Raw genomic sequence first — 60948 nt, 5'->3', positions numbered from 1 at the left:
TCCTTGTCCGTCCCGCTTGCCTCAAATCACTAATCTTTCCTGTTTTTATACATTTTACCGCCATATGTATGAACTGAGATTTAGCCAAATAATTGCAGTAGATCGACATCCAGAAATTTGAAAGCTAAACGCGGCGTTTTGTGTTTAGGGTACCGATTGGCGGTGAAGTTGATCTCGTGATAGGCACAAAAGTGGCTTTGCTTGAAGGAACCCCATAAAGAAAAGTCAAAAAGGGCGACGGGAACATTTTATTGGGCACGTAATAAATAATATTTTTTAAAATTAATAATAAAACTAAAATAAAAGTGAGGGGAGATGCATAGTTACCAAAATATATACCAGTTTGTTAGACTAATTATCATATTATTATTACGGTAATCTTGGTATTATTTATTTATATTGAGCTGTGAAATGTGCGTCGTAAATTTTTTATGACAATTTATACTAAAATCGCTTAAAAGTTTTCTTTTTCTGTTAAATATAGGTTTAACGTATTCTTTATGGGATAAAGTTTTTCCTTCAAATTGAGTTAGAGAAAAAAAAAAATTCAACCCCATTTATTAAATCGATATTTGTCATTAGAGCACGTAATTCTCATATGAGTAATGTTTCTTGCACAACTCTTACACAAGTTTTGCACAGCTTTAACTACTTTATTTATTTATTTATTTATTTTTTTTATGATTAACCATTGAATTTATTTTCCTATATGTGAGCCCTAAATATTCAATGGTTGATCTTAAAAAAATGTTGTTAGAATTGTATAAAAGTTGTGTAAAAAACATTACTCATTCTCACATGCAATGTTAATTCGATTAAAAATGCGTGTGAGAATTATATAATTTAAAGACAGATGTCAGTTTAATAGACTGAATTAAAAGGAATTTCATCCGACCCAATTATGTCTATCCCTTTGCAGCTTTGCCTGCGCTTGCAAAGCCCATTCGTTAGAGTTCAAGTAAACTCTCTTGGGAGGCAGTGTTGTGTTCATGACTCAACCCCATTGCCGACCTTCAAATTACCATTCACTATGGAATTTGTAGGACTTTGGAGATGCATTGAACACCATTGCAAGAAATATATTTATGTTAGATTCAAAAAAGACACAAATACATCAAAAACTATTTGTAGAAAAAGTATTCCTTTAAATTGGGTTGAAAGAAACTCCTCCAATTCAATTGATATTTGTCGTTAGAGCATATTATTCAAATGGTTTTAATTAATAATACGAAATGGATTAACTTTAACAGGCAACAACTATCCGCACCGCCCCATAAGAGTATAAAAACAACCCAAAAAATGGGGAGAAAATAGAAAAAAAAAAAGTTTAAAAAAAAAAAAAAAATCAATTTTAGTTGCAAAAGCAGGAAAATTTTGTAAACTCTACCGGTCCATGACTCTATATGATCAGATTGGTTTCTAGAAATTAGAAGAAAAAAACAAAAACAAAAACAAAAAGAGATTGGTTTATATAAGTTGTTCCTCTCTCCCATAAAGCATTTGGGCAAAAAATTAAAAAAGAAAAGAGAAAAAGAGAAAAAGAGAAAAATTGGCTTTCTTTTTCCCTTTTATTCCCCTTTAGCTGATAAAACACTTTTCTTCTCTTTTTTGCTTTAAGTGTAGGTCTCTTCTTTTCTGCCCTCTACGTATATCCCATTCTCTCTCCAACTTTCACAGATCCAATCAAAATCTCACTTTTTCTCTATTAAGGAAAGATAGGACTAGACAGCTTTAAACCCATGAATCTCTTTGATGAGATTTTGTCCCTCCAATGGCTTCAATTGATGCAATAAAACAAAATTTAGACGGCAAAACGGCTCATCTCAGTTTCAAGTGAAATGGAGATGTCAGTATGGCACTGCTTAAATCACAAAGAATGAAAATTATGAGCTTATTTTATGGCTCCAAAGTGGGGTTCTTAACAATACTTGGGTGACAATTGACAAATAATTTAATGTTTAGCCACAGGGCAAAGTAAAGCTTCAAAATAAGGCTACAAGTTACCTGAGATTTTGTGTACATATGCAAACCAGCAGAGACGGATGATAGAAGTTTATTAAAGAGAACAAGTTCCATAACATCTTCATTTTGTTTTTCATTTCTCTTTTTTTTTTCCCCCCTTTCCAATAAAACACAAACAATGAAGTACATTTCTGTTATCTTAATGAAAAGAGATGCGATGGTACAAAGACAGCTATACCTTCTCTACCTTCTGGCTGAAATCAAATGATGCTGACCATCAGTACAGGTCTTCAATGCGACCATCAGTAAAGGTCTTCAATGCCACTTGAAAAAAGCAGGCACTGTTTGAAAAACATCATGGCGGTTCAGGATTGTACGAGACTGGGAATAACAAAAGGCAGCATCCATGACTACAGGCTCATCTCCTTGGGTAAGCTGATCTCAAGAAAGTATAGGCTGCCAACAAGCAAGGAGATGAGTAGAAGACAAATAAAACCGGGAAAAAGAAGCTGGAGACAAACTAATGGAAACGCTTTAATACATATTTGTTAGCTTAATATGTGATTTCAACGCCACCAGTTGTAGAACTGCAGATGGCAAGAGCCACCATGTACAAAACAGCATACATGCCACTTAGAAAGAGCTGTATTTTTCTTTATTCTTGTGAAGACACCTATTTGCATTCTCTTTCAACATCCCCATAGCAAAAGCTAGCGGAAGTATCCACACCAAAACAATTTAAGGCAGTATTTTCATTTTTTTTTTTTTTTTTTTTTTTTTTTTTTTTTCTCTCTCTTCTTTGTATCCCTTTCTTGAGGTAGGATTGACCAAATGATTTACGCCAGTAACAAAAATCAAGTGCTATCCGGAGAAGACAGCTGTGGCATTTTCCTGTTTAATAATGTTTTTACCCCTTATAGATAAGAAATGACTATTTTCCATCATAAAGTATGCCCTAGCAAACATGCATATAAACTTTTTGTGGTGTTAGTGGTAGTCACTACCAGAGCAACTATCACTTACCTCCAATTACAAAGAGAACAATAAAGTTGTAGAATCAACCAGTTTCACATTCCACATGGCATGTATACAGTATGGGTCTCAGGTCTTATAGGTGGCAGGATTTCGCTGGGGGCAAACAACAATCTCTACTATAAGTCTGCCACTAGCACTCTCTCTTTTCATTTTTCTAGAAAATGCAGATATTGAAAGGCACTATATTTTTGCTATTTCCACTGAGGAATGAAAAACAGAGGTTTCTGTTGGCTCCTCAAATGGAATTTCTTTGCCATTAATTTTATTACCTTGCAGACATGAAAGCCATTCCAAAGAACACGGCCTTGACAGCTTGCTTCTGCCCCGCATAATCAAACGCCAGTGGCAGCATTTCGTGCAGGGTTAGAAAAGCCATCACCCCACCAACTGAAAACAAAGAATTAAAAACTATTATAACAATTCACCACTCTTTGATCAACTCATGATTAAGATATGATTATATGGCTAACCTGATCCAAGTAGGCCCTCAAGAATTTCTGGACTCAAGCTGCTTGGAAATAGATAGGCTGAGAATGAGATATTAAAAAGTTTATTTTTTCAAGGATAATCATTAAAATTTACAAAAAAAAAAAACAATCCCGATTTGCAAATTTGTAATGCACACAGTATCTATCTCACAACCTCACCCTACGTCAATACCAAGGCTTACATCTCATAAACATCACTTCTATTAGTTAAAAATAAGGCTTCAACTTAAATTTAAGTTTTCTATTCGTATAAAGAAAAACAGCTTGCTTTGCCATTTTACAATAGAAAGCAGTTGACATACCTACTATTATAACACCCAGAGGCTCAGCAAAACCAGAAAGCGTAGCCAACTTGAATGCCTGCCATTTGCTGCGATTTGAGAAGAATCAACCATTTAGTGATTTAACTGCATAGTTGATTTCTATTTCTTTATCATAGCTTCGTAGAATATACTACAGAGCACCCATCAAAAGTAACTTAGAACATTAATGTCAATCGTTATAATGTCCATGTCAGCTTATTTTCTCATAATGGGATCAAGGGAAGCTTTTTATCACACATTGCAAATCTGACTTGTGCACCAAATAAGATCCCCATGGTGCCATACTGATTCTGAAGGACACAACTTTTCTCCTACAAACTGTTAGCACCACAACCAACAACAAACAAAGGCTACCATCACCACCATTGTCACCAGGAACAATTCTTCCAATACCATCCTTTGAAACCACAGCCAAAAGGTACACAACCATAAAGATCATCTCCTTCAACACCACCAGACTGCCCTCACCATCTTCAGTACTAGCAGGCACTAAGGTAACAGCCATCAGTGTGATAACCACTTGATAATTGCTCCCCCATGACCACTCTAAACCACTTTTCACACCATCCTGCCAGCATGCAATGACCTCCACCACCTCTAAGACTATCACCACACCCATTACCATCAATACCACTCTTTCAAACACTATTCTGATTTCTGATGAAGTACCAATATTTGCATATGCATTGACCAAACATGATTTAGTTTATGTATTGCAACAACTAAATATTGCCAAAAGAAGTAAATATATTGCACGCTTGACTAATCATAAATGCTTTTAGAAAGCTGAATCAATTGCTGCCGTCAAGCATTCTCACCTCTGTGTAGCAAAATAAACAGGAAGTGCAACAGCAACACCCTGAAAAAGGGAACTAAAATAAGGGCGGGCAAAATGAAACATCTCATCACCACATATATCGTCATTTTTCAGTCATAAGACTGATTGGGTTTCCAAAAACAAGGGAACATGATAATCAATGCCATTGATTTTAGCTCGGTACCATGTAGCTGTCAGTACATGATTATTATTGTTATTTTTATTATTACTACTATTAATTGCCTGAGACATTAATTCAAGCTGGGACTTCGAACTAATCTTGTAATTTTTGTAATTTCAAAAATCTTGATCACACAATTAAGTTTTGGAATTGCCAGAGCTAATAAGAGATACAGCATTGACCAATAATTTAAACCTTTTAAGAAAAACTAGGGTAACTCAAATAAGCTTTTAAAACCACATTATTTTAATTAAACTTTAGGCACCAGAGCAAATAAACTCGGTAATGTGATATTTCTTTCATGGACGAATCTAATTACAATTATAATTTCATAACATAATCAAGAGAACTGGCAGAGCATATACCAATATACGTGCGTTTTGATAGAGATCGTCAGTAAGAAAACAATTTAAGAATGATTCTTTCAAGGACCAATCTAATTACGATTCCAAATTCATACCATAATCAAGAGCGCTAACAGAACATATACCGCAATAAATGTTTTTTGATGGAGATCTTCAGGAAGAAAACAAAAGCAGAACATACAAATATGATCATGCTTTTTGAGAGAGAGATCCAGGAGAAAAGAAAAAGAAAAAGAAAAAGAAAGAATGAATTTAGGGCAGTACACACCTAAAGTCCTGGACACATTTCTACAGACTATAATGAAGAGCCTTTAGATGAAACTGTATAACCAAACACACTAAATCTAATTTCTATAAAGTTCCTTTGCAAATAAATTAGCCATACAATTATATTTGTATGGCTGATATATTAGCCAAAGCAACTTGGATAGACACTTAAATACATCTAAGGAATTACCACGTTCTTAACTTTGTTTTGGCTCTCCCTTTTAAATTTTTCTACAACAGTATTCTCCAGGTCTCTAGTTGCCAAGTATACTGATATAAGTAAAAATCATTTGAGTATCATATACTGATTTGGAAAAATATTCTTCTTAATCAGAATAGTATCACTAATTCTATGAATTACATGACAAGTGCATTTCTAATTTCTCAGCTTGGGCATGACTTGAACAATTTGTTAAAGCCATAAAAGGGACAGAAAGCAGGTTCAGGCACGAACAATAATTCTGAGCTTTATTTCTCCTTTCCAAAAATAATTTCTGCCTTCCAAAGCCATAATTACATGTATATTATATTTCTTGACAACCTCAGACCCCTAATAGATTACAGTTGTGGGAACAAGGCTGAAGGATCTCTATTTCCCTTTGTTCTAATAGGTTGGACCCATTCAAGTAACTCATCACATCTTATCCCAGGAATTCTTCTAGTCACATGCATCCATGCGCATAAAGCTGGTTTGTAGCACATGGAATTAATCATGATTGACAACAACAAGCACACACTCGAACATCTCTGAGATCAATACTGTTGATGGAACCCATGTGTGCTTCTGCTATGGTCTCTAATTCATTGGGTGGGGGGGTGGGGGAGAGGGAGGGGAAGGTGCTCATTACACATAGAGACAAACAAACAACAATAAAACTAAGAAGAAAAAAAGATAAATCGCCACCTTAACGCGCTATGTCAAAGCTTGAGCTGCACCAATCTACAGGCTTACAAGTAAGATATGTGAACAAATTCTGTGAAAAGAGCATGCCAAAATGGCTACCTTTGAAACGAGAATATAGGCTCACGATAAATGTTCATCAAATGGGAAGTAAAGCAGTGGTTAACAAATATACCAGTTCAGAGTTTGTTAGCAATTAAAAAGTTGGAAGTTACTGTTAGTACTGGCAGGGTGCAGCATTCTGGAAGAACCAATAGCATCTGTATGTAAATTAGATATATTACAGAATCAGAGAATGCATACCTCTGGAATATTATGCAGAGCAATAGCCAAAGCCAAGTTGACACCAACGCGAAGACCCTATAAAAGAAGCATGAAAAAATTAGAAATCTTGGTGGCATTGGTGGCATAAGCACCAGTGTTTATTTCTCTGAAGACCAGAAGGTTCAAAATAAGTTTCAGCTTCCTTACAAATCAGATTATATATGGATCCTATCAATTCAAATTATTTCCAAACCAAAAATGGGCATAGCTTTTATAAAAATCACCTCAAATTCAACTCATACTGAAGTATCAAAAGATTGAGCATCCATAACAAAGTGAAAGATTGCCACATAAGCCAGATTTCTATCAACTAGAGAATGCTCATATTTTCATTTTAGTTGGAAGTTTATAGGTTCAGAGAAAGCCCACAATGCCTAAAAATGTTATGCAAGGATATGATAAAAGAAAAAACTTATAGAACACAAACTTGATGGAAGTTCTTTTTTTGATAAGAGTAAAACTTGATGGTAATTCTTAAAACAACAAAGATTATTGTTTGGTACAATAAAACTGACGGTGGCTAAAATATTCTCAAACTCTTCAGGCAGTTGCATGTCTTGCTCTGTTTCCACCTGTCAACCGTGTTCGAGAAAATTTTATTTTGGTTGCATGGAGATAAACTTTCCTCACTTCATGGCTGAAGGGATGGGGCTAACGATCAAGCTATCAAGAGCTATCTGCTTGAAGAATTAATTTTTATCTAGTATTACATATATGCATTGTAGCCAATTACTAGCTCATTTCAGTTTGTTTAAAGTTTATCAATAAGTTGGCTTCTGTTGCTTAAGTTTATCAATAAGTGGCTGGTGCTTATATATCGACGTAATTGAGCATTTCGTATTATTATGAAAAGTATTTGAATTTTCCCATATTTTCTAAGAGATAAGACATCTCTGTTAGCACTGGTGAGACTCCATTGCTTGAGTGTGTGAGTTGAGTAGTTTGTTTACTCTGTTTGTGCCTCTGGTTTATGTAACCTCTGTTAGTGCTGCGTCAAAAATATAACATAATAAATTCCTAAACAGATGCTCTGTTATATGTTAATCGTTTGGTGATACACTTAAATTGTCTCATCTTTTAACACATTAAGATTACGGAATAATAAATAATTCCTCTCTATCTCTCTCTCTCTCTCCCCTTCCAGCATGTCCGTACCTAAAGGGAAAATCAGACTCTTATACTGCATCATGGACAAATAACATAAAGGGAAAATCGAATTCATATACTTCATCATGAATCACAAAAGTATAATGATAATTAAAAGAACATCTATTTCCCAAGAGTATTCACAATTACACTGAATTAAATTAAAGCTGAACATCTAATTCAAAGTCAAAGGAGTACACGCATAACAATGGATATAACTTTTTTCATTAAATTTAACTTGACACTCCTGCAACAGAAAAAAGAAAAAAGAAAAAAAGAAAAAGGAAGAGCTGGGAATACCTTCATTGACCCAAGGAACACTGCCATTCCTTCAGGGAAATTGTGTAAGCTTATGCCTGCAGCTCGGAGGACACAAAGTTTTCATCAAATAGGATCAACAAAAGCACTTTGTTTACATTGCAGATATGCAATAACTCATGAAAAATGAAGTTTGAAATTTCTCAGTGCCCTTGAAATATCAATTTCTTGAAATTCTGCAAAGCATCCAAGTGCTAATAAGTGCAGTTTAATCATCAGGAATAGTTTGGAGGCAGATCACTATGTACTAGTCAGGACCTTTGTTGAAGCAGCTACTCAAGCTAAAATCTTTAAGACGAGGATATCGACATGATCAATTCTACAGTAGTAACAAGTCAGCTCTACATTTTCCTTTCCAACGGATACGTTCTAGAGAAGGGACCTTATGTAATCGTTCCTATTTAGTTAAATTATTATAATAGCTGAAGATTATCGCAAAAGAAAATTAAATTTGCTAGATTTTTGACATCTCACTCAAGCAAAAGTGGAAAAAAGAAACAATTTGTGTTAGCCAACCCCAAATTTAGTTGAGATTAAGGCTTAGTTGAGTATTGAATGAAACTATGGTACCATAAGGTGTAATCAGTTCAAAGATATCTGTAATTCAAAATATAAGCCATGAACCTCATTGCAATTATATTTCTTTTTATCAATAAATTCATTAAAAGGACGCCAAGGAGGGATGCCACTGAAGTCCACCAGAAGTATACATATGTACTTAATGATCACTTGTATTTGTACGCGGAGTCCCTAATTCAGAGAGGGAGCGTCGTGAAGGGATATAAGTTTGTCATCCAGACATATAGAATATCCAGTAAAAGTTTTTGATGTCACCAAAAGAACATTATCAGCAAGCATGTGCCCATTCAATTCCTTCAATAAATACCAAAGTAAACCTTATTGCAATGACATATAGTAATCAATACAATTTACAATTATACAAAATATATAGAGTAGCTATCTATGCAATAGATTAATCATAGCTTAACACTTCCTAAAACATATTAACATATGAAATTCACTAAATCATTTATTCATAAGCACTAAATCTAGAATTTTAGTAACCAATTGCCTTGAATACTTCATCCAGAAAATCATCAACATTGACAACTTCATTGGCTACTCATAACCTCTCAATAAAACAAAATTTTCTACCATTATTATTATTATTTTTTGTTTTGGATAAGGGCGCAACTCAAGTACACATAATGTATGCAAGAGAAACACCTAACCCAAAAAAAAAGAGCAAGAAAATTGTGCAAGCCAGAAATATGAAAGTGATCAAGGCATGCCCAATATTAAGGAAAAAAGCCTTTAAGTCCATTACCGTCCTCTCACAATCTCCAAAATGGTCTTTTATTTCTCTCCAAATACACCACATTATGCAGTACATAATCATCTTCCACAATGCTGCACTATGAGAACTACCACTCTAACCTCTCCAACAGGCAAATAGATCTACCACTTGTCTAGGCATAACCCAAGGTAACCCCAAAGGCTGAAAATAGAATCCCATAACGCGCTAGCAACCTCACAATGGAGTAACAAGTGATCAAAAGATTCCACACTGCTCTTATACAAAACCAAACTACCACTATGATCCGCCGCTTCCTAAAATTATCCACAGTGAGAATCTTCTCTAACGCGACCAACCAAGCAAAGAACACCACTCTAAAAAATACCTTATTCTACCCTATACTCTTCTAAGGGAAAAGAGCGTTAGATAATTCTTCAATTTATAGAATGATCTAACATCGAACAACCCTCTCTTGGAAGGGGCCCAACATAACTTATCTTACCTGCCCGTCTCAATCTGAAGGAATCTTGTCCAATCCAGGACAACTGAGATCTTCCGGTCTGTGTGCGTGGGAGCAGCCCAACCAAAGAAGAGTCTGGTCTGGTCTGAATTCAGGCATAATAAATTGAAGAACGAAGTAAAGAAGTCCACCTCCCAGTAATGCGCCACTTTAATAAAATTAATGTTCCATTGATGAGAGTCACAAGAAAACTCCAAATGAATAAATAACACAGGGCAAGCTGCTTAAGGACCAATTCCCACAACATGCGTCATGCCAAAATCTAGTCTTAGAGCCATCACCTACTTCAAATTTAGTATGACTAAAAAACTCCCCCAACCCCTCTTGATATTTTTCCAAAGACCCACCCCATATAACCCATGAACCTCATTAAAGCGCCACCAACCCCATGAGTTGCCATATTTAGAATCCACTACCACCCTCCACAAAGCCTCTCTCTCATGCACATAGCGCCATAATCATTTCACCAAGAGAGCTCAGTTGAACTAAATAAGCTTTCAGAACCCCAATCAGAAAGCAAACCTTGGTCGAACTAACCAAGTGAAATTTAAACTCTTTACCTATACCACCCCACAAGAAGTCCCGCTGTAACTTCTCTATCTGATTGGTAACACTCGTAGCGAGGGGAAAAGGAGAGAGAAAATAAGTAGGCATATTAGATAAGGTGCTCTTTATCAAAGTAATCATTTCACCCTTAGACAAGTACATTCTCTTCCAACTAGCCAACCAAAGCTCCATTTTTTCAATAATGCCATCCCAAATAGACTTGGCCTTAAAAGAAGCTCCCAACGGAAGACCTAGATACTTCATAGGTAAAGAAGAGACTCTGCAACCCAAAATGCTAGCAAGTTCATCAACATTAGAAACTTTGCCAATAGGGACATAAAGCGCCATCCGCAAACAATAGATGAGAGATGTTAAGGGCACCCACATTCCTAATTCCTACAAGAAAGCCTGAGAGAAAGCCCCCGTTCTCTATAGCACCAATCATTTTGCTCAGAGCCTCCATAATAATGACAAACAGTAAGGATGACAAAGGGTCTCCTTGTCTTAGTCCATGAGAACTACTAAAAGTTCCTGGTGGAGTGCCATTCACCGAAACAGAAAAGTACACTGAAAAAATATAATGCGCTATCAAGTTACACCATTTCTCTCCAAACCCGCAACTCCTCAGCATATTCAGCAAAAACTCCCAATTGACAATCATACCTTTTTTTAGTATCTAGTTTGCAAAGCACACCTAGCTACCCGGATCTGAGCCTAATATCAAGGCAAATATGCCTAACTCTGATGAGAGCATTCTGCCTAGCCAATATGTGCACAATATGGCCAATGAACATTAAAAACAACACACTAAGCGGCACTTGGTGCAAAGGTGCATTATTGAAGCTAGTGGTCTAGTCATGGAATGCCAACCTGCCACAGTACAGTTCACATCTAATTCCAGGCAGCAGGTGCACTTTTAGTCTGGCAAAAAATTATCTTACGGAAATACACTTCCAGCATCATTATATCCCATTTTCAGGTACTAAATAAACTTTTCATAATATAACTTTGAATTAGCATTGGCAGAATTTCATCTAAGTTTATCAAACAACCAGTAAGCAGGCAGAAAATTACAAACATGCAGGCAAGATCCATCAATGGCAGAGACTCACTACATATTATCCAAGTACCTCAATTTCTAGTTCATAGCTTTATAACTATATGAATTACAATAGATCCTTAGGTAATATGCAAAAAATGATCTTGGCATTTATCAAATGATATGATCAAACGCAGAAGCGGCAGCATGAAACATCAACGATGATGGGGCCCATCTTTGTATGACATAAACTATTCAGAATTCCATATGGCAAATTAGAAAGTAAAGGAGCACCTAGCATGAGCTATAACAAAATCCTTTCACAAAGTGGACTATAGTGGGAAATGGCACAATATTCGCTCAACCCAATACTGTAGTTCTCAATAAAATGGTAAGCTTTGTTTGGCCATGTCAGCCTGATAGGTAGTAGAAAATTGTACAATACGAAATTCGGCATATCAGCTCAAAACGTTAACAAGCCTTTTTTTCTCAAGGAAATTAAAAAGAAAAGTCCAGGAAAACAGAAAATTTGCCTTATGAAAACAAAGTAAAGACTCTTCAAACACATAAACAATTCAAAACACATACAGAGAAAAACAACTTTTCTAATACTATAAGATCGAGAACCAAAAATTCAATTGTTCAAAGTGACTTATCAGAAGAAGAAAAAATGTTCAAAGTTATCCATCATATGCCTTTAGGCTATATCATTTGCAGATGGAATACATTAACTAACTACAGTTTTAGTTCCACAAATTATATGCAATCAATTTTGGAATAATTCACATCACAATCTATGAGGAGAGTGAACCATGTCAATGAGGTTGTTCATACCTATCGCTGTAATAATCCCACTGTATAAAACTTGGCGGCGATGCTTTTTCATAATGTCCTTGCCACCTTCATCTCCAGTTTTCTGTACTCAAGCACAGCAGAAAACTTTCAACCATTCTCCAATTTTTTGGAGCCATTATAGAAGCATTCAATCATATACAAGTAGATTAAGAAAACAATCATTAAATATTCATACCTTTTTGCTTTTCACATCTGAAACAGGGACAAGTGTTGGTTCTGGGATAAAATTGGCAACAATAGCAAAGAATATGACTCCTGCAAAAAACTGCCTTGGCAATAACGTAGAATTTAATTACCACGACAAACATGAATAAATCAGGAAATAAAAGTGAAGATTTGTATTATATGAACATTGAAGTATATAACTCACCCAAAGGTTGGCTTTTAAGAAGCCAATAGAATTTATGGCATTGTGAGCCAAATCCAGGAATGATATGCTCAACATCAGACCTGCAGCAAATCCCTGCAGGGAATATAATAATTCCGAACAAAATATCTCCCAACATTAATATTAATTGGAAAAAAAATCAATATGTGATCAAAGTCTAGATTATTCTTCCACATTTCTATTATCAGTTCAACGAATCCTGGGAAATTATAAAATATAAGCATTGGCTAGAAGAGAAAATCACAAATGATAGCAATTAAGGAAATGCGTGGTATCACATGTCCCATGCAAGCCATCCAGAATTTTGGATAAGAAATGAAGCAGTTGAGTACTGAGCATCACCTGTAAAAGCCCAAGCATCTTCAAATTGGGAGCCTGATTGAGAATTACAAAAAGTGCACCTGCTCAACATTCCAGAACTTAAAATTATATTACAAAACACAAGCTAATATGGAATTACTTATGTTCATCACAGAGGCCATGAAGTAAACAGAAAAGAAGTACAAGAACTGCAAATCAAAAGTTTATAATACTGATGCATTTAGCATGCGTAGGATGTTTGAGGTTGCTAGAGTTGAATAAGTCAAGGAAGAGTGCCATGCTAACACAAAAACTTGCATGACTCAGATAGACACACCAAGCATGTATATGTTTCTGTGTGTGTGTGTTAAGATGCAAAGATATCAATAAGAGAGAAAAACTTTTTAGTACGCAATGCGATATCATAACCTGCAATTCCACGCGTAAAAACAATTTCTTAAAAAACATTCAGGAAATCCATGAAACCTTGGTATGGAACACGTAACAAAACACTAAAAGAGTAACTTTTGTATTATGAAACCATATTCTACTACACGAAGATGTCAATGACCAGAGCAGCATTTTGGAAGGTAAGACTAGAAAATGCAACTTACGAAGTTTTCTGAATGCATAGGCAATTCATATAAAAGACATTATTATTTCCAGTCAGATTACATTGGCTTAAATAATCACTCAGCAAAGTCTTGGTCCCATCAAAGCCTCAATCACAGAAAAGTATATGAACCTGAAAGTCAACTTTTCAGCAGAATGTAATTACTTCATATTTGAAATTAGAAGCAACCCATCGACCAATGCCTCCAATATTGGACGTCTATAAATCCAAATCCAAGAAAAGATTCGAATTTAACGATACCCAAAACACAAACGAATTATAAAATGTAATAAGCAATTAAAACCCTCAAATTATATCCACAAAAATGCTCCTTTAATACGATACTCATTCGAATTTGAAACACTATAAGCTTCACTCACCAAGGGAAGTACTCGCTCCACCAACAAGTGAGAGTGCCAGAGCCACCAAGACCTGGGAATCCATAAAACCCATAATTTTTTTCTTGTGCCCCGAAATTCAAACCCAAACACCAAACAAAGCAAATTTGGCACAAAAATCAAGAAGTCGATTCAGTGAGACAGATTTTTATGGAGAGAGGGAGAGTTGGTAACTGTGGACACCACCAAAGAAGCTATTTATAATGAAGATGGAGGAGAGCGGGACGAATTTCTACAGCGAAAGAAAGAGATTGTTTGACGGGGTGGTACAAGTCACTACAAGATTCGTTAAAACTTAAAAGAGAGAGAGAGAAGAAAAATATACATATCTCCTTAATCTACTATTAAATTAAAAAAAAAAAAACACTTTAATTTAATATGTCCTTCAATATTCTCTTTTAACATATCCGCAAGTCACTACTATTCCATTGATGATGCCCTTCAAAAGTTCAAATTATCAATTGCATTAATATTCTCTTTCATGCTATTAAAATATGTCAATATTTTTTTTTCTAAAATAACTTATAAATTCAAAAAAATTAAAATAAATATACAAATTAAAAAAATTAAAATTAAAAAAACTAAAGAAAAAAATGATTTTTTCAAAAAAATAAATTAAAAAAACGAAAAAAAATAAGTGAACATTAAATAAACAAAAAATTAAGGGAAAATTGCACCGTTAGTCCCTGTGGTATGCCATAATTATTTTTCACTCCCTTTGGTTTAAAAAGTTCATGGGAGGTCCTCGTGGTATGTAATAATTACAAATCGATTCCTGGCGTCAAATTCTGTTAAAATTTTTAACAGATTCCGTCAAATGCTACGTAAGCGACACGTGTTGCCAATAAGATGGCGACATGTGTCCATCTTAATAAAAAATATATAAATTTATTAAAAAATAAATAAAAATACTTATTTTAAAAAAAAAAAAATTCAAAAAAATTCAAAAAAAAAAAGAAGCTGAAATGGTGGCTGGGCCACCCCTTTGGGGGTGGCCCCAGTGGCCGCATGGGGTGGCGCGCGGCCACCCCTGGAAGATCCGGGGGTGGCCCAGCCACCCTTTCAGCATTTTTTTTTTGAATTTATTTATTTATTTTTTTTTAAAATAAGTATTTTTATTTATTTTTTAATAAATTTATATTTTTTTATTAAGATGGATACGTGTCGCCATCTTATTGGCAACACGTGTCGCTTACGTGGCATTTGACGGAATCTGTTAAAAATTTTAACAGAATTTGACGCCAGGGATCGATTTGTAATTATTACATACCACGAGGACCTCCATAAACTTTTTAAACCATAGAGAGTGAAAAATAATTATGACATACCACAGGGACCAACGGTGCAATTTTCCAAAAAATTAAAGAAAAAACGATTTTTTCAAAAAAAAAAATTAAAAAAACAAAAAAGAACGATTTTTTTTTTTTTAAAAAAAAACAAACGAAAAAAATAACTGAAAATTAAATAAACAAATGAAAAGGAAATAAAATAAAAATCCATTTTTTTTTTTATAACATTTTGTTATTTAGATTTTTTTTTTAAAAAATATTAATATTTTATGAAGGGTATTTTTGTCATTATGAGAATATTGACATTTTCGGTAGTTTAGGAGAGAGATTGACACAATTGATAGTTTGGAAAGACATTGATAATGATATGATAGTTTGAAGGGATTATATGTTCTTTTTCTTAAAACAACATTATTCTACCATTTCCTTTTGCACGCGTGTTGTTCAATTTAAATGATATACAAAAATTTCTTACAAATTGAGTTGAATGAATTCTTACAACATTTTTTTAAAATGTAACATGTGTTGTTTAAGTATGTAAGAACCACTTACTATATTATAAACTGCCTAAGAGTATTTTATTCCGGTTTTTTTAATATATAATATAGTAAGTGGGATCACTCTAGTTGTAGAAATAAATGATTTTTATATATTAAAGAACACGTCATTTTTTTTAAAAGTTGGAACGTAGGAATTCTTACAACCAATTTGTAATAAATTTAGGATAAAAAAATATAGAGACAAACTTGTACCACATTTAATGTAGAGACTAAGAAGGAGGGATTAAGATTCCGTCAATTTTTTTGTCAAAATTTAAAAGAATTAAGGCAAGTGATTGTGAGAGAGCATTTATAAGACTCACCTACTCAGATAAATAATTAGACAGTCTAATTTTTAGTTAATCAGTTTCATAAGTCCTATCTTAAAATCTCTTAAATTCAGTCTTCGGACACAAAATTTTGAAGGATCCTAATAAGAGAAGAAGAGCTGGTTAAAGCAATTGAACCACTTTCTTTGTCCGATCATTGGGGGGTGCATTAATTTACTTAAAATAATGCCACAATAATAGTATAAAGAAAATTATTATTAATTGTTTTAGGGCACATGACTGTAATCATATTTTATCCAAATGCACGTGGAAGACTCACATGCTAACGCATGCCTGAGTGAGTCTCAAATTTTCTTCTTTTTCTAATTAATTATTTAGTCTTAGTTAAGCTGTTTTCTTTATATTTTATTATATTTTATGTTGGAAATTCCTACTTTTCTGAAACTGGAAGTCCAATAGCCGCCTTGCATTCTATTTCTCACCCCCACCTAATTCCCAAAACCCCCTAAAACCTTTTTAGACCTTCATTTCCTTCCTCTTCACAATTTTCATCACTTTCCCGAGAAAATTCCAACCCCCTAATCCATGGCCGCTCGCCTCTCCCTCCGCTTCAGATCCCAACTCCTCCGCACCACCACCACCACCCTTTTCCTCTCCCCCGTCAAATCTCCACTGTCCATTCCCAACGAGATTCCTCTATCCACCCTCCGATTCCTCTCCACGGCCCGGCGACACCCGTCCCGACCCAAGACCGTAGACATCGGCGCCCGGGCCCGCCAGCTCCAGACCCGGCGCCTCTGGACCTACGCGCTTACCTTCAGCTGCATCGCCGGCTTCGTCGTCATCGTCCTCAATGGTTTCCAGGACCAGCTCGTCTTTTATGTCACCCCCACCGACGCGCTCGAGAAGTACGCTGCGAACCCGTCCAAGACCAAGTTCCGATTGGGTGGTCTCGTCCTCGAGGGAAGCGTGGTTCAGCCTGCCTCGTCGCCCGAGATGGAGTTCGTGGTCTCCGACCTGATCACCGACATTCTGGTGAAGTACCAGGGCTCGTTGCCGGACCTGTTCCGGGAGGGACATTCCGTGGTGGTGGAGGGGTTCATTAAGCCCTTCACGGAGGAAGTTCGGCGGGAGGTCTCGGCCAAGAGCGTCTCCGGGAAGGCGAGGAGCGGCGAGTGCTACTTCTCGGCCACGGAGGTGCTGGCCAAGCACGACGAGAAGTACATGCCCCAGGAGGTTGCCGCGCAGATCGAGAAGAACAAGAAGAAGATCGAGGGGGCGGCGCAGGAGGGAGTGAAAGAGTCGTAGGGAGAATAATGGGTATGATTCGGATTTCGATTTTTTTGCCTTTTTTTCTCGAGGAAATTTTACATTTTTGTGCTGGATATAGAGGATATAGGTGAAAAGGGGTAATGGGTTTTTTATGATTGGAGAGTTGGAGATTAGGGTATACTGGATTATATATGTTGAGGAAGGGATTGTTTTGACTAATTGAGGCTTTTGAGAATTCGATTTTGTATGTTGCAAATTGCAACGCTAAACTCATTGGTGATCATTTATACGTTATGTTTGGACGGAGCAATGAATAAATTCAACTACGAATATGTATTCTGTCCACAATAACTTTGGCTTGTTATGTAATTTTGTTTTTGGAAAATCTCTGAGATGTTTTCTAATGAACTTGGGGAAGTTGCTGGTGATGGCTTGAAAATGCTCCAAGTCACCAACCATTTTGGGTGTCATTTCAGAGATATGTTCTTTGCACAACTCTTACACAACAATGATGATGTGTCTTAACATTTTTTTTTTAAAAAAAAAAATGAAAATGCTGGACACATGAACATTGTTGTATAACTAACATATCTCGTGATTTAATGGTATGTGTTATCAGGTGAAATGGCTTGTAATTTAGCATTTCCTTAAAAATATAAGGAAGGTCTGTCAGCAGTACTAGCCGTGTCTATTATCAAACTTAAATAATTAGTCCCTTAGAGCATCTCTAGCAGCAGTGACCATTTTAGGCTTTTAGCTAATCAAAAATCACATTTTTCTATTTTAGCAACTAACTTTTCAATACAAACTCCAATAGATTATCTATTCCACTATCTAATTTATTCAAATATTCAATAATTTTTTCCACTTCTCTCTTGTTTTCTAAGTTTTTCCACTTCTCCCTCTCACTGTTGAGTCCGAATCAAAATTGCAACCAAAATCTTGATCATCAAACACCCAAATCAACCATCAACAACAATTCAAATCTCTTCAACAACACCCAATCGGGCACCCAAACCAGCCAAGCCAAACACCCAAACTTGTCCAAATCAGAAATAGAGAAACACAAACTGGAGTTGGGCTAAGTGCGGTTCTCTTCCATTCCCACACGATGTTAGACTGTGAATCCCCACAATTTCATAATTAGGTGCCATCTCGTTGGTAACAATGGAGAAAGAAGAAGAGAGGACAAGGAAGACGAAGAATTAGTGGTTGAGAGGCAAAAAGATAGGGAAGACGAAGGTTTAGGTGCAGCCTCTGTTTTTGTTTGGGTGGATACCGTGGAGGAAGAGAGCGACAGAGGGGGAGGGGGAGAGGGAGAGGGAGAGGAGAGAGAAAAAATAATAATAAGGTTATAGTGTGAACAATGAATAGGTTCTTCAGCCTATTCACTGTTCATACTAGAAGGAAAAAAAAAACAATATTTTGGTTATTCTGTTGGAGAGAAAAAAATGCTGATAATAGTCAAATTTAACTATTATGAATGGTTTGCCTACTCTGTTGGAGATGCTCTTATAAGGTCTTTTCTTGGTGTTAGTCTATCAAATAACTAAGAATTTAAGCATGAGCATGTTGTTCTAAGCTTCACTAGGTGGTCGATATGTGTTGCATGTGTAAAAGGGATAAGAGTTTATGGACCATCTTCTTCTCTATTACGAGGTTGTTTGTGCCCATTTGGAATGTATTATTCAGTCAATTTAGGTTGTCTTAGGTTATGCCTAGATAAGTAGTCAACTTGTATGCTTGTTGGTGGATTGACGGCAACACTTGGAGCGCTGCTGTGTGGAAAGTTATTGCATTCGTGCCTTTTATGGTGTCTATGGAGGAAGATGAGCAGTGGAAGTTTTAAGGACCGTGAGAGAATTTTGGAGGAGATTAAGTCTTTATTCTTCAATATTCTGTATCTTTGGACAATTGTTTTTGTTTTTCTTTTAGTGATTAGTTATCATGATTTTCTTGTTTTCTTTATTCCTAACTAGGTGTTTTCTCTTGTATACTTTACGTGTACCTAGAACGCCTTACACTTTTAATGATATTTTGATTACTTATTAAGAAAACAAAAAAGAAAAGAAAATAAAAGCTTCACTAGGTATGAAGGGGCTGATTGCTGGATTGAGGCCGTTTTGGTCCATAATCCAAGAGTATACGAGAATAATGTAATCTTACGAGGACCTAAATCCTGTACTCTTGTCACTAGTCTTTGGGCCTGTGGCCATATGAACCCCAGTAGGTAGTTTGATCGGTTTATGCAATTTGATTAAGGGCATTTTTGTCTGTTTAGAGAAAAGAAACCTTTTCAAGGTGAGGAGAATGGCAGAGAAATCTTGCAACTGTCGCTCTACCTCTAGAAAATTGTAGCTGGTTCTTTTACCACTGCCTGCTAGCCTTATATTCTTTACTCACAGAAAAACTCATTAACGTTCTCAACAGGTACGATCTTTTGTGTATGCCACAAAATTGTTGGCATAATAATGCTTTGCTGAAATTGTTTGTGTTATATAATTGTGACATCTCATCATGTTAAGTCCCATTTTAGGTAGTTGATTGTAATGTTATTATATAGGTGTCAAATCATACATTGATTTTTAAATAAGTGAGATCGAACTTTATAAATAACAGTAGAGAACAGTAATTATAACTTTTATTAGATCTTTTAGAGTAATAATACAAATGTAGCTGCGTTTTTCTGGTAATGATATCAAAGTAACCTAGTAATACCATATGTAGTATCAGAGCAACATAGTAATACCATGTAGCGTTTAGACACTGCAGCATGATGTGAGTCCTTACGAGAATGTTAGAATTTTGAATGGAAGATTGTGACAACTCGAAAAGTTAAGTCTAACATGGGGTGGGTGGATAATAATGGTATTATATGGGTGTCTAATCTCTTATTGATTACTTATTATCTGACCAGCTGCTTTGGCCTCCAAGGAGGTCCCAGTGGTTCGGCCATGGCTTTGCCTATGGTTGGGTCTTTGGTCAGAGCCTCACTCTTTTCTCTCGTCGGCTTCTACTTGCGGTGAAGTGAGACAAGAAAGGATGAGAACATTCAAATTGAGCCACCTTTGGTAGGACTTGTCCTTCTAGTCTATTGTAAGAAACTCGAACTGCTCTTAGAGACTGGCAGGAGTAAAGGCTTATTGGAAAGTTATCAAAAAAGGTATTAAACCCTAGATCAATAGTTGTAAGTTGACGAAGAGTGGAGAAGTTAAAGATGGAGATGTCTCCTTCAATGAAATTGATTCGTAAAATCAAGTCTGTGAATTTGTGCAATTCATCAAAGATGGGGGCAGAGAACTTGTTAAGGAGTTTGTATTAAGGAGTAAGTACTTTAACTTGGAGAGCTTTCCAATATTTGCTTGGAGCTTGCCACTCAATTCATTTCCGTATAACTCAAGGTTGGTGAGTTTTGTAAAGTTCACAATATCACTGTTGATGGATCCTGAAAGGTCATTGGAAGGTAAGGAGATTTCTTCTAGCCCCGTCGCATTGTAGATATCATGAGGAAGCAATCTAGAGAGTGAGTTAAAACCTGCCCGGAAAACCTTTAGCTTGGAACATGACCCCAGTCCACTAGGAACTTGGCCACTATGAAGATTATGAGAGAAATCAAGGAGCCTGGCAAAGAAAGAATTGGTGCAAGGATAGGAAGGAATAGGGCCTGCAAAATTATTGTTGTTGACATTGAGCTCAATCAAACTCCATGCCCTTTGAAGGAATGAAGATTGGATTGTCCTGTTGAAGTGATTGCTAGATATTTCAACTATTTCAATGGAGGTAGGCCACCCAGATATATTTCCAAATAGACGGTTGTAGTTCAAATTAAGGACCTTGAGTTGATTCAAGGAAGAAAACAATCCTACAGGGAGAGGACCCGAAAGTTAATTGTGGGAGAGATCGAGGTGAGAGAGATATGTAAGGTTTCCAAGAGAATGAGATATACTTCCTCTGAGGCCTTTATAGGGTAACCAAATATGGGTGACCTGACCTTTATCATCACAAGAAATACCTTCCCAATGGCAACAATCAATGGAAGACGAATTTAATGGAGGCCGGAGGAGAAGTATTAAAGGGCAAGGACAAGAGAGAGCTGCGGTCTGTTTGGTTGCACGCATGATTTGCAGAGAAAATGCCAAAGAGAAACAACTAGGTGAAGAGGAGAAGACGAGGCATCAAGTCTTGCATGGTTCTTGTTTGATAACTCATACCAGAGGAAGCATGCATATAGTTTTGTATCATCTCTTTTCTGGACCAAAAGAATGGAAGGCAAAGTTCTTGAAGAAGCAAGAAAAAAATTGCAAGCGTATATAACGAGGAAATGTTTTGATCAGAGATGACGACTTTCCAACGTAAGACTTTTTTTTTTTTTTTTTTTGGATTAAAATTGATAAATAATAATTTTATCATTAATGGTATTACGAATTAGTTCAACGTCGTAGTCTGGTGAGAAGAAATTGGAAAGAAGTAGCTTGTCGTTTTGGAATTGATAAAATTCAATATTGAAGGCTGCATTGTCAACTGTCCAATGGATTTTCAACATTTCATTAATTAGTTGGAATATTTGAATGCATTCCCCATCATTCCCAATAAGATAGCTGCCCTCATTTTATTAATTTTCAAAAATATTCTACGCAAATTAATTGGTTAAAAAAAAAAATCAAATAGTTTATGTTAAAGTATTTTCTTAAATGATTGGTGGCCAACTCGAGATGCTCTATACCACCTAAAAATTTGAGAAAATTGTCAAGAAAAAAAAAATTGGTCCAAGTCCAACTCAAGAATTTTGGCCCAGCCCCAAACCAAAAGAATTTGTTCTTTACAAGCCCAAACAAATCTGTCATGGTTTTATTTGAATTAAGACACGTTTGACGACCAATTGAAGTTCAAAAAGAAATTTGTGAGCATGGTTTTTACCGGGAGGGGGTGGCCTCACGCCTCTTCCTCCCGGTGGTATTTTCTCTCTGGCTTCACGTGACTTAGGGTATTTTTTGTTCCTCTTGGGTTGGTCTAGTGGAGTTTGTATTTTTGCTTAGGCAGCTGTTTTACTAAGTCAGATTCTTCTGACTTAGAGAGTTAGAGGGTCCTATTCCTTACTTTCAAGTTGTAAGCCTATGAACTGTTTGTAGTATTAATGATAGCACATGCTATTTTGTTAAAAAAAAAAAAAAAAGTGCTTCTAGATTGTGACGGACGAAAAAGGACAGGCATACGTATCTATAAATTATTTTTTCAAAAAAGTAAGACGAAATGACACGAAACTGACGCTGACATGGACTCAAATACAAAAGGACAAAACATATACTTTTTCATGATTCAAAAAAGACGAAACGACACGCATGTTGGCTTTAGCTAGAAGGAAGATTACATATATTGTTTTTTAATGTTCTCTCAAAATTAATATAATTTTTAAAATTATTATTAAATTAAAATTTAATAATAATTTATTACAAATCTAATGATAATTTTTTTTTAAAAAAAAATTTAAATTAATTTTGAGAAGGAAACAAAAGAGACAAATATTTTTCTTCTCATGTATAATTTATAAACATAATTATTTAAGAAGTGGTGCGTTTATATTCAAGTCATTATCAAAAACGTGACTTGTTTAACATTTTCAATCAAGCGGCCAAGTCGTTATAAAATAAGAAATGACATTTATGAAGTGTAAATATATAGGTCGGCTAATTAACAACTTTTTTCCTTTAGAGTGGGTTTAACCTCGCCATTTTCTCAAGCCAGAAAATAGCCATAAGAAGTGGTGCGTGCTAGCTGTTTTATCTTCGCAAGAAAAGTCAAGGGCTAATTTTCAACAAGAAGAGTCGGCAAAACCTAATCGAATGACTCCAGGCAATCCCACTAGCAAAAACGAAAGAGGTAACATCTCATCTCTAACTATATATATATATATATATACTTGCAATTTGGGCAAACTTATGTGCATCATCTTTCTCTTGCTTCTTCTGCAAAATTGCCTTCGATTCTTTAATTTGGCCCCAAAAATAGGTACCAATTTATCATGCTTCTTCTGGTATGAGTTATCAAACAAGAATCATGCCTGACTTGATGCCTCCTCATCTCCTCTTTATCTTGTTTCTCTTTGGTATTTTCTCCACTAATCATGCCTGCACCCAAATAGACCGCGACTCTCTCTCGTCCTTAGCCTCCAACTGGTTGTCTTCTCCTCCACTAAATTGGTCTTCCATTGATTGTTGCCAGTGGGAAGGTATTTCTTGTGATCATAAACGTCAAGTCACCCATATTTGGTTACCTTCTAAAGGCATCGGTGGAAGTATATCTCTCTCTCTTGGAAACCTCACACAGCTCTCACACCTCAATCTTTCCCACAATTCACTTTCGGGTCCTCTCTTTACAGGATTGTTTTCGTCCTTGAATCAACTCAAGGTCATTGATTTGAGCTACAACCGTCTATTTGGAGATATATCTGGTTGGCCTGCCTCCATTCAAATTGTTGACATATCTAGCAATCACTTCAGCGAGACAATCCAATCTTCTTTCCTTCAAAGAGCATGGAGGTTGACTGAGCTCAATGTCAGCAACAATAGTTTCACGGGTTCCATTCCTTCGTTTCCTTGCAGCAATTCTTCCTTGGTTAGGCTACTCGATTTCTCCCGTAATCATCATATTGGCCATATTCCCAGTGGATTAGGGGCGTGTTCCAAACTAAAGGTTTTTCGGGCAGGTTTTAATTCTCTCTCGGGACTGCTCCCTCCTGATATATACAATGCAACAAGGTTAGAAGAAATCTCCTTACCTTTCAATAATATTTCAGGATTCATTAGTAGTGACATTATGAACCTTGCTAAACTCACCAACCTTGAGTTATCTGGCAATAAATTGAGTGGCCAGCTTCCTATGAATATTGGAAAGCTCTCCAAGTTAAAGTATTTAATCCTTCATACAAACTCCTTAACAGGTTCTTTGCCCCCATCTTTGGTGAATTGTACAAATCTCACTACATTGATTTTACGGTTCAATTTTCTTGAAGGAGATATCTCTATCTTTAATTTCTCGAGTCTTCATCAACTTACTATAATTGACTTGGGGTTTAATAACTTCTCCGGTAACTTGCCAGTATACCTTTACTCATGCAAGTCCTTGATTGCAATTCGACTAGCCGGAAACCAACTAGAGGGACAAATCCTCTCCGAGGTGCTTCAATTGAAATTCTTATCTTTTCTTTCTCTTTCTTACAATAGGCTAACCAATATCATAGGCACAATCAAGATTTTGATGCGTTGCCAGACGCTTAGCATTGTCCTCCTTGGAGGAAATTTTCCACACGAGGTAGTGCCAGGTGAAGACAATGTTTTTGGTTCTAATGGATTTGAAAATCTCCGAATTTTTAGTCTTAGTCAATGCCAACTAACGGGTCAATTTCCTATATGGCTATCTAAGCTTAAGAAGCTAGAATTTTTGGATCTAAGTTTCAATCGTATCACAGGCTCAATTCCTGGTTGGTTGTCGATTCTTCCAAAGCTCTTTCGTTTAGACTTATCCAATAACCTCCTTTCAGGTGAATTTCCAAAGGAACTTTGTGCATTGCCAGCATTGGTGTCACCAAAGGCTATAGTAATCAACAGTTATTTGGATTTACCAATTTTTAAAAAAGACACATCAGGTATATCAAGTACACAACAATACAATTTACTCTCAAACATGCGACCAGCAATAATTGTTGGAGGAAACATCCTTAGTGGAAACATCCCCATTGAGATTGGCCATTTGAAGATGCTTCATGATCTGGATCTTAGTCATAACAATTTCTCAGGTAGCATCCCTGACCAAGTGTCCGAGCTCACAAACTTGGAAGAATTAGACCTCTCTGCTAATTGGTTGTCTGGCCAAATACCTTTATCATTGAGTAGTCTACATTTCTTGTCTAAGTTTAATGTTGCAAACAACAATTTGCATGGACCAATACCATCAGGAACTCAACTTCAGAGCTTTAATGCCTCTGCATATGAGAACAACCCTGGACTTTGTGGCCCTCCACTTCCACATGAGTGTGCCCATATTGTTAGCAACAACAAAGACTTTCATGATGACGACAATGGGCATAGAATCCCATGGTTTCATGTTACTGTGGTTCTTGGCTTCATTACAGGCTTTTGGGGAGTTTGTGGTCCATTACTTTTTAGCTATAAGTGGAGAGTTGCATATTTTGAATTTATGAGCAGCATAAAAGATAGATGTATAATCCTCTTCTTTAAAATTGCATATTGGTCGTTTTAGAGGCTATTATCAATTGGTCGCTTTATAGTCTTGCATCATTTTGGTTTCTCGAGTTTCAATTTGAATAATTTTTAAGGCTTTGTTACTTTTTTGGCCATTTGCTTCAATGTGATCCCCTTGTCCTCCTGACTATTAATCAAGGGCGGTTAAAGCCAAAACCTTTATGAGAAAAAATAATTTTAAATTTCCAACCAAAAGAAATAAGAATAATGATAAGACCATCTTTTGATCTTTTTTTTTTTTTTTTGTCATCTCAAAGTTTATGTGACTTTTAAAATCACCATTAAATTTGAGATTGACCATATTGCACTCATAAACTACCAATTGTAACACTCAAGCCCTTAAACAACCAATCGTGGGTAAAAAAGTCCTTCGGTTAGCCCAATTTGTTAAAATGGACGGAATCTCGATCATGCAACAAGTTGTTGCTTTCAAAAAGATATGACAGGGTTTGGTCAGTTGAAGTCACTGTTGGTCTGTGGTCTGGGTTCTTTCTTAACATGCTCTTGATTAATTGTTTCCTGAATTCCAAATTCCATCCAATCTCAGTTGTATAATTCCTTCTTGTATATTTGCTTTTGTAGACTTCCTTACAGAAAAAATATTACTTTCACTTACAATGCAGAAGAGTACACAATTGGAAGTGGTGATATGTATGATCGGTTTATTTTGTTAACAAGTCCTGCCAAATCCTGTTTCATTAATTTGTCAATAATCTGATTTAATGTAACTACAGGATTTCTTTTTCATGAGAAACAAATAATTGTTCCCACGAATGGCGCCAAACTGTTGGTATAGTTTCTAGTAAGGTGCATGTGAATCAGCACGTCCTTCTCGTGTTCTTCAAGCTTTCCTCAAAGATCCTGCAAGACAAGTAGAGTTAGAAGAGATTTTTCCGGGAATCTTACTCCGATGCTTAAGTTAGTGTTTGGGAGAGATAGTCTACTTTTATCATTTGAAATTTTTCCATCTTATACTTGGAGTATGAGATGTATTTATAGTGCTGAGCTTGCTTAGCAAGCAAGCAATTCCTCGGGTCCTACGCTTGGGAATCACTCCTTGTCCTGTCATCCTTATCACCTGCACTTGCACTGTCATCCTTATCACCTACAGGAGATATTTTCAGCGATCTGCACAAGGCATTGTGGTACATGCACTTCGGCTTCGAGTTCCTGGGACATGCTTGTCCCTGGCCTTAGCTTTGTAACGGCCCAATTCTTCTTGGGCCGATTCTGACCTGATCAGTCCATCACTCTCCGGATGGGCTGGTCTAAGTAAGGATTTATTCCCAACACTAGTCTTTGGTCAATTTTCTATGTCGAAAATGTCGTCCAAGTATTTAACTCTTGGTCATTTTTCTCTCAATTTTCCCTGAAATCATCACAAAAAAGACTCCAAAGGTTGAGGGATTTGGCATCTTAGCTTAGCCAAGCTCGCTAAACGGGGACCTTTTCTTTTTCAGTAATTTTATTCAAAAAAAAAGATCCTAGCTAGAATTACAACAAAAGGGGCCATTGGTTATCATTATCTTAATAATTATAAATAAATGACATATTACTTTTTTATGATTCATAGTTTCAACAGGTATGTAGACTTAGCAACACTCAAATGAAATGGCTCAAAGCAAATCCACTAGTAAATAGAAAATAGTTAACATCTCATCTCTAACTAAAACAATTCCTCGTTATATATACTTGCAATTTGGGCAAACATATATAGAGAGGTATACAAGCTTCAATCTTCTGGACCTTTTCTTTTCATTGCTTTAATTTGGCCCAAAAAACAGGTATAAAAGCATGATGTGAGTCCTTAAGAAAATGTTACAAATTTGAACAGAAGATTGTGACACTTTGAAAAGTTAAGTCTACCATGGGGTGGGTAGATAGTGATGGTATTATATGGGTGTCTAATCTCATATTGATTACTTATTATCTGACCAGCTGCTCTGGCCTCCAAGGAGGTCCCAGTGGTTCGGCCATGGCTTTGCCTATGGTTGGGTCTTTGGTCATAGCCTCACTCTTTTCTCTCGTCGGCTTCTACTTGCGGTGAAGTGAGACAGGAAAGGATGAGAAACATTCAAAGGGCAGAGGGCGTTTGAGTCTTTGACAGCTACTCTTTCCATAACGCCATGAAATCTGTTGAAGTCAAGTCAGCAGCCTGCAACTACCTTGAATATTTGGCCAAATTGCACAGGAGGTTATGAATCTATTATCTTTTTTTTTTTTTTACAAAAAATAAAAAATAAAAAATTACATATTGGTCAATCTAGAGCCTATAATCAATTTGTTTCTCAAGTTTCAACGATTTTTTTTTTCCTAAGCCAATAGGGAAAAGGTTACAAAGGGGTCTCAAGTTTCAACTTGAATAAGTTACTTCTCTTTGTTGGCTGGATATTCCATTAATCATGACACACAAGGGCTACTAAGAAATTAAGCTGAAGCAAATCAGCACTTATGAAACAATATTCGTTGCTGCAAGTTGCCAAGTGGGTATTGTTAGGTAAAAGAGAGGACTAATTTAAAACTTATAATGAAAGATCACTCACTATTTGGTGTACGTAGGAATGATGTTAATGACTCTCTCCACTGAATTTGATTATAAGCTCTTAAAAATTGCTCAGTTTGATTAAATTTGCCCACAAAAAATCTGGGTTGTATAATTGACATGATTAACATTTGAAGTTGCAACTGCTAGAACGAGAGAAAAGAATAGAAAAAAAAAAAAAAAAAAAATCAGATTTTGCAGCTCCCAACTTCCCTGTTTTTCGACTCTGTTTCTGCAGAAAATTGCAACATATTTTCTTTCAATAAGAACTGATTTGCTTTTTTTTTTTTTTTCTTAGCTTCCCTTATTTTTTAAAGACGGAATATCCAGACAACAATGAAAACTAATTCTTTCAAATTGAAAATTGAGAAACCAAATTGATAACAACTCTAGAGCAACGAATATGTAATTTTAAAGAAATGTGCAATCTGGCCAAAGACACTGCTAGGCAGACATTAATTTATAAATCAGAGGACCACAAACTCCCCAAAAACCTACAATGAAACCGAGCACTACACTAACTGGAAACCATGGGATTCTAGGCCCATCTTCCTCATCCTTAATGTCTTCATTGCTACTAACAATATCGGCACACTCATGTGGAAGTGGGGGGCCACAAAGTCCAAGGTTTCCCTCATATGCAGAGGCATCAAAGCTTTGTAACTGAGTGCTTGATGGTATTGGTCCACGCAGATTATTGTTTGCAACACTAAAACGAGACAAGAAATGCAGCCTACTTAGTGATTCCGGTATTTCGCCGGACAACCGATTTGTAGAGAGATCCAGTACTTCCAAGTTTGAGAGCTCAGATATTTGATGTGGAATGTTGCCTGAGAAGTTGTTATGCCTGAGATCCAGTTGACGAAGCAACTTCAAACCACCAATCTCAATAGGGATGTTGCCACAAAGACTGTTGTTTGCAATTTTTATTGTTGGTCGCATGTTCGAAAGAACATTATACTGGCCTAAGGTACCATCTCTAGCAGAAAAAATAGGTAAATTCAAGTAGCTATTGTCTACTAGAGTCCTTGCTAATACTAATGCTGGCAATGTACAAAGTTCCTTCGGGAATTCACCTGAAATGAGGTTATTAGATAAGTCTAAAGCGAAGAGCCTTGGAAGAGTTGACAACCAACTAGGAATTGAACCTGTGATACGATTGGAAATTAGATTTAGAACTTCTAGCTTCTTAAGCTTAGATAGCCATATGGGAAATTGGCCCATCAATTGGCAGTCACCAAGACCCAAAACTCGGATATTCTCGAATCCATAAGAACCAACTATACTATCATCAGTTGGTATTGCCTCGTGCAAAAAATTTCCTCCAAGGAGGACTACGCTGAGAGTCTTGCAATGCATCAGAATCTTGATTGCCCCTGTGATATTGGTTAGCCTATTATAACTAAGTGCAAGGAAAGACAAGAATTCCAATTGAGCCACCTCTGGTAGGACTTGTCCTTCTAGTCTATTGTAAGAAAGTCGAACTGCTCTTAGGGACTTGCATGAGTAAAGGCTTATTGGAAAGTTACCGAAAAAGGTATTAAACCCTAGGTCAATAGTTGTAAGTTGACGAAGAGCAGAGAAGTTAAAGGTGGAGATGTCTCCTTCAAAGAAATTGTGCCGTAAAATCAAATCTGTGAGATTTGTGCAATTCATCAAAGATGGGGGCAAAGAACCTGTTAAGGAGTTTGTATGAAGAAGTAAGTACTTTAACTTGGAGAGCTTTCCAATATTCGCAGGGAGCTTGCCACTCAATTCATTTCCATATAACTCAAGGTTGGTGAGTTTTGTAAGGTTCACAATGTCACTGTTTATGGATCCTGAAAGGTCATTGGAAGGTAAGGAGATTTCTTCTAGCCCCGTTGCATTGTAGATATCACGAGGAAGCAATCCTGAGAGTGAGTTAAAACCTGCCCGAAAAACCTTTAGTTTGGAACATGACCCCAGTCCACTAGGAACTTGGCCACTATGAAGATTATGAGAGAAATCAAGGAGCCTGACAAAGGAAGAATCGGTGCAAGGATAGGAAGGAATAGGGCCTGCAAAACTATTGTTGCTGACATTGAGCTCAACCAACCTCCATGCTCTTTGAATGAATGAAGATTGGATTGTCCCGTTGAAGTGATTGCTAGATATGTCAACTATTTCAGTGGAGGCAGGCCAGCCAGATATATCTCCAAATAGACGGTTGTAGCTCAAATCAAGGACCTTGAGTTGATTCAAGGAAGAAAATAATCCCATAGGGAGAGGATCGGAAAGTGAATTGTGGGAGAGATTGAGATGAGAGAGATATGAAAGGTTTCCAAGAGAAGGAGATATACTCCCTTTGAGGCCTTTATAGGGTAACCAAATATGGGTGACCTGACCTTTATCATCACAAGAAATACCTTCCCAACGGCAACAATCAATGGAAGACCAATTTAATGGAGGAGAAGAAGTATTAAAGGACAATGACAAGAGAGAGCTGCGGTCTGTTTGGTTGCACGCATGATTTGCAGAGAAAATGCCAAAGAGAAACAACAAGGTGAAGAGGAGATGCCGAGGCATCAAGTCTTGCATGGTTCTTGTTTGATTACTCATACCAGAGGAAGCATGCATATAGTCATGTATCATCTCTTTTCTGGACCAAAAGAATGGAAGGCAAAGTTCTTGAAGAAGCAAGAAAAAAATTGCAAGTGTATATATAACAAGGAAATGTTTTGATCAGAGATGATGACTTTCCAGCGTATGACTTTCTTTTTTTTGGATTAAAATTGATAAATAATAATTTTATCATCAATGGTGTTACGAAGTTCAACGTTGTATCTGGTGAGAAGAAATTGGAAAGAAGCGCAGCTTGTCGTTTTGGAATTGATAAAATTCAATATTGAAGGCTGAATTGTCAACTGTCCAATGGATTTTCAACATTTTTCATTAATTAGTTGGAATATTGGGGGATGCATTATTGCATTATTTGAATACAATCCCCATCATTCCCAATAAGATAGCCGCCCTCATTTTATTAATTTTCAAAAATATCCTACCCAAATTAATTGGTTAGTTTTAACTCTTCACACTTGTCCATTTTAATGATAGAAAAAAAATAAAAAATTAAATAGTTTATGTTAAAGTATTTTCTTAGTGGCCGAGACACTCTACCCCACCCCAAAATTTGGGAAAATTGTCAGGAAAATAAATAAATAAATAAAATAAAAATTGGTCCAAGTCCAACTCAAGAATTTTAGCCCAGCCCCAAACCAGAAGAATTTATTCTTTACAAGCCCAAACAAAAAACTCTAGGCCCAAGCCATTAAAAAAAAAAAAAAAAAAATCTGTTTACACCTCATCATTTTCCCAAAGTTAGGCTTGGGTTTTTAAGCAAAGTTACCTTGCTGGCTGACGTGAGATTAATAGATGGCTTAGCGGTCCCCAAGAAATAGCTCAAGCGGTTGGAGACTACGTCTCGTGAAGCGGAAGTCACTAATTTAAATCTCCCCTCCCCCTCTTGTGTGGACATGTCAAAAAAAAAAAATAGATGGCTTAGCGTGCGTTTCGGATTGTGATTTTATAAGTAATTAAGAAGTATGATTTTAAATCAAATCGCAGAAAATAAATCGTTTGAAAATTACGTTTTTAAAAAATTACGATTTGAAAACACAGAAAATTATTTTTTCAAATTGTAGAAAATGCGATGCTTTTTTGAAAACGTAAAATTTTAAAGGCTAACTTGTAATTTTAAAGGTCAAATTATAATTTTGTCAAATATTTAATTGCGTTTTTAAAACTCAATTTTTTAAATCACATATTTTAAAATTATTATTTTAAATTCGCATTATTTAAAATCGTAAATTCAAAGAAATTTTGGAAAAATAATTTGGAAAACTGGTGCAATGAATCTTTGAATCCGTAGCATTTGCAATAAATCCGTGAAGATCAGAACAAAGACCACAATTAGTCACCCTGACCAACTTTGAATGGACCAAAAAAAAAAAAAACCCACAATTTAGAGTAGGTAGCATTTATTAATGTTACTGCTTCATCTGATGATGTATGGTGTTTACTTTTTTTCTTTTTTTCTTAAATAATTAAAAGAATGGGCAACGATAAGTTAGAATCTTTTAGTGGAATATACCCATGCCATGAGGCAGAGAAACTAATTCAAAGTATTGCTAAAAATATAATACATTTGCATTATTTAGTATTCTAAGCAATAATCATTTTCGATAACATTTTGAATCACTCAAAAGCTACGTTATTAAGTTACGCACTAAGTCCTAAAAAGCTCACCAAGCCAACACCTAATGTTCGGGAAACTCCTTGAAACTCTACATCACACAAAATCTAAAGAAAACACTAAGTTAAACTTATTTCTACAAGATTTACTAAAAATGTCCAAAATATGAGTTTAGCGATTTACCTCAAAATGTTCGGTCAAAATGTAGATCGGGCTTTGTGGATCATGTTACTGAAGTCGGTTTTGAGATTGGACGGTTGGATTTTCGTGGATCATGGTTTTTATGGTGAAAAACTGAGAGAGAGGAGAAGGAGATTCGGAGAAAAGGGCATGAAAGGGCTCACTGTCACACCCAATAAAAACTCGACACGTGTCCATTACAATTAAAAAAATATAAAATCTAATGCAAATGTAAATAAATAAATAAAAATATTAGTTTTAAAAAAAAATAAAAAAAAATACAAAGGGGAGACTGTCCCCTTTAGGGCTGGTGCGCGACCACCCCTAAAATCCGTACCCACCCCTGACCACTAGGGTGGCCGTGCGCCACCCCCTGAGGTGGTCTGGGGTGGCCTGGCCACCCTCACTGGCAGCCACCCCTTTGTATATTTTTTATTTTTTAATTTTTTTTTAAAACAAATATTTATATTTATATTTATATTTTATTTTATTTTATTTTTATATATTAATAGACATGTGTTAGCTTCCTATTGGGTGTGACATAACTGACTAACGAAATCTGTTAACCTAGTGGATGAAAAATTGATCCAGGGAGTGATTCGTAATTATTGTTTACCATGATGACTTTCTATGAACTTTTTGAACTACAGAAAAAAAAAAAAAAATTATTGCCAACTCCAAGGACTAATGGTGAAATTATCCCTAAATCAAATTGTAGAAAATGAATTATTTAAAAATTGTGTTTTTAAAAAATTATGATTTGAAAACGCAGAAAACTGCTTTTTTAAATAGCAAAAAATTGAATTTTTTTTAAAAACATAAAATTTTAAAGGCTAATTTGTGATTTTAAAGGTCAAACTACAATTTTACCAAATAATTAACTGTGCCTTTAAGAATTTTTTTTTTTTAAATTACACATTTTAAAATCCTACTTTTAAAAGGTTACGATGTGAAAACCCTTGGGTGTGTTTTTTAAAAGTCATAAATTAAATAGGATACATTTTAGCGATGTTGGAATTTGATAGTTCTCTTGGGAGGCGTGGCAGCATGACGTAGATTGCACTAACCAAACCAATTCCATGCATAGCTGGCGAAACCTTGCTGCAGCCTGCACCAATTAAGACCTCAAATCAGTGAATAAAAGAAGAATTCTTTGACTTGAAAATTTGTCCGTTGGTTTACCAGAATTACAACAAAAGAGTCCATCGGTTTGTCGTTGTCAGAATAAATAAATTGCATACAACTTTTCTATGATTCATACTAATTTTCAACAACATGACTCGGCAAAAACCATCTCAAATGGCTCCAACCATACCACTAGCAAAAACGAAAGAGGTAGCCTGTTTGGTTGCTGTTTCAGAAACAGGTTTTCTGTTTTCAAAACAGTGAAACACGTTTCAAATGTGATTAGGCCGCTTGGGTAAATGTTTTGAAAACAAAAACAAGTGAAAACAAAAACCAGGAAAAACACAAAATATGGAAACATCTTTAAGATGTTTTCAAAAACGGTTTTCTGTTTTCTTAAGAAAACACGGAGAACACAACAACCAACTTAAGTGCACAGTAAATAATACAATCTCAGATCGTGGGTTCGAAACTTCAAAGGTATTTTTCATCCTTCTTCTCCAGTTCTCCTTCACTCCCACGCCCAGTCGCTTATCTCTGAAAGCCCAACCTCGAGCTTAGAGACCAGTACTGTTTCACTTGTTCACACATTCCTAAAATCTGAAAAGCCCCCCAAAATGCAAACGGTTGTCCTAGAATTTTGAAGCTATGATGGTACGGATTCAACAACAACAGCAACTCTCTCTGCGAAACCATTCCACCGTCGTTGCCTCTGATGCTCAGGTACTTTTCGACCTCCACTCCTTTCCTGCTCTATCATCTCCACTTAGACAGATCACTCCATGTGTCTCGTCCCCTCCACTGGAAACGCCAGGACGAATAGCAGCTGACCCGACCCGAACTGGTTGATCGGATTTCTCGCTTCGTCGTCCTCTGACGGTTCGATGCCCTCGACGACCTTTCCTTCGAGCTTTCGGGCGTGCTATTGGAACGAATTGGTCGATCTCTGTAGAAACAATTACTCGGCGTTTGTTGTTTGGGATGAGCTCGTTAGAGTTTATGCGGAATTCACGTTTTCGCTCACTGTTTTTGATATGATTTTGATTCTTTGAAGGTCTATGCTGAGAAGGTTGAAGTTGTCCTGTTCTAAGGGCATGTGGCAGTTGATGAAGTGGTAGCAGTGGGGGTGTGTTCCAGCTGGAGCACTCTCCACTCTCCTCCTCTCTCGTTTATCTCTCTTGTCACTCTCTCATGTTCATTAAATCTTAGTGGAAAGAAGAGAAGGACATCCCCCAATAACTTGATGCTACTAATGTCTTTTTTTTTTTTTTTTAGAAATTGATGCTATGATGTTGAGAATGGTGTTGATCTCTTATACTTGAAAAGGCTGAGAAGGTGAAAAAATAAAACATTGAAAACAAAAAATATGTAAAATTTATAAATATATTTTATTTTTATTTTTTCTTCAAAAGTGAAAACTGTTTTGAAAATAGTTGTCCAAACGCCTTAATCATTGTTTTCTATTTTCAAGAACTGTTTCTGGAAACAATTTGCCAAACACTTTTTTAATGAAAAAACAACAAAAACCGGTTTTCTGATTTTGTTCTCGAAAACAGTTCTCAAAAACAAAAACAAAAACCAATTTGCCAAACAAGCTCGTAACATCTCATCTCTAACCAAAATAGTTCTTCGTTATATATACTTGCAATTTTGGCAAACTTATGTGCATCATTTTTCTCTTGCTTCTTCTGCAAATTTGCCTTCCATTCTTTAAGTTGGCCCAAAAAATAGGTACCAATTTATCATGCTTCTTCTAGTATGAGTTATCAAACAAGAACCATGCCCGACTTGATGCCTCCTCATCTCCTCTTTACCTTGTCTCTCTTTGGTATTTTCTCCACGAATCATGCTTGCACCCAAATAGACCGCAACTCTCTCTCGTCCTTAGCCTCCAACTGATTGTTGCCAGTGGGAAGGCATTTCTTGTGATCATAAACGTCAAGTCACCTATATTTGGTTACCTTCTATAGGCCTCACCGGGAGTATATCTCCCTCTCTTGGAAACCTCACACAACTTTCCCACCTCAATCTCTCTCACAACTCACTTTTAGGGCCTCTCCCTAAGGGATTGTTTTCGTCCTTGAATCAACTCAAGGTCATTGATTTGAGCTACAACGGTCTATTTGGAGATATATCTGGCTGGCCTGCCTCCATTCAAATTGTTGACGTATCTAGCAATCACTTCAGCGAGACAATCCAGTCTTCATCCCTTCAAAGAGCATGGAGGTTAATCAAACTCAATGTCAGCAACAATAGTTTCATGGGCGCTATTCCTTCATTTCCTTGCGTCAATTCTACCATTGTTAAGCTCCTCGATTTCTCCCATAATCTTCATAGTGGCCTTATTCCTAGTGGACTAGGGGCATGTTCCAAACTAAAGATTTTTCGGGCAGGTTTTAATTCTCTCTCCGGTCCGCTTCCTCGCGATATATACAATGCGACGAGGTTAGAAGAAATCTCATTACCTTCTAATGATCTTTCAGGACCCATTAGCAGTGACATTGTGAACCTTGTCAAACTCACTAACCTTGAATTATATGTCAATAAATTGAGTGGCAAGCTCCCTGAGAATATTGGAAAGCTTTCCAAATTGAAGTTCCTAATCCCTCATTCAAACTCCTTAACAGGTTCTCTGCCCCATCTTTGATGAATTGCACAAATCTCATACAACTGATTTTACGGATCAATCTCTTTGAGGGAGATGTGTCTTTCTTTAATTTCTCTGGTCTTCATCAACTTACTGTAATTGACCTTAGGGCCAATAACTTCTTAGGTAACTTGCCAGTAAGCCTCTACTCATGCAAGTCCCTGATTGCGGTCCGATTAGCCCGAAACCAACTAGAGGGACAAGTCCAACCCGAGGTGCTTCAATTGAAATTCTTATCTTTCATTTACCTTGCTTACAACAGGCTAACCAATATCACAAACGCAATCAAGATTCTGACTCGTTGCAAGACACTCACAATAGTCCTCCTTGGAAGAAATTTTCTACATGAGGCAATACCAGTTGATGGCACTATAGTTGGTTCTGATGGATTTGAAAATCTTCAAGTTTTGAGCCTTAGTGAATCCCAACTCACAGGTCAATTGGCTATATGGTTATCTAAGCTCAAGAAGGTAGAAGTCTTGAACCTATATTCAAATCGTTTCACGGGTTCAATTCCCAGTTGGTTGTCAACTCTTCTAAGGCTCTTCCAATTAGACCTATCTGATAACCTTATTTCAGGTGAATTCCTGAAACAACTTTGTTCATTGCCAGCATTAATGTCACCAAAGGCTCTAGATAACAATAATTATTTGGATTTACCAATTTTTGTCACAATAGCAAGTACTATCCAATACAATTTTTTCTCAAACCTGCGACCAGCAATATTATTACTTGGATACAACAGTCTTAGTGGCAACATCCCCGTTGAGATTAGTCGTTCGAAGATGCTTCATTATCTGAATTTGAGTCATAACAACTTCTCAGGCAACATTCCAGACCAACTGTCTCAGGTCACAAACTTGGAAGGATTAGACCTCTCTACGAATCAGTTGTTCGGAAAAATTCCGGCATCACTAAGTAGTCTTAACTTCTTGTCTCATTTTAGTGTTGCAAACAACAATTTGCATGGACCAATACCATAAGGCACTCAACTTCAGAGCTTTGATGTCTCTGCATATGAGGGCAACCCTGGACTCTGTGGCCCCCCACTTCCACATGAGTGTGCCCATATTGTTAGCAACAACAAAGACTTTCATGACGACTACAACGGGCATAGAATCCCATGGTTTCACATTACTGTGGTTCTTGGCTTCATTATAGGTTGTTGGGGAGTTTGTGGTCCATTGGTCATTAGTTATAAGTGGAGAGTTGCATATTTCCGATTCATGGACCACGTAAAAGATAGGTGTATAATCCTATTCTTTAAAATTGCATATTAGTTGCTTTAGAGTCTGTTTTCAATTGGTTGCTTTACGGTTAGTCATCAATTTTGGTTTCTCAAGTTTTAATTTGAGCAATTTAAGGGAAAGCTTGTTGTATTCTTGATACTATGTTGTTTTTTTAGCGGCTGTTTTGGTTTTAGTAGTTGTTGTTTGTATGTAAGTGTTGTTGTTATGCTGTTTTGTTGTAGTTGTTTGGTGCAGCAATAGGTTCTGCTGCATTTTGTGTTCTGTTGTAAGTTATGCCAGTTTGTAGCATTTCTTGTGTTTGGTGTGCTTCTAGTTGGATGTGTTCCAGTTTTCACTTTAGGGGTGTATTCTTTTTTTGGGTTATTTATAAAGCTTTAATTTATCAAAAAAAAAAAAAAAAAAAGTTGCGTTCAATGTGATTCCCTAGTCCTCACCTTCAATTGTCTATGGGGTTTTGAATTTCGGAATTGAAAAGCTTGCTGTTATTTTTGATGTAGGGTAAAGTTTGATAAATTCAAGATTATTCACCGTAAAGAATTGATTAGGTCGAGGAGAGTTACTACACCTATACCTGATGAAACTATATGCATGATCCTTTGCATTTGGACCATAATGAAACGATTCAAACTGAAATGGTGAATCCAAACGCGTTCTCATCTCAAGTTTAGTTGAGCTTTCTAAAGTTATCGAAATAAATAAATGGGTAAAGTATACTTAGCCTTCTTTAACTACTATTTACACATTCTCTAAGCTACCACGTACCAACGGTGACACACAGGCTCCGAGGCTCCTTAAACTACCAATTGTTGGTTAAACAAGCTCTTCAATCCACCCAACTCGTTAAAATGGACGGAATCTCATTGTCATGTCATAAATGTGCATTTTTTAGACCTAATATGACGATCGCATATTTAGGTATTCGCGATTGCAAACATTTTTTTTTTTTTTTTGGATGAATAAACACAACAGTTCCAGAACAGTGGGATTAAAATCTCACTATGAAAATATTCAAATATCTTATAATTTTCTACTATGAGAGTGAAGCAAGGAATAATGATGGTTTCCACTAAAGCAATTGACTTGGAAATACTACACTACTCTATTTCCTAAATGACTATGTTTTGAGCATCACGAACATCTTGTCTTATTTGACAAGCAATACAAAAATTTTCAACTTTATTTTCACAATTTTTTAAAAAATTCAACACTGAAATATTTTATTTTATTTTTCCACCTTTTATATCACATCAATAATTTTTTTATTATTATTCAAATAAAAAAATTCACTACAATGCGTAACCTTTTCACTTTCTATATATATTCCTTTTACTTTATATCACATCTATCACTTATTACTAGCTCAAAAATTATTTGCACACTATTTTGTTCAATTGACTCACTCGCCAAACATGTCAGAGTTCCTCACTAGTCACAGCGATCGAGAGCAATCTAGCTAGGATTCTATCTTTATTTATTATTAAATAAATAATAATCAGAAGGAAGGTTCATGGCAATAAGGTTATGGAAGCTTTATCCGAGTGTAATCACCAATGCACTGAAGATAAGCTTTAAGCATGCATTTACGCAAACTTCACGTGTTTGCTTTGTGAGAAGAAAAAGTAACAAAATTATTTTTGGAGTTACAAGAAGACTCATTAGTGGCCGTCACTTCATGGCGACTTAACTTTATTCACACGAAGAAAGAGCAGAAAAAGATTTCAGTCAAATTAGTCGAAATCTAACCATCTGTGTCAGGATTTCTTGGTTCATTGACAAAATTTTGTCAAATTACCGTTGATGATTTTATCGTAAGAACTAAATGTCGAAAATATTTTTAGAAAAATAATTTTTTTAAAAAAATAATTTTTTTAAAAATATTTTATGTCGAAAAACATTTTACGTTGAAACAAATAAATTACTAATTTTTTATATTTTCATCATTTTTACAATTAATTTCCTAATTATTAAAACTCTCAATTTGTTTATCTAACTTAAAAAATAAAATAAAAATTACAAAAAATCCAAAGCATACCAACGACGAGATATATCATATATGGAAAGTTTTATGGAAAAGAACTTTCTTGTTGGAAAGTTAAACGTGCTTCCAAATAAGGACGGAGTTAGAAGTTTTTATAGACAAGGGCCAATGGCCAAAATTTTTTTTTTGGTATGGGCCAAATAAGCTAAATTTTTATTTGGAAAAAGTACACATAACCCCTTCAAACTACCACATCATTGTCAATGTACCCCCCAAACTACCAATTGTGTCAATCTCCCCCCTTAAACTACTAGAAAATGTCAATGTCCCCCTAATGACAAAAATGCCCTTCATAAAATTATTAAAATAAAATAAAAATTTAAAAAAATTATTCAAAAAATATAAAATAACAAAAAATTATTCCAAAAAAAAAAATTAAAAATTAAAACTTTTTTTTATTTTTATTTTTAAATAATAATTTTCAGTTTTTTTTTCCTTTTTTTTTTTTTTAAAAAAAAATTGTTCTTTTTCGTTTTTTTTTTTAATTAAATAAAAACTGGCTTTCTTTTCATTTGTTTTATTTTTTAAAAAATAAATAAATAAATTTCAGTTATTTTTTGTTTTTTCGTTTTTTTTTTCTTTAAAAAAAATGTTCTTTTTCGTTTTTTAATTTAATAAAAACTGGTTTTTTTTTTTTTTAAAAAAATAAATTTCAGTTATTTTTTGTTTCTTCGTTTTTTTTCTTTAAAAAAATTTGTTATTTTTCGTTTTTTAATTTAATAAAAACTGGTTTTTCTTTTTTATTTTTTTCATTTGTTTTTTTTTTTTAAAAAAAAAAAAATTCAGTTATTTTTTGTTTACTTTTTTAAAAAAAAAAAATTAAAAAATTTGTTCTTTTTTTTAAATATTTTTTTTTTCGTTTTTTATTTAATTATTTAATTATTTTTTTATTTAATTTTTTTAGTTTTAGTTTTAATTTTTTTTTGTATTTATGAGGACATTTTTGCCTTATTCAAAAAAAATTAGGGTCATTTTTGTCTTTTTGTTAGTCTTAGGAGGGACATTGACATTTTCTGATAGTTTAAGGGGGGAGTTTGACACAATTGGTAGTTTAGAGGGTACATTGACAATTGAATGGTAGTTCGAGGGGGTTATGTGTACTTTTCCCTTTTTATTTTTACCTTATATTTTTTAATTGGGAAAAGTACACATAACCCCTTCAAACTACCACATCATTGTCAATGTACCCCCCAAACTACCAATTGTGTCAATCTCCCCCCTTAAACTACTAGAAAATGTCAATGTCTCCCTAATGACAAAAATGCCCTTCATAAAATTATTAAAATAAAATAAAAATTAAAAAAAATTATTCAAAAAATATAAAATAACAAAAAATTATTCCAAAAAAATAAAAATAAAAATTAAAACTGTTTTTTATTTTTATTTTTAAATAATAATTTTCATTTTTTTTTTCCTTTTTTTTTTTTTAAAAAAAAAATTGTTCTTTTTCGTTTTTTTAATTAGGGATAAATACCCCATTGGTACCTGAGTTTTATGTGTTTTTAAATTTAGTACCTCAGTTTTGTTTAGTATCATAGGTGGTACCTGAATTAAGGGTAAAAACCCATTTGGTACCTCTGTTAGATTTTCCGTCCAAATTTTAACGCCTCGCCACGTGTCAACCGCTGAGGTTGACACGTGGCACTACATAAAAAAAAATTAAAAATTAAAAATTAAAATCTTTAGAAAATGATTAAAAATAATAAAATTTTAAAAAAGAAAATTAAAAAAAGAAAAAAGAAGAGGGGTGGCTGGGCCACCTCCTTGGCCAAAATGGGGGTGGCCAAGGGGTCTGACCGGTCTGGGGTGGCCGAACCACCCCATAGGAGGTGGTTCGGCCACCCCACAGTTGAAAAAAAAAAAAATAAAAAATAAAAAAAATTTGAAGGGTTTTGGCCCTAGGGGGTGGTTCGGCCACCCCCTAGGGCCAAAACCCTTCAAAAAAAAAATTGAGGGTTTGCCCTTGGGGGTGGCCGAACCACCCCCTAGGGCCACGGGGGTGGTTCGGCCACCCCCAGACCGGCCGGACTGGGGGTGGCCGAGCCACCCCCGTGGCCCTAGGGGGTGGTTCGGCCACCCCCTAGGGCCAAAACCCTTCAAAAAAAAATTGAGGGTTGGCCCTTGGGGGTGGCCGAACCACCCCCTAGGGCCAAAACCCTTCAAATTTTTTTTTTTTTTTTTTTTTTTTTTTTTTTCAACTGTGCCACCCCAGACCGGCCAGACCGGCCAAGGGGGTGGCTGGGCCACCTCCTTGGCCAAAATGGGGTGGCCGGCCACCCCCATGGTGGCCAAGGGGGTGGCTCAGCCACCCCTCTTTTTTTTTTTTTCTTTTTTTAATTTTTTTTTTAATTTTATTATTTTTAATCATTTTCTAAATATTTTAATTTTTAATTTTTAATTTTTTTTTATGTAGTGCCACGTGTCAACCTCAGCGGTTGACACGTGGCGAGGCGTTTAAATTTGGACAGAAAATCTAACAGAGGTACCAAATGGGTTTTTACCCTTAATTCAGGTACCACCTATGATACCAAACAAAACTGAGGTACTAAATTTAAAAACACGTAAAACTCAGGTACCAATAGGGTATTTATCCCTTTTAATTAAATAAAAACTGGTTTTCTTTTCATTTGTTTTATTTATTAAAAAATAAATAAATAAATTTCAGTTATTTTTTGTTTTTTCGTTTTTTTTTTCTTTAAAAAAAATGTTCTTTTTCGTTTTTTAATTTAATAAAAACTGGTTTTTTTTTTCATTTGTTTTTTTTTTAAAAAAATAAATAAATTTCAGTTATTTTTTGTTTCTTCGTTTTTTTTTCTTTAAAAAAATTTGTTATTTTTCGTTTTTTAATTTAATAAAAACTGGTTTTTCTCTTTTATTTTTTTCATTTGTTTTTTTTTTTAAAAAAAAAAAAATTCAGTTATTTTTTGTTTACTTTTTTTAAAAAAAAAAATTAAAAAATTAGTTCTTTTTTTAATTTTTTTTTTCGTTTTTTATTTAATTTTATTTAATTATTTTTTTATTATTTAATTTAATTTTTTTAGTTTTAGTTTTAATTTTTTTTGTATTTATGAGGACATTTTTGCCTTATTCAAAAAAAAATTAGGGTCATTTTGTCTTTTTGTTAGTCTTAGGAGGGACATTGACATTTTCTGGTAGTTTAAGGGGGGAGTTTGACACAATTGGTAGTTTAGGGGGTACATTGATAATTGAATGGTAGTTTGAGAGGGTTATGTGTACATTTCCCTTTTTAATTTTTTAGAAAAAAAAAAATTTCTACCTAATAATTTTTTTTTTTTTTTAGAAAATTGTGAGGGGGCATGGCCCCTGCCAGCTCCCCCCTCCCCCCTCCCCCCGTCCCTGATCATTGTTATTTAAGAATGGAAATGGCTATGAAAGTGACCAAACAACTTTAAGAGTTTTGAGGTAAAGTAATAAAGTTAGAATTTTTAAGACCCCTATATACCCAAGGCTCATAAGGTAGGTGGCTTTAAGACCCTAGGACTCATAAGAGATGAGTAGGTGGTAAAAAGTTCGAAGCTTGGGCGGAGAAAAAGCTCAAAAATTGTTTTAAATGATAATTAGGATTCATTGACTTAGGAAAGTGACTAATAATAGAATAAAGAGCTAGACTTTTCAAGGAGACCAAACTTGAATTTTGTAGGCAAGGTAAGTAATCGCCCTTAAGAACGCCTAAACATTTAACTCTGGAGCATGTTTATCTTCATCGCTATAAAATGTGCATTTTTAACGTACATGACATATCTTTAACATATGTCGTGAACCCTAACATTTTGAGAAATTTTTTATTTAAATTACAATTATATTCACTATATTTTATTCATGAACGAAATGTTCTCAAAATCGAAATTATTAATAATTTTATGGCATGCCTCCATGGGAAAAATGGGGTGAAGAATCTTCGGCATGTGCATGCTAGTTTATATGAACTTGATCTTATGATCCAATTGTAAGATGACTGAGATTTACCATAAATTAGACGGCTATTGTGACTAGTGCAACCACTCACAGGTGGGTTCACCATTGTGGCATCACTAGTTGTGTGCTACCCAGGATATCGACCTAATCGAGAAACTGGGGAATAGTTGGCTATGTACAATACCGGGGCACAATGATTGTACCATATGTATTATGGGACACGTATACCCTACAATGAAGGAGATAAGGGTACAAATAGGCCATATTGAGGATAATTTTGACAGTGATACATATATTGATTTTATATTGCACACTTCATCAGCATGATGTTCTGTCTTTAACTCCTGCATGATTTCCTAAGTACAATACCTGAAACTAGCTGTTCAACACAATGTTCTTAACTAAAAAAGGTTATCGTGATACTTCTTTTAAACATAACTTGTCTATAAATGCATGCTTTTAACCTTAATCCTATTTTTGCCAACTTATACTGTTTTCTACGCACAATTATCCGTTTGACTTTTATTATCGACTTAAATTGGATTTGTTGCATGGGCTAAGTTTCGTTGAAAATTTACTTACTAAGTCATGGATTTACATAATTTTCAATTCTAAAACAACCATGTTTTACAAATTATTAGGTACGTGGTAGTATTGAGAGAGAAGGCGAAAGGTTTTCCCTGGCCGGATTACAAATTACTAGTAATAGCTTATATGTTTATTTATTTAATTATTGTAAATTAAGAGATAAGAACAAATTACTAGTATAATTTTGCTGCATATATTATGATAATTATATGAAAACATCTCAGGTTAATTACACGTTATTAATTTGATTGGGGGTACCACAACAACAACAACAATAATAATAATGAAGACGCCAATCTAGTAGAGGTGTATTTAAGGAATTTTTTTTTTTATAAAAAAAAAAAAAAAAAAAAATTAGTTCACAAGGTTACATCATTCAATCATACGACAAGCTTGTTACTTTGCCATTAAAAAGTCGACCTATGGGAAAAATATAAAAATTTGAGCAAGCAATAAAAAAGAGTGGAATCGTGCTTAAAGTAAATGAAGCAACGCATTTTTTTAGCAAAGGAATGCTTAAATATAAGCAAACCATCACTCATTTAAATGAGATCATTACTTAAAGATGAACCCCCATTAAGTGAAACAGAAAACTTAAATTTCAAGTATGATTTGTTTTCTTTTTCTTCTCCTTATATATTATTCTCTTCTTTTACCACTTTTGGCCTAGATTGAAGAACATTAAGTATTTGAATAAGATTAAGGGTTAAATACCTTTAAGGTCCATGAGTTTTGACAACTTTATTTTTTAGTCCCTGAGTTTCAATTCGCATCACAGATGATACATTAATTTTGGGAAATGACCAAATTGGTACCCCGGTTAACTTCTCCGTCCAAAAATTAACGGTCCGCCACGTGTCAACCTCAGAAGTTGACACGTGGCACTATATAAAAAAATAAAAAATAAAAAATAAAAAATCTTTAAAAATTAATTAAAAAATTTAAAAAAAAAATTGAAAAAACTAAAAAAAAAAAGGGGGTGGCTTAGGCCACCATGGGGGTGGCCGGCCACCCCCATTTTGGCCAGGGAGGTGGCCGCCCTGTCTGGGGTGGCCGAACCACCCCCATGTGGTGGTTCGGCCACCCCCTGGACAGAAAAAAAAAAAAAAATTGGGTTTAGGGTTTTGCCCTTGGGGGTGGCCGAACCACCCCCAAGGGGCACGGGGGTGGTTCGGCCACCTCCAGATCGGCCGGTCTGGGGGTGGCCGAACCACCCCCGTGGCCCTTGGGGGTGGTTCGGCCACCCCAAGGGCAAAACGGGAAAAATAAACCCTAAAAAAAAATTTTCCGTTTTGCCCTTGGGGTGGCCGAACCACCCCCAAGGGGCACGGGGGTGGGTCGGCCACCCCCAAGGGCAAAACACTAAACCCAATTTTTTTTTTTTTTTTTTTTTTTTTTTTTTTTTTTTTTTTCTGTCCAGGGGATGGCCGAACCACCACCATGTGGTGGTTCGGCCACCCCAGACCGGCCGGCCACCTCCCTGGCCAAAATGGGGGTGGCCGGCCACCCCCATGGTGGCCAAGGAGCCAACCCCTTTTTTTTTTAGTTTTTTCAAATTTTTTTAAAATTTTTTAATTAATTTTTAAAGATTTTTTATTTTTTATTTTTTTATATAGTGCCACGTGTCAACTTCTGAGGTTGACACGTGGCGGACCGTTAATTTTTGGACGGAGAAGTTAACCGGGGTACTAATTTGGTGATTTCCCAAAATTAATGTATCATCTGTGATGCGAATTGAAACTCAGGGATTAAAAAATAAAGTTGTCAAAACTCAGGGACCTTAAAGGTATTTAACCCTAAGATTAAAATAGATTTGGTGGGAGTTGCATTTACGAAATAGCTAGATCCAAGTGGACGAGTAATTTATCAAAAGGTTTGAGAAACCCTATCAATGGTGTTTAAGACAAACAATTGCCGAAAATGATTTTTCCTCAGTTTAAAAATGGTGTGAGGTATTCTCATGTATAAATAATTTTCAGTGCATCTTTGCAATTAATTACAGATTCTGGCCTTGTAGGAAAGTTTACGAAATGTAGCCATGATTATCATCTCAATATTCTAATTGTTAAAAACTTGCCATCGATCAGAGGAGAGATTTTGTGCATGCAATGGTAACTTGCAGCTGGTAGGTGGACTTTCCATTCGACTAAATCCAGTTCAGGGTGTGAATTCGATCGAGAGTTCAGGATGTAATAAATCATTAAATTTATTACAAATTTAATGATAATTTTAAAAGTTAAATTAATTTTTGAAAAGAAAACAAAAAAGTCAAATATTTTTGTTCTCATGTATAAACATGATAAAAAATTGCTAAAAGGAAGTGGTGCGTGCCGGCTGTTTTATCTCCGCAAGAAAAGTGAAGGGAGGCGTGGCAGCGTGACGTAGATTGCACTAATCAAACCTTTTCCGTCGTGGAGGCCAAAAAGTCAATCCCATGCACAGCTGGCGAAACCTTGCTGCAGCCTGCACCAATTAAGACCTCGTTTGGTAAACGCTGCACCAATTAAGACCACAAATCAGTGAATAAAAGAAGAATGCTTTGACTTGAAAACTTGGCCGTTGGTTTGCCAGAATTACAACAAAAGAGTCCGTGGTTTGTGGTTGTCAGAATAAATAAATTGCATACGACCTTTCTATGATTCATACTAATTTTCAACAAGAAGACTCCGGAAAACCCAAATCGAATTGCTCCAACCAATCCCACTAGCAAAAACGAAAGAGGTAACGTCTCATCTCTAACCAAAACAGTTCTTCGTTATATATACTTGCAATTTGGTCAAACTTATGTGCATCATCTTTCTCTTGCTTCTTCTGCAAATTTGCCTTCCATTCTTTAATTTGGCCCAAAAAGAAGGTACCAATTTATCATGCTTCTTCTGGTATGAGTTATCAAACAAGAACCATGCCTGACTTGACGCCTCCTCATCTCCTCTTTACCTTGTTTCTCTTTGGTATTTTCTTCACGAATCATGCCTGCACCCAAATAGACCGTGACTCTCTCTCGTCCTTAGCCTCCAATTGGTCGTCTTCTTCTCTACTAAATTGGTCTTCCATTGATTGTTGCCAGTGGGAAGGCATTTCTTGTGATTATAAACATCAAGTTACCCATATTTGGTTACCTTCTAAAGGCATCGGTGGAAGTATATCTCCCTCTCTTGGAAACCTCACACAACTCTCACACCTCAATCTCTCCCACAATTCACTTTCGGGTCCTCTCTTTAAAGGATTGCTTTCGTCCTTGATTCAACTCAAGGTCATTGATTTGAGCTACAACCGTCTATTTGGAGATATATCTGGTTGGCCTGCCTCCATTCAAATTGTTGACATATCTAGCAATCACTTCAGCGAGACAATCCAATCTTCTTTCCTTCAAAGAGCATGGAGGTTGACCGAACTCAATGTCAGCAACAATAGTTTCATGGGCCCCATTCCTTCATTTCCTTGCAACAATTCTTCCTTGGTTAGCCTCCTTGATTTCTCTCGTAATCATCATAGTGGCTATATTCCCAGTGGATTAGGGGCATGTTCCAAACTAAAGGTTTTTCGGGCAGGTTTTAATTTTCTCTCAGGACCGCTCCCTCATGATATATACAATGCGACAAGGTTAGAAGAAATCTCCTTACCTTTCAATAATATTTCAGGATTCATTAGTAGTGAGATTATGAACCTTGCTAAACTCACCAACCTTGAGTTATCTGGCAATGAATTGAGCGGTAAGCTCCCTATGAATATCGGGAAGCTCTCCAAATTAAAGTACCTACTCCTTGATGGGAACTCCTTAACTGGTTCTTTGCCCCAATCGTTGGTGAATTGCACAAATCTCATAGAATTGATGTTACGAGAAAATTTCCTTGAAGGAGACATCTCTAACTTTAATTTCTCTGGTCTTCATCAACTTACTATAATTGATTTGGGATTTAATAACTTCTCTGGTAGCTTGCCAATAAGCCTTTACTCATGCAAGTCTTTAATCGCAATTCGACTAGCCCAAAATCGATTAGAGGGACAAATCCTACCAGAAGTGCTTCAATTGAAATTCTTATATTTCCTTTCACTTGCTAGCAATAACTTAACCAATATCACTGGTGCAATCCAGATTTTGAGGCGTTGTAATACACTCAACATTCTCCTTCTTGGAGAAAATTTTATAGACGAGGCAATGCCATCTGATGATAAGATAGTTGGTTCCGATGGATTTGAAAATCTTCGATATTTGGATCTTGGTGCCTGCCAACTGACTGGGCAGTTTCCTATATGGTTATCTAAGCTTAAGAAATTAGAATGTCTACATCTATATTCAAATCATATCACAGGTTCAATCCCTGGTTGGTTGTCGACTCTTCCAAGGCTCTTCCGTTTAGACTTATCTAATAACTTCATTTCAGGTAAATTCCCAAATGAACTTTGTGCATTGCCGGCATTAATGTCACCAAAGGCTCTAGTAGACAACAATAAATTGGATTTACCAATTTTCGCCACAACAATTACTACCCAATACAATTTTCTCTCAAACTTGGGACCAGTAATTTTTGTTGCAAACAACAGTCTTAGTGGTAACATCCCCGTTGAGATTGGTGGCTTGAAGCTGCTTAATGGTTTGGATCTTAGTTATAACAACTTCTCAGGCAACATTCCAGACCAACTATCTGAGCTCACAAATTTGGAAAGATTAGACCTCTCTGAAAATCAGTTGTCTGGTGAAATACCAGCATCATTAAGTAGTCTACATTTCTTGTCTGATTTTAGTGTTGCAAACAACAATTTGTATGGACCAATACCGTCAGGCACTCAACTCCAGAGCTTTGATGTTTCTGCATATGAGGGCAACCCAGGACTTTGTGGCCCCCCACTTCCAGACGAGTGTGCCCATATTGTTAGTAACAATGAAGACATTCGGGATCAAGACGATGGGCCTAGAATCACATGGATTCCAATTACCGTGGTTCTCGGTTTCATTACAGGTTTTTCAGGAGTTTGTGGTCCATTACTTTATAGCTATAAGTGGAGAGTTGCATATTTCCAATTCATGGACCATGTAAAAGATAGGTGTATAATCTTCTTCTCTAAAATTGCATTTTGGTCGCATTAGAGTTTGTCATGAATTTGCTTTCTCAACTTTTAATTTGAAATAATTTTAAGGTTTTGTTAGTTTTCATATTTTCAATTTTAGTTCAATGTGATCCCATTGGTTCCCACCATTGATAAAACAAAACAATTACGGGGAAAAAGAATTTAAAATTTTCTAAGCTAAAAAAATAACAACATTTCAGCCTTTCACCCGATAAAAAGAAAAAAGAAAAAAAGTGCAACAAGCCTGTTTCGGCTCCTCTTTTGTTTTGTTATGCTTTATTGCTTTTCCCTTTTGGACAACAGTAGATGATCCAACCATTCCAGGATAATTATGTAGATTCTCACTGGTTATTATCTAACACATAAAAACCTCAGCCTAATACCTCTTTTATTACAAAATTTTAAGCGGATAAAAAATGATGAATTCAAGTAAAAACAAATTAAATAAACAAGGTTTCGCTTGGTTTGTAGAATAGACATTTGAAATGGAATGACTATTTCTATGGATAGTTATTCTTTTATTTGTTAGGAGTCTATTCCTTAGAATAGTTGTTTTTATTGAAATAAATACTTTCTTACGAAGATGAATACATATTTCATTCATAAAGGAATAGACTACATTTTCAAAAAAAAAAATAAAAAAAAAATAAACTTATATTATTTTTATTTTCTCTCAAACTTTAAAAGAAAAAAAATAAAATTAGAAAGCCTACGTGAATACAGTAGGAGCTGGAGGTGGTCACACCACTCCCAGAACACCTCATGGTGGACCCTTTATTATCATTGAGGGTGGCCTGTCCACCACCGATAGGCTCCGAGGGTGGCCGACCACCCACCAGTATTCACGTTTAGTTTCTTTATTTTTATTTTAAAAAAGAGAAATAATGTGGGTTTTTTTAGTAATTTTGATTCGATTCTAATTTAAGTATATTTGTTGTCACCAAACCAAGGAGTATGAATAACTATTTCATTTTACCCTATTTTATACCTAATGATAACTATTCTATTTCCTAATAGAATACTTATTCCGCATACCAAACGAAGCCCAAACATTTATAATATACCTATTCATAGCCTCTTTTATCAAAATAAATAACTAAATTAAAAATAGGATCGGTGAACCATATTAGTTTAATTCACACCCAAAGAGCTTTTATGATTTGACCACCACTAAAAAAAAAAATAGTAGGGTTTTTTGACATGTCTACAGTAATCTACTTTTTGACATGTTACTAATTAATGACGTGTCAAAAAGTAAAACGTCAATAAAATATTTATTGACGTGTGGAATTTACCATGCCACTAATTTGTGACATGTCAAATTTCACACGTCAATAAATAGCAATGTGTGACATGGCAAATTCCACACTTCAATAAATAGCAATGTGTCAAAAATTGCCATGTTGCTAAATTTGAAGTCAAAATTTAATTTTAAAAAAATATATTGAAATTAAATTTATTATTAACGTTAGGGGTTGGCAAAACCGTGCAAAACCGTGCAAAACCGCACCGACTTGCATGAACTGCATCGCCCCGCCCCGCCTCTACCGGTTTTTACGTTGATATTTGCAGGCACGGTTTGGATTTTTTCCAAACCGGGCAGGGCGGGGCGGGGCACGGGTTTAGGATTTTTTCAACACCGAATCCCAGCCCCGCCCCGCACCACACCACATAAACCTAAAACACGTAAAAATAAAAAACCCTAACCCCCCTATTCGGAGACTCCAGCTGTCCCTCACGAGTCACCCTTTCTTCCTCTTCATTAGTAATACTAGCTTTGGATTCTTTGGCTCTGAGGAGGACTGTAGGAGGATGGGCCTGGACAGTGGCTGAGATTTGTGAAAAGATAAAAAGAAGATGAAAGGAAAAGAAGAGACAAAACCTGAAAGTTTGAAACAGTGAAACACACTAAAACCTGAAACTTTGAAAGGAAAAGAAAGAGACGAAGCCACATGGGTAATCTAAAGGTTGAGATACATTTTCTCAAAAAAATAAAAGAAAAAGAAAAAGAAGGCTGAGATACATTATTGAAGGCTTGAAGGGTAAAATAGTGAATGGGGTAGGCTGGAATAATCTAGAAGTAGAAGCCACGTGGCGGACGGAGATTGATTATTTTTCAAAGTGTTTTACAGGCAGGCTACAGATGTTAACAACTCACCCACTCCAAAAGGTGCGTCAAGCTATTTGATAAATCATTAAATCAGGCTGCATACTGATATGGTGCGTTTAGGAAAGGGTGGAAATAAGTAAAGAACAAGTTGAGAACAGCTCCCACAGGCCACACATACGGTGCGTTTAGGCTGGCTCTCGGTCTTTCTCTCTAGAATCTTCTTTCATTTTCCTCATCTTCTTCGTCCATCTCTCTACAAGTATTGGCTCTTGGTCCTTATCACTCACTCTTCCACTTGTTCTTCTTCTTCTTTAGTTCTTCTAGGGTTTGCGGAATGGCGACCATGGAGAACGACGAGCGTGGCTCACTGGTTGATTGCGATTGCGTCCTCCGTTCCTCAGCTGACCATAGGTTGGTGTTTCTCTGTTGCTTAAATTTCTCTATGTTTTGTTTGGTTCCTGAGAAAATCGTTGATTTGTTTGTGATTTGGATGGTTGCTTGTTTGTGAGTTCTAGGTATTGAATCTGGCTTTCATTCCTAGATCTAAATATTGAACCTACCTTGCCTCGCCCAACCTGCACCCCCCGCCCCGCATCATCCCGCATCGCATGGATTTTCCCTTTTTATGCGGTTCGCGGGTGTGATTTTCACAACCAGGAGGGGTGCTGGGCGAGGGCAAAAATGGCAGAAATCCGCCTTGCCCCACCTCGTGCACACCCCTAATTGATGTGGCAATAATAAATTTGGCTCGTCAAAAATTAGTGCCAAATTAACACGTCCATACTTTATTGACGTGTTGTTTTGACACGTCAATAATTATTGACATGTTATTATTTTACACGTAAAAAATAAACAAATAAATTATATTAATTATGTGTGTTTTTTTTTATTATTAAATATTGACGTGTAAAATTTAATTGGTATACCCTATATAGTGTATAATTATATCATAGCAGTTTAGGGTTTTTTTTTTTTTTTTTTTTCTCTATATATAATGATTATTTTAATTAGAATTAAATAACTTATTGCAGAGAAATTAAATTGAATTTTTAGTGCTTTAAATGTCGTCATATATTTTGGTTTAAGTATTGTACAACTTAAATTCAGTACAAACTAATTAATTAAGTTGTTTCTATAAGAGAAATAAACAAATGAAATGAGTAAAAATAAAGGGTCACGGGGTAAGATTAAAAGACGTTAATTGTTATAAATGAATGCGTGGTTCAATGTAGCATTTGATGTGGCTGAAGTGTAAGAAGGAACGGACGGGATTGAATCTCATAAATCCAATGACTGAAAATTATGGGTGGAATTCAATAATGTTACTTAATTGTATATAAATATTAGAGTATACTTATTTGTATAGTTACATATAGTATGTTAATAGAAGTATAAATATATAAGGGGTAATTACCTTTTCCCCCCATCAACTATCGGTCATTGTCAACATGTCCCATGAACTGACACTTTGACAAAAAAAAAAAAAAGCATCAAACTACCATCTTTATACACTTTGAACCATTCCGTCAGGGAATTCCGTTAATTTGGATGGAATATGCGATTTTTGAGCGTTAATTTTAGTTTAAAGACCAAAATGCCCTCTACAGTAATTAATAAAAAAATATTAAAAATATTATATATTTAAAAAAAAAAAAAAAATCTGAGGGGGTGGCTGCCACCCCCTTTGGTGGAGGGGGTGGCTCGCGGCCACTCTGGATCTTTTCTAGGGTGGCCGCGCCGCCACCCAGCTTCCCGGGTGGCCCCCGAGCCACCCTTAATGGTGGCTCCAGCCACCTCTGGGGTGGCTCGCGGCCACCCTTGAAAAGATCCAAGGTGGCCACGCGGCCACCCAGCCACCTCAGGGGTGGTTGCCGCCACCCCCTTTTCCTTCAGTTTTTTTTTTTTTAAAGATGAGGGCATTTAAGTCATTTTAAAAATTGAGTTAGGGCATTTAAGTCTTTGTATGAATTAGATTGACGGAAGGGGCCAAAGTGTGTAAAGATGCTAGTTTGATGCTCTTTTTTGGTCGAAGTGTCAGTTCATGGGGGCATGTTGACAATGGCCGGTAGTTGATAGGGTGTAGTTGATGGGGAGAAAAAGTAATTACCCCAATATATAATGATTTAATGAATAATATATAAGCAAAAATAATATGTATATGTTATAGTTATAATTAATATGTATGGAACGTGTTAATAATTGAATAATTGAATATTTTCATAATTTCGAAAAATATTTGTTTTTAATGCGAAATGTGTTATGATCCTTAATTGTGTCTCACATGGGTTAAGGCTAATATTAACCATGAGTATAAAAACTATGGGCTATAGACAGTCCTTCATAACTTGAAGTTGTGGGCTATGGAAAGCTGGCTCTGATACCACTTTGTCACGTGCGTACATAATCTGTGTTAGGGAAAATATTAGTTTATCAAAGCCCATCAAAATCATTTGGGCCCAACAGGTTCAACCGACCCGACCACCCAACTCGGGTAGTCGACCTGGATACCTTGTAACACTCGAGTTCGCGAACATCTAGGGATTACCCGAGATTTAAGGGACACGACGCACGATACATAACTAGATCGTGCGCCCGAAGTTTCTCCAACAACATGTCACCTATAAAGGATCGTGCGCCCGAGATAGGCGGTCATAGAACCCGAAATGTCCGTGCGCCCGAGGCCACGTCTTCCTCAACTACCGATCCCCTCACAAATCGGGAACAATCCTAACTGCTATTCAATCTCTATAAATACCAGAATCTCTTCAGATATTGAGGTACATTCTATGCTTCTAAAAATGACTGCGCTCATATTCAAACTATCCTCTGACTTAAGCATCGGAGCGGGATCGTTGGCACCCTCGACGCAGTATTTATTATTTTTGCAGATTATGAAGTACAAGGTGAATCATCAGGCCACGTCATCATGCTGGAAACTGTATCAATAGTTTGGCGCCGTCTGTGGGAACGACAAATCGTTTCTTGCAAAAAATAAAATTCAGAATGGTGACTATGTGATCAAACTGTTCACGTCTTTAAAATCATGGCTATGACTGGCTGAACACGCCTCCTTCCCCAAATTGTTCATCATCCGTGGCAAATATCTGCTGATCTACAGTAGATTTGCACAGATTTATGTTTATACATCTCAATTTTGCATCCAATCACGCCAAATCAGTGCTGGCCTTTGCCAGATATGCAGATGTACTATCATCCAGATCTACATAAATCTGAGTTCACAAACAAGTGATCTGCATCCAGCTATATCGAACGTGCTTTAACGCGCATCAAACCAATGCTGGACCTCACCGTATATACCAGACCAGATCTACAATCAACCTATTCGGTGATGTCCAATCCACGATAACATACATCAGATCCATGTTTTCTCATGGGAAAAAATATATAAAGTGGAAACTCAGAGGCCAGATCGTGTTCCTACAATTCTTGCAACACTTGTTGATGCAGATCTGGGGTTATGCAAAAAAAAAAAAAAAGGAAAAAAAAAGCTCCAGATCAACACACAGGTGATGACATCACATGGCTTTAAATTTCTGTTGGCAAGAACTTGGAACAACGATGAGTTGCTGGAGACCGAAAAGGTGTCGCAATGATGATGTCACTCACGGTCCAGAGATACCATGCCATTTTTGCCGGATTTCCAGATAAGTTAACTATTTGCTTTGTGATTTACAACACCCAATTATGTTTTATAAACATAGCCTACGTAGATGCCTTATTATTTCCTTCTTTTAAAGATAAAGACAAAAAGTACATATCAAAAGCAAAAAGAGAGTTGACCAAGTCCTCTTTAACAATGGACAAACCTTTGCAAGAGTCTTTCATAATTAAAAACCTCATTGAAGTGATGCCAAGAGGAATCACCCACCTTGACACCTGTACATGCTGGTGATGACAAGGGCTTACCATTTGCATTAAGTTCATCATAAAAATATCAAGTGTTGACGATGTCTCAGCTTGCCCAGTTTGTTTGACGGACTTAATCCCAAAGAACACCGAAAATGAAAAGACGTTATCTTTGAAATTTGGATTTCCTTTTCGTAAAAATATATATGGTTTATACATTCATTGTCTTCACTTTTACATACTCATGTTATCTTTAACCTCAAAAAGGAGATTTTGATCCAAGAAGAAGACCCTAGTCTTCCTATCCTTTTCTTTTGCAGCTTCGGACTACAACTCCAGGTGCCACGTTCTGTGCTCTGGAAAATACGATCCACAATCGATAACTGCTGCAACAGCAACCTTGTCAGCCGAACCAAAGATTTCCTATCACAGATTGATCTTGATATGCACCACGGGAATTGCATAGAGCTATCAACTTCTATCTCCATACGTTCACTTGGTATCATGCGTAGACGCCATGACAAAAGGAAATATAGGCAAACAAACAAACTCAAGTATATAGCTGAGACGCTGCAATACAATAGAAGCAGCAACAACAAAAAAAAGGGACCTAAACCATATCGTAAAAAAAAAAACTCATTTCGGTCCGAACTGGCCCCGCGGGTTAGATCGACTCCTAGAACGTCGCCTCTTCGGGTCAGACTTAGGATCGGGGAAATTGGGGTGCATCCCTCGGCCGTTACCTCGGAGGACCCGTCACCCCAGCCGGTCTCTCCCTGAAGGTCGTTCGGAGCTCAGATTTCAGCTCCAGTCCGATCTTCCTTTGAAGATCCAGCCCTTTACGCCATGACTTGTTCGGTGAAACAAAAGGTCATGACGACGGTTAATGGGTCTGATCTGCAGACCTTGAGATGTTGTCCAACGATGCTGATGAGTTCCGTTCCCAGACTTGTGAAGTTCAATCATGGGTGGCTTGGCTTCTCAAGCTGCTTTTTCTTTCGTAGATGTCACCGAACGCCACCGGCTAGAACAAAACGAGACCGCAGTCACAAGAGTAACTGAGGTTAGATTTGAACTCAGCACTCATTTCGACAGTCAGGTTGTGTCTTTTTCTTTGTTGTGTTGCAAAGGAGGACCGTATGGAAGAACTCGATGAAGGTTGATTTTTGGGGAGCTTGATTTTTGGAGCTCCTAGATTTGGGCCATGGATGAGGACTGCTCTAACAATGGACCAAAGGTTTCGGCTATTTGATCTTATACCAAGCTTTCGGCTGGCACTGGCATTGATGCAGAGGATTTATCATCTTCATCGTCTCCAGCCTTCTCAAACTACAGCAAGCAAGTGCCTTTGAAAACACCAGTCCGAGGAGTATGAGCAGCTCAATTCCAAGCTCACACTTTGAACTCATATTCTGAGCTTACACTCCAAAAAAAAAAAAAGAAAAAAAAAAGGGCTAGTGAATAGCCCAAGTTTCAACACACAACACATATGAGCTAAGGATTCCATCCGAGCTGAGGATACCATCCGAGAAAATGATGCATTCTGAAGTCAAGGGTGCAATTCGAGCCGAGGATACCATCCGAGCTAAGGAAACCATCCGATCTGAGGATCAACCTGAGCCAAGGGTCCATCCCGAGCCAAGAATACAATCAGAGCTGAGGATCCCATCCGAGTCGAGGATCTCATCTGAGCTGCCAATCATCCCGAGCTGATGATCCATTCCTAGCCGAGGGTACATTTCGAGCCGAGGATCCCATCCGAGTCGTGTATCATCCAAAGCCAAGGGTGCATTCCGAGCCAAGAATCCCATCCGAGCGGAGGATAAATTCCGAATCTCCCATCCGACCAAGGATAAAATCCCTACCCAAGAGTAAAATTCGAGCCAAAGATACATTCTAAGCCTAAGGTCCAATTTGACCGAGGGTCTAATCGGAGCTCCAATCTAAGCTGAGGATAAAAATTGAGTCTAAGATAAATTCCAAGCTGTGGAAACATCCCGAACCAAGGGAATAATCCGATCGAGGCTTAAATCCAACCAAAGGTCCAATTTTCTTGAAGGGTCCAATTTTTTCGAGGGTCTAATTTCCCGAAGGCTCAAATTTGACCGAGGGTCTAATCCGATGGCATATTTCAAAGGTCTCTTCCGAGAAGCGCCAATGCACAACGTCATCAAAATATTGAGATATGTGCCGTATAGACAAAGGCGAGGCTAATATTTCAGGCCAGACGTTTCTATCAAACGAGATCAGAAAATTCAGAAAAAGGCTCGCTCGTGAGCAAAACATGGCCAGGCAACTTCACCATACCCATGCTCTGTCAAGCTTCTCCACAGCCCTTTTGAATCCTATGTCCCAACGATGGGAGGAACTCCACGGAAAAGCTCAAGAGGAGAAAAAGACAAAAGTCTCATCATGCCTCGAGCCGACTCGGCATGACTCGAGCACCAAAGACTCGTGCCCCCGAGCAAAGGTCTCGACATGCCTTGAGCACACATAAGCCTCGGCTTGCATTGAGCACACATAAGCCACGACGTGCATCAAGCACAAAAGCATTGGCAATCCCGAGCAAAAGCCTCGGTAAGTCCGAGCACGAAGCCGAGCCACCGTAAGCCTCGGGCCACCATAAGCCCAGAGCCGCCGTAAGCCTTGAACCAGATCAAATCAACTCAAACCAGATCAACTCAAAGTGTTGTCTCCCTCGGTTTGAAACACCGCCGGCTCGAAACACACACCCCGGTCATATCCCTCGGTAACACGGGGGGTGACTCGGTTCAACTCAAACCAAATCAACTCAAAGTGTTGTCTCCCTCGGTTTGAAACACAGCCAGCTCGGAACACACACCCCGGTCATATCCCTCGGTAACATGGGGGGTGACTTGGTTCAACTCAAACCAAATCAACTCAAAGTGTTGTCTCCCTCGGTTTGAAACACAACCGGCTCGGAACACACACCCCGATCATATCCTCGGTAGCACGGGGGCTGACTCGGTTCAACTCAAACCAGATCAAATCAACTCAACTCAAACCAGATCAAATCAACAACAACAATTGTTCTTTCAAAGTGTTATTTCTGTGTTGCAATGCTAACAACCACAGGTGTTTGGAAATCAGTCTATCAACTCAGGTATGCAAACTAATCATTATTCAATATATATACATCTGGTCTAACAAATTTCAAGGGTCCTGTTCTGACACATACCATATGGGGAGGAAACCCTTACAACAAACCATACAGGGAGGCAACCCCTACAACAAACCCGATCATGTCCCTCAGTAACACGGGGGGTTGACTCGGTTCAACTCAAAGTGTTGTCTCCCTTGGTTTGAAACACAACCAGCTCGGAACACACACCCAGATCATGTCCCTCGGTAACACGGGGGGTGACTCGGTTCAACTCAAACTAGATCAACTCAAAGTGTTGTCTCCCTCGGTTCGAAACACAACCGGCTCGGAACACACACCCCGATCATATCCTCGGTAGCACGGGGGCTGACTCGGTTCAACTCAAACCAGATCAACTCAAAGTATTGTCTCCCTCGGTTTGAAACACAACCGGCTCGAAACACACACCCAGATCATGTCCCTCGGTAACACGGGAGATGACTCGGTTCAACTCAAACCAGATCAACTCAAAGTGTTGTCTCCCTCGGTTTGAAACACAAACGGCTCGGAACACACACCTTGATCATGTACCTCAGTAACATTGGGGGAGACTCGGTTCAACTCAAAGTGTTGTCTTCCTCGGTTTGAAATACAACCGGTTCGGGAAGGCAACTAAGTCACTCTGATTATCTCCCTTGGTAATGATTCAAATACAACCGGTTTGAAAGACAACTCAGTCACATATACGAGCTACCTTACTCGGATTGTACGGTACACAGTCAAATAATCAACGCCCTCGGGAATAACTCAGACAACTCAGTCAAATGTCGGCCTTACAATTTTACTCACTGTTTTCAACTAACCTTGAGCTCTAGATCCCAAGTCTCTCAGTCAAACTGGAACACTCAATTCTTGGTCCCGAGCCTGGACATCCTTCTTCAGCTGCTCTACCTCGGGTGCGAACCTGCATCTCGGCCATTCAAGCCTCCGGCGAAGGATTAACATTTATGAACTTTCAAGATCCCCCACAACACAACCAACTTGACAACAAACGAAAAGACTGAGAAAACAAAGATTTCATCTCGGCATCAAACAGAGATTCTTCTGGGACACGCTTGACACTAAGAGCATCCCTTGTGGATATATGCTCCTTCGGAAATTCATACTCCTGATGGGTGAATACACTCTTTACTTGGCCTATGAAACCAAGCACAAGTTTGCCCCTGGCGGGCCGAGGCCTCTTTGCAGTCTCACCGGTCATAACACTCTCCTTGTCAGCATTCTCGTGTTTCTGTGTGGCAATCTTCACTCGACGAGAAGCAATCGATTGATGAACAACCCATCAACCTCCCGAGGAGAGTTAGAGTTCTCTCCCCCCTGGACACATGTTCCTCTACAGTTTCTTCTGCTATGCGGAAATTGGGCAAAATCATCCTTGGGCTCAAATCTCACATAGCCTTGGGAGAGCCCTCAGTATGAACTTCAAGAATGGTTTCTTGAGCTATGGCCTCGGTCGGTTGCTTGGCAATCCTCATTTGAAGCACACGCCTCAGAAGAGACCCAGCCAAATGAAGGGGGCTAGTAAAAGTTATTCAAAGTTTACCAAAATTTGAAAACAAAAATTACAAAAGGGAACTCCCAGGTGAGTCTTCATCCGCAGACACATGCTCGGACTTTACTGTACCAGATTCACGCTCGGATTCTGCGGCCGAAAGAACTGCTTTCTTCCCAGTTATGCCCTGTTCCTTTTCTAGATCGACTTCTCTCAAGCAGTCTTAACAGCAGCTAGATTTCATTAGAGAGAAATATTCACTTTACAAGTTGTCCAATTCTTCTTCACAATTGCTCCCAATACTATCAGTTGGGGGCCCAGAAGTTGGGAAAAAATTTCCACGCCAAGAGTTAGGGTCCCGCTCTTGCCCCAACACTGGAATATTCGAGAAGAACCCTCGACCCAGTTGGTGAGTTCAGATGCCACCTCATCAGGTATACTGACTAGGAAGGAACTCCTTCGAAATCTTTTATGTCGGTCTTCAGCACTCTATACCAGCTTGATTACATCTTGCTTCCCGACCACAGTTTGTTCCTTCTCAGCCTTAGCAGCATACAGTTATGCATCCAACACTATCTTCCGAGCCTAAGATACATTAAGTTCCGTAAAAGATGCTCTTTGCCTTTTTGGGAATCAGTCAGTTCAGCCAACACCCATCAAGTCACCTGTTGTCGGCATGCACCCGAGACTATGCGGGCCCGTGGCCAAACCGAAAGCTTAGTCTGGTTGACCGAAACCAGAGAACTCGACCGGTCGTCAGAATCTGATGAGTATCTCGACCCCTAGGTCGGGAACATACTTCATCTCAGAAAGCTCCGCTCTAAGAAATACAAGAAGAGCACACACAGATCCAACATCTAGTTGGTCCCGAAAGCAGATATGAGCAACATATACAAGGATCTCTATCCCAATATTGTCACTGGTATTCATGGGACCGGTATTCTTCCTACTTGGCAGTTATCCTCCCCGGTTGGGGTAGCTCAGAAAACTGAACAG

The 60948-nt window shown here is 36.9% G+C and overlaps 5 protein-coding genes and 1 pseudogene across 5 annotated transcripts; 4 read left to right on the top strand and 2 right to left on the bottom strand.

Moving 5' to 3' along the window:
• Nucleotides 1-2021: 2021 nt before the first annotated feature.
• Nucleotides 2022-14396, bottom strand: LOC133878641 (zinc transporter ZTP29). Its single transcript, XM_062317216.1, has 12 exons — nt 14066-14396; nt 13115-13173; nt 12755-12847; nt 12560-12649; nt 12364-12445; nt 8110-8165; nt 6643-6699; nt 4627-4667; nt 3788-3855; nt 3468-3524; nt 3267-3384; nt 2022-2418 (listed from the first exon to the last, which is right to left on the bottom strand). Exons 1-12 carry the CDS (start codon nt 14136-14138, stop codon nt 2373-2375), a joined length of 840 nt encoding a protein of 279 aa, XP_062173200.1. The 5' UTR covers nt 14139-14396; the 3' UTR covers nt 2022-2372.
• A 2272-nt stretch (nt 14397-16668) lies between these two features.
• LOC133877931 (cytochrome c-type biogenesis protein CcmE homolog, mitochondrial) lies at nt 16669-17881 on the top strand. The gene has a single exon (XM_062316385.1). It carries the CDS (start codon nt 16787-16789, stop codon nt 17507-17509), a length of 723 nt encoding a protein of 240 aa, XP_062172369.1. The 5' UTR covers nt 16669-16786; the 3' UTR covers nt 17510-17881.
• A 5321-nt stretch (nt 17882-23202) lies between these two features.
• On the top strand, nt 23203-25767 carry LOC133878649 (receptor-like protein 3). The gene is made up of 2 exons (XM_062317225.1): nt 23203-23350; nt 23850-25767. Exons 1-2 carry the CDS (start codon nt 23314-23316, stop codon nt 25727-25729), a joined length of 1917 nt encoding a protein of 638 aa, XP_062173209.1. The 5' UTR covers nt 23203-23313; the 3' UTR covers nt 25730-25767.
• A 2907-nt stretch (nt 25768-28674) lies between these two features.
• On the bottom strand, nt 28675-30893 carry LOC133878491 (receptor-like protein 3). Its single transcript, XM_062317049.1, has one exon. The coding sequence runs from the start codon at nt 30884-30886 to the stop codon at nt 28718-28720; it is 2169 nt and encodes a 722-aa protein (XP_062173033.1). The 5' UTR covers nt 30887-30893; the 3' UTR covers nt 28675-28717.
• Nucleotides 30894-34442: 3549 nt separating this feature from the next.
• On the top strand, nt 34443-37871 carry LOC133877691 (tyrosine-sulfated glycopeptide receptor 1-like; annotated as a pseudogene).
• Nucleotides 37872-46983: 9112 nt separating this feature from the next.
• On the top strand, nt 46984-49398 carry LOC133877945 (receptor-like protein 2). Its single transcript, XM_062316403.1, has one exon. The coding sequence runs from the start codon at nt 47132-47134 to the stop codon at nt 49337-49339; it is 2208 nt and encodes a 735-aa protein (XP_062172387.1). The 5' UTR covers nt 46984-47131; the 3' UTR covers nt 49340-49398.
• The last annotated feature ends 11550 nt before the right edge of the window (nt 49399-60948 follow it).

The sequence above is a fragment of the Alnus glutinosa genome, chromosome 9 (genome assembly GCF_958979055.1).
Source record: "Alnus glutinosa chromosome 9, dhAlnGlut1.1, whole genome shotgun sequence".
In the NCBI taxonomy this organism is placed as follows: domain Eukaryota; kingdom Viridiplantae; phylum Streptophyta; class Magnoliopsida; order Fagales; family Betulaceae; genus Alnus; species Alnus glutinosa.
The sequence above is the reverse complement of the archived record's forward strand: the minus strand, read 5'-3'. Positions and strand labels throughout refer to the sequence as shown.

Excerpts from the sequence above, each read along its gene's own strand:
- LOC133878649 (XM_062317225.1), top strand. The coding sequence starts at position 23,314 with ATGACTCCAGGCAATCCCACTAGCAAAAACGAAAGAG. Across the intron at positions 23,351-23,849 it reads CACTAGCAAAAACGAAAGAG|GATTGTTTTCGTCCTTGAAT; the intron begins GTAACATCTCAT and ends CTCTCTTTACAG.
- LOC133877945 (XM_062316403.1), top strand. The coding sequence starts at position 47,132 with ATGAGTTATCAAACAAGAACCATGCCTGACTTGACGCCTCCTCATCTC.
- LOC133878491 (XM_062317049.1), bottom strand. The coding sequence starts at position 30,886 with ATGATACATGACTATATGCATGCTTCCTCTGGTATGAGTAATCAAACA.
- LOC133877931 (XM_062316385.1), top strand. The coding sequence starts at position 16,787 with ATGGCCGCTCGCCTCTCCCTCCGCTTCAGATCCCAACTCCTCCGCACC.
- LOC133878641 (XM_062317216.1), bottom strand. The coding sequence starts at position 14,138 with ATGGGTTTTATGGATTCCCAGGTCTTGGTGGCTCTGGCACTCTCACTT. Across the intron at positions 3,856-4,626 it reads GTTTATTTTGCTACACAGAG|CAAATGGCAGGCATTCAAGT; the intron begins GTGAGAATGCTT and ends CTCAAATCGCAG. Across the intron at positions 3,525-3,787 it reads TCTGGGTGTTATAATAGTAG|CCTATCTATTTCCAAGCAGC; the intron begins GTATGTCAACTG and ends TCTCATTCTCAG.